At 36.1% G+C, this 72,089-nt stretch overlaps 1 protein-coding gene and 1 long non-coding RNA gene across 17 annotated transcripts; one reads left to right on the forward strand and one right to left on the reverse strand.

Moving 5' to 3' along the window:
• Nucleotides 1–11,398: 11,398 nt before the first annotated feature.
• Nucleotides 11,399–12,121, reverse strand: LOC140181382 (uncharacterized). Its single transcript, XM_072224933.1, has one exon. It carries the CDS (start codon nt 12,119–12,121, stop codon nt 11,399–11,401), a length of 723 nt encoding a protein of 240 aa, XP_072081034.1.
• A 929-nt stretch (nt 12,122–13,050) lies between these two features.
• Nucleotides 13,051–17,602, forward strand: LOC112770870 (uncharacterized). Of its 16 annotated transcripts, none has more exons than XR_011876031.1 (15): nt 13,051–13,341; nt 13,421–13,602; nt 13,704–13,739; nt 13,986–14,266; nt 14,602–14,780; nt 15,460–15,680; nt 15,788–15,844; nt 15,972–16,081; nt 16,225–16,297; nt 16,471–16,531; nt 16,619–16,683; nt 16,841–16,932; nt 17,048–17,125; nt 17,215–17,247; nt 17,328–17,602. It is a non-coding gene; the product is annotated as an uncharacterized lncRNA (long non-coding RNA). The 16 variants fall into 16 exon arrangements; XR_011876040.1 differs by having other exon boundaries at nt 16,478–16,531; nt 17,208–17,247; XR_011876034.1 differs by having other exon boundaries at nt 15,460–15,639; nt 15,812–15,844.
• The last annotated feature ends 54,487 nt before the right edge of the window (nt 17,603–72,089 follow it).

A 72,089-nucleotide genomic window follows, 5' to 3' on the forward strand; every position in this document is an offset into this window, starting at 1 on the left:
TAAAATATAGTTTAATTAATTTACATAATAAAACAAACGTACAACTTATATAATAGTAGTCAAATGTAAGAAACAATGACAGTCTTTTATTCTAAGGGCCTATATTAAATTGTAACTTAACTTTATAATTATTAGTTAAAAACTTATACTAATGTACTATTTTTATTATATTAGTTAAAAATTTTGAATGTTTTATGTCGTACATTTTTTTAATAGAATAATAAGACAACTTAAAACCCACATCAAGAAAAAGTTATTCTTTTTATACATTTAGATATTCAAAAGACACAAAAACCAATTCTTTTAACAATACTTCAACGACTCATAAAAGTTTACATAATAAATGATTATAGATCAAAGTTGTAAACCCCGCAAAAATTGGTAGATAATTAGTTAATAAATTGAATTTTAATTAAGAAAATTAAAAATGCAAAACTAATATCAAAATAGGATAGAGCTCGTCAAAATGAGAATTTTGATACCAATTTTAAAAATTTGGCCCAAAATTGGACCGAAAGGGCCAAACCGGTTGAACTGGGGTCCAAACCGGGTCCGTGGGTCCAACCGGACCCATAATTAAAAAGAAGCAGCAGCTCCTTCTTCCCCCATTTCATGCAACGATACCAAACAGATTGGGGGAGGGAAGAAGAGCTCTCAAACCCTCATCAACCTTTGATCCACCATAACTTCCCCGTTTGAGCCCCAATCGCCGCACCGTTCGCGGCCATGCGTCTAGTGCGTCGAGCTCTACATTTCTATTGGATCAATTTCACCGGTAAGCTCCATTTTTGTTTCAGAATCTCCATCCCCTTTCTATTCTTGAAATTGAAACCCTATGGTGAGATTTTACCAATTTTGATGTTCTAGGTTCGATTTAACTTGTGGAGCTTACTGGATTTGAGTTGCTATGCGTGTAGAAGCGGTAAGGTTACCCTAATCTTAAATTTAATTTTTAATCCATTAGGTAAATTCTCAATTGGTAATATATGTGTGTATTAGGTACGAATTAAGTCCATATATATGCATTGGAAGTGAAAAGTGAGTGTTTGAAGGCTTATGGGTGATTGAAGCTTGGTTTGTGGCTGGTTCTTTGAGTGTTGGGGCTGTGTTCTTGCTTGTGAGGCTACCTTGGATTGAATAAAGTGATCGGCCAAGGTATGGTTTAGGCTTCGCGTGTTTAACATTTAAGGTGTTGTGAAAACTTAGGCTAGAAAAACCATAGGTTAAGTTGAATTGGTTAATTGCATTAAGTGATTAGTCTTGTGAAGTTGTTGAATAAATTGTTGATTAACATGTGTTGGAATTTATGAGGTGTTGAAGTTATTGAATGTGTGATCTTGAAGTTGAGCTAGTGTTAGAAATTATATGCATGAATTGTTGGTATTGAATTTGTATTCTTGAAACCATTAATGAAGGATTGATATATGTTAATAGAATTTAATTGATATATGTTGATAAAAGGTTGATACATGTGATGAAGGGTTAGTATATGTGAAGAGTTAATATATAAATGAGGGGTTGTTTATATATGTGATGTATGTTGATATGTATTGGTAGTTAAGGCTTGTTGGAGTAGTGAAAGGTAAATTGGAAGTGGTTGTTAATGAAGTAGGCTTGGTGTGTTAGTAATGTGCAGGTCTTGATGGTAAGGAACTTGAAATCGGTGAAAATGAGGTTTGGAAGCAAATTGGTAAAAAGTGAATTTTGGTAAACTTTGGAAGTCCATAACTTACTCCTCAAATTTTGGATGGAATTGTGGTTTGTTTCAAATGAAAAATGGTTCTGTAAGCTTTTAAACGATATCAATTTTGTAAAAAACAAAATTTTGTGGAGAAAGTTATGGACAACGGAAATTTGGTATATAAAACTGTGATGCAGGTGCTAAAATCTGGTTTATAGCAGCTCCCTGGTATTCTGCCAATTTTGGAAAAATGTCCTTCAACGTGTACGTGTACGCGTACGCGTGGCATGGCATTTTAACGATGCAAGCACGAGAAGCCATGCGTGCGCGTGAGAAGCTAATGTGCAAGATCACGCGTACGCGTGGCCTCTGTTTGCTGCAAACTGGATTTTGGCTGTTTAAACCAGATTTTCACTCCTAAACCTTCATTTCCTTCTCTTTTAGACTTAGGATATAGTACTGAGTCTAGTAGATAATTGAAGCTAGGAAAATAAGATAACTTAGGGGTGAAGTAAGGGGTAAATGATGACTTGTGTGAAGAAGAGGAGAATATTAAAGAAGTTTGACGCCAAGGCTTGATAAATGATTATATATATTGATTATGAATATGAAATGGCTTATGAATGATGATATCTGAGATACGAGTTTCCCTGGGTAAGAACCGTGGCTTGCCACCACGTGTTCCAAGTCGAAACTCGATACTCTGTTGACCCTACATCGTAACGGTGATCGGGCACGTATAAATTCATGGGTATGGATAACCCCAATTGAGTGATTAAATGATAATTGATTGTGAAATCTATGCATAGACTCATGGGATGCGCGATGGGGGATAGTCTAAGGTTTTCGGACTTGTCAGGTTGGCTGGATAACCGACAGATGAGCTTCATCAGCCATAGGACAGGCATGCATCATATGCATTAGTGTGTTTTGATTGCTATGCATTTCTTGGGTTTGCCTAATTGAATATATACCTCCTGCTACCTGTTATACTTGCTACTTGCACTATCTGCTTATTACTTGTGCGTGAACTTGCTTGGTTGCTTGTTTCTGCTGAATTATGGACGACGAAGGAATGGAAGAAAGGGTGAAATGGTTTGATGTTATGTTAGGTTTAAAATTGGGTGAGTTTAGGAAGGTCTAGATTACCTACCCCTATTTATGCCTTCTGGTTAGTAATTAATGTAACAGCCCAGACCACCCGCTAGCACGCTATTGTCCGCTTTGGCACACAAGGCCTCACGGTTTTGCCTTTGACGATAGGGATGATAGCCGAAGCCTCCCACACTCACTCGTCAAAACACGTCATGCTAGGGAGAGGTATCCACACCCTTATAAGGCATGCTTCGTTCCCCTCCCCAACCGATGTGGGACCTTACAATCCATCCCCCCCTAAGGGAGCCCAGTGCCCTCGCTGGCACATCGATCCGGGCTCCGGCTCTAATACTATCTGTAACAGTCCAGACCACCCGCTAGCACGATATTGTCCGCTTTGGCACACAAGGCCTCACGGTTTTGCCTTTGACGATAGGGATGATAGCCGAAGCCCCCCACACTCACTCGTCAAAATGCGTCATGCTAGGGAGAAGTATCCACACCCTTATAAGGCATGCTTCGTTCCCCTCCCCAACCGATGTGGGACCTTACAGCATGCACGAGAAGCCTTGCATGTGCGTGAGAAGCTAATGCGTATGATCACGCGTACGTATGATTCACGCGTACGCGTGATTTGCTGTTCGTTCCACGCGTACGCGTGACCCATGCGTACGCGTGGCTTCTGTTTGCTGCAAACTGGATTTTGGCTGTTTAAACCAGATTTTCACTCCTAAACCTCTATTTTCCTTCCTTTTTAGACTTAGGATATAGTACTGAGTCCAGTAGATAATTGAAGCTATGAAAATAAGATAACTTGGGGGTGAAGTAAGGGGTAAATGATGACTTGTGTGAAGAAGATGAGAATATTAAAGAAGTTTGACGCCAAGGCTTGATAAATGATTATATATATTGATTATGAAAATGAAATGGCTTATAAATGATGATATCTGAGATACAAGTTTCCTTGGGTAAGAACCGTGGCTTGCCGCCACGTGTTCCAGGTCGAAACTCGATACTCTGTTGACCCTACGTCGTAAGGGTGACCGGGCACGTATAAATTCTCGGGTATGGATAGCCCCCATTGAGTGATTGAATGATAATTGATTGTGAAATCTATGCATAGACTCACAGGGATGCACGACAGGGGACAGTCTAAGGTTTTCGGACTTGTCGGGTTGGCTGGATATCCGATAGATGAGCCTCATCAGCCATAGGATAGGCATGCATCATATGCATTTGTGTGTTTTGATTGCTATGCATTTCTTGGGTTTGCTTGAATATATACCTCTTGTTACCTGTTATACTTGCTACTTGCACTATCTGCTTATTACTTCTGCGTGAACTTGCTTGGTTGCTTGTTTCTGCTGAATTATAGACGATGGAGGAATGGAAGAAAGGGTGAAATGGTTTGATGTCATGTTAGGTTTAAAATTGGATAAGTTTAGGAAGGTCTAGATTACCTACCCTTATTTATGGCTTCTGGTTAGTAGTTAAGTTTTACAATTGTACGACGGAGTTCTAGGATTGCCTCTGGCATTCCCAGGACCTTATTTATTATACGCGTGGCACCTTTAGCATGCTGAGAACCTCCGGTTCTCACCGCATACTGTGTTGTTGTTTTCAGATACAGGTCGAGAGGCTCCTCGCTAGGCATCTGGATTTTCCTGAAGCAGAGTAGTCCCTAGATTGTATTTTGGGTTTTTAGTTTGTTTATATGTATATATGTACTTAGCTTGCTCTCCAGGAAACTTGTTATTTTGTTCCTTATAGAGGTTGTGGGAGAGTTAGGGCCTTATTCTGCACTTTGGGTAGTTGGGATACCTATGTATATATATATATATATATATATATATATATATATATATATATATATATATATATATGTAAATATTCTCCGACCAGCCTTGGCTTTGTAGGCTGAGTCAGGAGCTAGTGTTCACTGTATTTTTGACTCTCTTTTCTTTCTTTCGTTCATTTATATCTTGAACCTTTAGGTTTCTTAGCACGCAAGTAATTCTTTTTCTCGAGCGTTGCGCTTTTTATTTTGCGATTTTTGTTTACTTGTTTTTCAAGGCTCCTAGTATATTATCTCTTTTCACTATTATATGTAAATATTTTCTGATTAGAGGTCTATAACACCACACTACCTCTGTTCTACGACTTAAGCGTAAAACTCTATATAGTAGGGTGTTACAAAAGTGATAGACAAGATTGAAAGTTGCGATATTAGTACTTGGTGATAATTAATTACAATCGGGTGAAGAGAAGGTGCGAGGAGAAGAAGAAAATGAGACAGGAGAACAAGGCAATAATAGTGTGCGAGAGAAATAATAGTAAGAGAAAATAATAGTGTGTGATACAATGAGAAGATATAATAAAAGTATACATTAATAATTTAAAAAAGTAATAAAATTAAAGATAATTTAATAAATTGAATATAAAATTTAAAAAATAAAATATTTTTTATCTATTAGAATTATGAATATAAAATTAAAAAAATATTTTTTTAACTATTAGAATTAGGAATAAAAATAAAAAAATACTTTGGATATAAACTTTTATATTTACTTCAAATGAAATACTGTTAAAAAAATAAATAAATAAACTTTATAATATTTATAAATAATTACTTTATAAATATTTATCTTGATTTTATTGCACATAATAACAACATAATAAAATTTTTAATATCTTATTTAATTTATATTTATAATTTTTGAATGTCCTAAAAGTTAAATAACTTATAAAATTTATATATTTATTTTTAAATATATTTTTTTATTTTTAAATTATTTTATCAAATCTATAATTAATTGAATTAATTGAATTTGTCCCTACTATATTAAGGACTCAATTTAATTGAATAATCTTGAAGCGTTTATATAGTTATTTTTATAGTCAATAAATCTGACAGTTTTTTAAGATTCAAAAAGTTATTAATAAGGATATATACGATGAATTACGAGGATTTTTTTCAGGTACACAATTTTTATATTCTCCTATTTTGTTTATTAATTATTCTTATAGTTTGATATTTAAAAATAAAAAAAATAAACATTCTCATTTCTTTTGTTTTTTTATCATTTATAAGAAAATGAAGACCTCTTCAAATTCAGATTCATATTTTGGCCTACCACTTAAAAAATATGAAGACAAATATAAATATCTATGAAATTTAAGTAAAAATTATCTTTTGTAAATAACAAAAATATATTTTAGTTTATATATAATTTTTTTAATCAGGATAATATTATTATCATTATTTTTTGAACTATATATATATATATATATATATATATATATACCTCTTTATTGTGTGTTTTTATAATTTAATATTTTAAAATTTTTTTATAATAGTTTTAATTTTAACAAAATATGATATAAATAAGGTCATGTCAATATTAAAATAATAAAAAATAAAAAAATATTTATCTAATAAATTTAAAAAGTAAATAATATATTAACAAAAAATAAAATTAATTTTTTTAAAAAATAATAGAAGAGCGGCTGAACAAGCACGATAGTGCCTGTTGAGCCACTAGTCCTTATTAATAACTTTTTGAATCTTGAAAAACTGTCAGATTTATTGACTATAAAAATAACTATATAAACGCTTCAAGATTATTCAATTAAATTGATTCCTTAGTATAGTAGGGACAAATTCAATTAATTCAATTAATTATAGATTTGATAAAATAATTTAAAAATAAAAAATATATTTAAAAATAAATATAGAAATTTTATAAGTTATTTAGCTTTTAGGACGTTCAAAAATTATAAATTTAAATTAAATAAAATATTAAAAAATTTATTATATTGTTATTATGTGTAATAAAATCAAGATAAATATTTATAAAGTAATTATTTATAAATATTATAAAATTTATTTATTTTTTTAACAGTATTTAATTTGAAACAAATATAAAAATTTATATTCAAAGTATTTTTTTATTTTTATTCATAATTCTAATAGATAATTTTTTTAATTTTATATTCATAATTCTAATATATAAAAAATATTTTGTTTTTTAAATTTTATATTTAATTTATTAAATTATCTTTAATTTTATTACTTTTTTAAATTATTAATGTATACTTTTATTATATCTTCTTATTGTATCACACATTATTATTTTCTCTTCCTATTATTTCTCTCGCACACTATTATTGCATTGTTCTCCTTTCTCATTTTCTTCTTCTCCTCGCACCTTCTCTTCACCCGGTCGTAATTAATTATCACCAAGTACTAATATCGCAAGTTTCAATCTTGTCTATCACTTTTATCTATAATCATTTATTATGTAAACTTTTATGAGTCGTTGAAGTGTTGTTAAAAGAATTGGTTTTTGTGTCTTTTGAATATCTAAATGTATAAAAACAATAACTTTTTCTTGATGTGGGTTTTAAGTTGTCTTATTATTCTATTAAAAAAATGTACGACATAAAACATTCAAAATTTTTAACTAATATAATAAAAATAATACATTAGTATAAGTTTTTAACTAATAATTATAAAGTTAAGTTGTCATTTAATATAGGCCACTTAGAATAAAAGACTGTCATTGCTTCTTACATTTGACTACTATTATATAAGTTGTACGTTTATTTTATTGTGTAAATTAATTAAACTATATTTTATTATTTTATTTTGTATATTTTGAAATAATGTGATCCTACTATAAGGATGATATTAATTTACATAATCTAATACGAACCTTCTTACTATTTTGTTTGTCACTTAAATACTATCCATAAAAAATAGTTAGTTAAAGTGAAATACGGTATAAAGAGAGTCAAAAAAAAAATTTTGAATTTAGAGTTCTAATATGTTTCTTAATCATCACTTGATATAACTCATATTTAATAGGTTAAAAAATTCCCTCTTTCTCTTATATTCTTAACTTCTTCTATAATAAATTTTTTAAATTATCTAATACATAAAATGTCAAATCCTTATATTTATCTTAAAAGTTAAAAGTTAAAAGTAAATGATATTAGTATTTTTTTAATAAAATTAAAATAAAAAGATAAAAAGCTACTGAAAAGGATAATATTAAGTTTGAGTTATGCTATGTGTATACTAAAATTAGCCACTAAAGTCAGCTACCAGTATAAAATACATGTTAGAATATAAACACACATTGAAAATAAATTAAACTACACATGTATTTATACATAAATACATTGGTGGCTGATTTTAGTATACAAAATAGCAGTTTTGATTAAATTTTATGTTCTTTTGTACCAGAATATTACAATTTATTAAATTATTATATTATCTTTGTACTACAGAATAAAAAGTAAAATTCTATATCTTCTTGTTGTTACTTATTTTACTTTATTTTTATTACAGTTTATTATATTATTATATTATTTTTGTACCATATAACAAAAAGTAGAATTCTATATCTTCATGTTGTTACTTATTTTACTTTATTTTGGCTATCTAAATTAGTCTGTATAATATTGTGAAGGTTGAAACTGTTAAAAAATACATAACAGAAAATTTAGATATTTATTATGTTATCAGGTTATTTAAAAAAACTAATTCATAGATGTTATTATCCTACCACATCTTTAATGTTATATGTCAATCTAATATTTAATAAAAAAATAATATTAACCAACATAGAACTATTAAAAATTCAAAAAATAATTAGCAAAATATCTATGAGAGTTTTTTCATTTTACTATTAATAGGTACAGATTTTTTTGCATCTTTTATATGCCAATCAAATAATCAATACTATATGCCAAACAAATAATATTAAATTAATTGATTTTTTTAAAATATAAATTATTTATTTTAATTTAATCATAAACAAATTTTCATGTATTTAAATGTCAGAACTCTATATTGTTAATAGGTTAGAAAATAAACATATTAATATTTTAACAAATCATTGGTAGTTGCAAAATTTTTTTTGCGTCTTTTTATGCCAATCAAATAAGAATTTAATTTTGATGTTCTATTAGAATAAAATAGTTTTACACGTGCATCTAATTATGCAACGCCATTAAACTTAAAACTCATCAAATAATCAGGCTAGGTGACAAACAAATAATATTGTGGAATACAAAATTACTAAATTTTTTGTTGTATAATTTATTTAATTTAATTTAAAAATAAATATTTATGTACTCAATTTTTAATTACAATACTTTACATAATCAATAATTTAGAAAATTAAAAAAATAATATCATTAAATACAAAGCAGTTTTAAAAAAATGAAATTTAACTAAAAGATAAATATTGATGCACTCAAAATTTTAAAAAATATTATACATAATCAATAATTTAAAAAATTTAAAAAATAATTTTATCTTGTAGAGAACCGTTTAAAAAATAAAAAAGATTTAACAAAATAATTTATGAGAGTTCTTCAGTTCATTATTGATAGGTATATACATGTAAAAAAAAATTAAAAACCAAATATTAGATAAAAAAATAATTTTTTTTAAATTAAATTGATGAGAGAAAACTTTGTATGTGAAAAAGCGATTAAAAATATATAAGAATTAATACAGTTTTGTAAGTAAACTGAAGAGAAAGGAAAATAATAGTGAAAGTTATGCGTGAAATTAATAAAAAACGGTATAAAATTTATAATTGTAGTGAATGGAAGCGAGGAAAAGATGGAGGCGATACAATCACGATGTTGAAGGAAGGAGAACGATGGCAACAGTAATAATACAGAAAAGTGCACCTAATGGTGAGAGGAGAAGCACTAAAAATTGAATAATGAGATAAAAAAATTTTAACAGAATAACGATATCAAACTGTTGGTATAAAATACTCACATAAAGAATATACCCAAAATAAAATAATAAGATCGGTAAAAAATTATTTATCACCCCTAATTATTTTTTTCCTCTTTTCATACATGGCGTCGAAAATCAACATTTGACATAGTCATTATCTAGTTCAGAAAATCACAAAAACTCATCCAAATAATTGTTACATACAGAGAAGCACATTCAAAATTGGAAAGAGAAATAAGAAAAATTGAAAACGATAAAATTAATTAAAAGGATAAATGATTGGAATAAAGAATTAAAGAAGAGGTTACGGTTCCTACAACTATTAGTGAAATACAGAATGAAAATGAGATAGATGAATATGTGTTGCTGTTAACGGTGAAAGTTCTTTTATTTAAAGTAACTGACGCATGTACGAGAGAATCTCTATCATTAAGGACAATATTGGAATGTAAATTTGGATACGAAAACTCCGTATCGGCATTATATATACTAGTCAACCACTTTTTTTATGGGATTTAAAGTTGATTATTTTAATGATTTTTGAAATTTTAAATTTGAATAACTTAAAAATAATAATATAGAATAGCTTATGCTAATATAGAAATTTTTAAATTAAAATAATCATATATTACCTATCTATAAATAATAACAATATGAAAATGATTAATTATAATGAATACGTACGTCACTTATCTACAAATAACTTAATCCATAAAATAGTAATTATTATAATATATTATCTTCTTCTATCTAACTCAAAGTCATAAAAATAAATATAAAAATATGATTATTTACAAAAGATGAGCTATATTCAAAAGTCATATTTTTTCTTTGTTTGGGGACCTTTTTTTAAGTGGTAAGCCAAAGTACGGATCTGTATTTGAAAAATCTTTCATGTGCCTGCAAAAAGTGTAAAGAAGAAAAATAATTATGTGTTTTTTTTGGAAATTATAAATCAAACTATACGTAAAAACGTTAAGATAAACCTAAAGTAATTTCTGAATTTGTATTGAGTAAAAATCTTTAGCAATTCCTTACACATCTCCTTATCAATAAATTCTTGAGCCTTGAAGAACTACAAAATTTAGAAATCAATAAAATATACCATATGCCAATACATATTTCATTATATTTGAACGACAATTTAACAATAAAAAATAAAACCTGTAAAATTAAAATTTCTTGTTTGAGATTGGATTTCCTACACATGCACAACAAAGGAAGCCATTAAACCCTCTTTAGAGCATTCAAATCTATAATTATCCGATATTACCTCTATTTTGTGCGGTTTTTAATCTAATGATAGGTATCTGCAATGTTGTTCTTTACTAACATCAATTCTTTACTAATGATAGGTACCATTGCATAAGCTAGTCTTAGGATCTATGTTTCTCAATAACATCAAAGGTGCCTCTTTTTTCACCTTCAACACATGAGGTGGCAACCCGCCTGTAGAAACTGAGTTAAGGTATTCTTGTTGATATAAATTATTAGCATCTCCTTCTACCTCATCAAATGAGACTAAATTTTGTTCTTCTTCTAGAAACTGGTTGATAATTATATCATTAAGCTGCTGCACATCATGATTTTTTGGCGTCAATATTGCCCTTTCTACCATGTAAGAAGCGTTCCACCCATGAGATTTTAGGTTTGGAAATATTTCTTCTATTAACTTGTGTAACGATGTTTCACCCTCCCACGGAATTTCCATATTTGCTTGTATCCGTACAAAGTCTTCATGTATGGTGGGCTCAATTCCATCACCAATGCGCATAAGATACTCAGCAAAAATATGATCATTAGAAGATCGCATATTTTATCGCAAATGGAGAATTTTAGTGGAAGCCCATAAATGAGACTTAACTATAGAAGCTGAAATCATTTGTATAGCCTTTCGGTACGACAAGCAGTACTGGGCGGAAATCTCCTCCCATCACCATCACTTTTTCTCTAAATGGCATATCGTTTGCTAATATGTCTCTCAGAGTGCGGTCTAATGATTGCACTGATTTTTTATTTGCCATTGGTGCTTCATCCCAGATGATTGCCGTTGTTTGTCTAATCAGCTTTGCAAGATCTGATTGTTTGCCTATGTTGCAAATGGATGATGGTTTTGTATTAATTGGGATCTTAAACCTAGAATGAGCTGTTTGACTCCCAGGCAATAATGTTGCAGCTATTCCTGATGATGCAGTTACCAAGACAATATGACCCTTATTTCTCAATTCTGTAATTATAGCTCTGTAAAGAAATATTTTGCCTGCTCCTCCTGGCCCATCAACAAAGAACACTCCACTTTCTCTTCGATCAATTATATCCATAATGCACTTGAAAGCTTTAGATTGGTCATTGTTCAATCTTTCTATGGAACACAGGTCTTCCCGGGGTACTTCGACCGACAGTTCTTCTTGGATAACCCTGGGTATCGAGTTTTCATTGTCATTTTCATGAGTTAGAGCTGGCAAAGCGTATTGTGTAATCTGTTTTCCATGCTGAATGAGTATATCATTTATATCCCTGAGTAGCTGATTTGTGAACACTAAGGCTGTTGTAGTGCTGGTTGACGGATAATCATCCACCATATATGAAAAAAATTCATCCCATAAGCTTCTTACATCTGTAAGCTCACAAAATATCAAGATGGTTCCAAACAACCCTCGTAAAGCACATGGCAATCATAAAACAGAAGCCTCAACCAAACACGCACGAACGCTACTATCACTCTCTAACAATCCTCGGTGTTGAGCAGATTACTTGAAGGACGAATATTGGACCCCATTAACTGTTAGCAAGTCATCCCAACTGATTGGTCCTCTGACATTAGATAACAGAATACACAAATAGAATTTTTCTCCTTCTGAAGGTGATACACTATAAATTTGACCAATGGATCTCCTCTGCGTCTTGTGTCGACGCCATTCCTTTTCCTTGTTGTGCCAAGTGTAATATTATGGAATTTCCCTGTACAGAAGATGCCTAGATTGTTGGTCCTCCTCATTATTTAGGGCAAAGAACTCAGTGAGCATTGTTCTAGAGAAATAATCATCATTAAGTATTTCAGGAATGGTTTGGTGATCATAGAAGCTCACTTGATGTTAATTTGGCAAATGAATTTGTAACCTTTCCACTGATGGATACATTCGGTAAAGGTTAAATTTAAATATTCTCCAACATGCCTCTGGAGCAGCGATCCATCTTGCATCAACAAACTGTTGGACCTCATCAACATTAGAACTGTTGTGAACTTCCATTGCAACCCTGTCTGGACCCTTGTAGCAATACTTCTAGAGATACTTTCACTACAAAAAAAAGAGTTTAAAATGACAATTATATTACGGCGGTTTTAAAGACCTGCCATAATGTTCAGATATTATGGCATTTTATGATGCTGCCATAATTAATTTGTATAAAATAGCGATTTTGGTGATTCTGGCGGTTTTAAACCGCCATTATCAAAACCCATCATTTGAAAAAACAAGCCCAAATAAAACACTTCTCCAACACCTAACCCGAAAAGGCGAAAACCCATTATTCCTGAACCTAACGCGCGCTGCCACCAAACCCAAAAACAAAGACCTGTGCTCTACTCCGGCGACGATCTGCTCCAGCATCTGCTCCGATGACGATCTGCTCCAGCGGCTGCTCCATTGACGATCTACTCCAGCGGCTAATCCGGCGACGATATTCTCAGTGGCGTTATCCTCTGACGAGATTGTGTGCTCTCTCCAGTGACGATCTGCTCTAGAAGGTTCTCCTCCGGCGGCGTGTTCGCCTCCAGCTACAATTTCTGTGTGAGAGCAAGGTTGATCTTCTTTCTCTCTCTCAACTTTCTACTGTTGTGAAAAATACCTAAAAATTTGAAATGGAAAATCAAGTTGCAGAAACTTCATAAAACTACGAGGATCTGTTGCGCAAGTATTTCCTCCGACGATCTTCTTCGGTGGCGATCTCCTCCATCAACGCTTCTCTTCCATTGATGAGATCTGTTGCGCAAGTGTTTTCTACGGCATCGAGTTGTGTTCTGCGATTTCTCCATCTCCATCGAGCTTCATTGAACATCTAGGTTAGTGTACAAATTTGTATTATCTTCTTCTATTTAATCATGATTAATAAATATGCCATGTTCTATGCTAACAATGACTACGTCTTTTTCTTTAATTCTAGGTTTTTTATTTTCTTCCTTGTTAGAAGAAATTGGAGGTGAGGCATTTCCTCCTCTGTTCTATTCTTCTTCCCTCTGTTATTACAAGAAACTGTGATTTATGCTATTCTAATCTTAAAGTGTGCTGATAAAATTCATCATCTGTAATGTTTTTATGCATATTTTTTCCATGTCTTGAGATCTGTAAAAGTTTTTCATATAATATGTTGGACCTGAACCTGAATACAAACAACACATAGGAATATGCATGCGTATATGTACAGTAACTGTATTTTATTAAACAGGTGATTGGTATCTTTGAGGAGTTCCTTTCTTCTCAAGATAGTGGTGCTCATCAATTGTCAGAAAAAGGAGTCTTGCAAGTTTTGTTAGATGTAAAATTTACCACTGATATACTGTCTGGTGGTGATTCAAATGTGGTTGGGGAATTACATAGAAACGCAAAGGCAAAAGTATCTGTCAGGAGGAAGCAGGACCAAAGTTCGAAGACCTCAGCCATTAGAGAACATTCAGATCAGTTATTAAACCGCCTTTCTCAGAGGCTTGATCCTATTGACTGGCTTATGTAAGTTTTCTTATTCTTTTGTTCAATTTTTTTCATTTTTTCGCCTTGTAAATAATATTTGATGGAAGCAATTTACAATCCATGAATAGATGGTTTATGATAACTAAATTTGTTAAATTACTAATCCTGATTTTGAAGATGTCATGATTTGGCAAGCAACATCCACCATTTAATGCTTATATGGTAGCAGATACTGCTAGATACTTAGGCTCCATGGTTTAAATATGGGAGGTTGAAATGTAGTTTTTGTTTGTTTTCTTGTCTCGAGAGAATTTGTAGTATCCTTCTTTCTGTTGGTCTGGTAATGATTCTTTTATCTGATTTCATATGTGAAGGTATCAACCATATCTATGGGAGAATGAGCGGCAGTCATATCTGCGACATGCTGTGCTGTTTGGTTTCTTTGTGCAACTTAACCGGAAGTACACTGACACTGTTCAGAAACTACCCACTAATTCCAAGTCTAATATTCTTAGGTGTTCTACGGTTCCCATTTCAAGTACCTCCCCATCAGGTCCGTGTGATTGTATATCTTAACCTAGATGCAATTGTTTATGCAATGACTATTTTCATTTTAGTCTTACTGAGAAGTTCATTAATTTTTACTAAAGTTAATATTTAAAAATAAATCTTATTACAAACATAATAATAATAATAATAATAATAATAATAATAATAATAATAATAATAATAATAATAATAATAATAATTACTGTAACCCCTTGAGGTTGGTGCTGCTGCTATGCTTCAAGTGCACTTGGGAGCATGAAACTTCAAACAAGTGGCCATGCTTCCCTCTCTACCAAGCACTCAACACTGACCTCAATTTGTTCTTTTCTCTTATTTTGTCTTCATTTGTCATATAACTCCTCAATTTGCAGAGGTGAAATTGTTGACCAGTCTCTCCTAATAATTACTAATATATACTACTCCCATCCTAACATGTATATCCACAATTTGCTGTGTAATTATATATTTTTGTTAATGAGGTTTGCCTATCTATTAGTGTAATTCTTATATAATGTTGATAGTTACAACATATCAACTGGTATTTTTGATGGTGTTTCTGTGAAATATGTTTCCTGGTCAAGAGAGGTAAACTAATTACTAGTATATTGCTTTCTTCTCAAGGGTGTCATTGTTCTTTTATAATGAATAATTTCTTTCAGTGTATTTGGTATTTTTTTTCTCAGAGGAATCATAAAGGGAACTGGATATCTGTGTTCATGTGATGACTGCAAACAGATATTGAATCAAAGATAAGAAGAATTGAGGATGACCCTGAAGGATCTGGGACCTCCCATTTGCATAGTATTATTCAAGGAGTTAATTTGCAAGCTAATCGTGCTTTGAAGCCTTTGTTTGAGAGACAAGTGAGTGAAGTCTAAATTTTACATTTTCTTCCAGAAATCAGGTTCCCCTCCCTTCCCCCTTCCTCTTTATTAACTTTCATTTATTGCTTTTAGAGGATGCTTTCAATAGAGTAATTGATTTATTCTAGAATTCTAATTAAAATATAAGGATCACTTATCTTACTTGGAGCAGATTCTATCTCATGGTTTCTTCCATGCTGACCCTGTAAGTTTTATATTCCTGAGTTGCTAAATATTTTAGACTCTCTCTCTCTCTCTCTCTCTCTCTCTCTCTCTCTCTCTCTGAGTTGTTGACCCTGTAACTCACTAACTTGCCATGTTCTTCTCTTTAGGATGTCTCAAGAATTGAAACAGCTCCAGAGTATGTTGCCGATCATATGCTTTAGAGATGGAAGTCCTGCACTGCCAGATGCCTTATCAATGACGAATTCAGCAATCTCAAGTAGGCAACAAATTTGTTACACTTTTTCTTAAAACCATAGTTCTAAAATGCAAATTCTATCTTAATTTCTCTCTACTCTGAACTTGTATACTTATTTTTAATAATTTTTAATAATTCACTTTTTTTCGTTCCTTTTTTTTCAGGGATAAATAGTCTTGATATAGGCTGTGTTTTCCAATGCAGAAAAATACCCCTATGACATTGACAAACAATCAGGTATTAAGGCAATATCTTTGGTTGTTAAGGCACATCATTGGTTTCGCTCCTAAAAGCTTAAGTTGTTAAGGCACATCATTGGTTTTAAATCATATAGACACTTTAACTGTTAGGTGAAGGCATAAGATTATTTTTATATCTATAACACCATTTTATTAGTGGATAAGGGTTAGTTTGTAGGATTATTTGGTGGCGAAGAGAATTGATGATGGTGAGCTCATCAAGAAATTCCATGTAATGACTGAGATATTGTATCTTATTCATTTGTTCTCCAACTTACTAAGGAATTTACCATTCTACTTGTTTATTTTCTTGACTCAGCTTCTGCTCTTGTGATCGAAACCATGGAGGCTTTGACTGTAGCATTGAAATTGTAACTCATCAAGGTACTTGCTTACCAATTTCCAAATGTATTGATAGAATAATAGAATATATAGCCATAGGAAGATTATAAATAGGAGCAGATGAAGAATCCAAATTTGTCAATTAATTCAACTATCAAAGTGAATAACTATTACTATTTGCACTTTTTATTTTAAGCAGATGGCAAAATTAGATATATGCGCAAGTCCAGATAGTTTGATAATATCATTAGACAAATTAATGACGGTAAAAACTACCTGGAAAAAAAAAAGGTAAATAAGCTTAGTTCATAAATAATTATATTACAATTTTATATACTTTTATCAATATCATTAGAAAAAGAGGCAAGCCTGATCAGGCGATGAATAATGATTAATGATCTGGTAGGTATTTCTTGGGGACATGGGAGCAGGGAAGACAAGTTTGGTTCTTAGATTTGTGAAAGGCCAATTTTCTGAGTACCAGGTTACTCTTAGTTATTGCATTTTCTTAATATATTATATGGCTATTAGTGTTGGGAATGGATTAACCTTATTCTATGTGGAAGGGTGCAGGAATCAATAATTGGGGCAGCGTTCTTCACTCAGGTTTTGTCTTTGAACGAAGCCACTGTCAAATTTGATATATGGCCAAATACATCAAATTGTTGTGCTTTGCTTTTAATCAGATCAGGAGACACAAGATGTTAATGCGGATGCTTGGCACGATCTTGCCTTAGGCCAAGAATAGAAAGTTGATTAGTTTCATGCTTTGGAGTAGGTTTGAGACAATGATGCTTCTTGTTCTTGAACTACGAGCCATCCTTCCTATTTCTTGGATAAATTTTATACTTCCAATTTTATGAACCAGTTCATGTGATGTCATTGCCCATGGATTGCTGTCACTAGAAGTACCTTGTATAGTTGTATTGCCGGTTAATAGAAATCAGCACTTGATAATGCATTTTGGCATGTTTATTAGATTTTTTGTTCAAGTAATACCTTTAATAAAGTAAGCAGAAAATATTGTATCTTTTTGTTTGGACGAGAATCAACTTTAATATATGTTACTAATGTTAGTAAATGATTTACGTACTGATAAAAAATTATTTGTTTAATACGGTAAAAACGACGGTTAAAACTACCTTTCTAAACTATAAAAAAATGCCACTTTTACCCGGTAAAAATGGCGGCTTATAATTGTCATTTTAAATATGAAATGCCATTTTAACATGGTAAAAACGGCGGTTTTAAATGCCGTTTTAACCAATAAAAATGCCACTATTAAGGTAAAAATGGCGGTTCAAAATGCCGTTTTTACCAACTAAAAATGCCGTTTTAATCCGGTAAAAACGGCGGTTTCAAACGCCATTTTAACCAACTAAAATTGCCACTCTGCCAAGGTAATAATGGCGGTTCATAAACGCCGTTTTAACCAACAAAAAACGCCATTTTATCCTGAAAATAACGGCGGTTTGAACCGCCGTTTTAACCAACAAAAAATGCCATTTTATCTGGAAATAACGGCGGTTTGAACCGCCGTTTTAACCCAACTAAAAAACCGCCGTTTTAACCTGGTAATTATGGCGGTTTTTTAAAAACCGCCGTAATAACCTAATGGCGCTTCAAATTATGGCGGTTTTTCTTGAGCGTCGTTCAAGGTAATAAGGGCGGTTCAAACCGCCGTAATAACCCTAAAAAACCGCCGTAATTACCAAATTTTTTTGTAGTGTTTATACTCTTGATACTACTACATATCTCAACATTAATATGGCAATCATACTTTAGTAGTAGCCATAGGTTGTACGGAACTACCCATTTATTGTCAACTATGACATTTTGGTTAATTGGTACTGGTGTGTCGAATCGTCGCTTATATTGCGGATATGAGTCGTCACCTCTTCATGTTTCTGTTGCGAACTCTTTTGGATAATTGCGTTTACATTGGCCATTTTTCATACAGGGTGAAGATTGATCAAGTATTCCGCAAGGACCATGAATCATATGTTTTAGCACTGCATCATGTAGGTGTGGTTCTACTTCTTTAGATGGTATCTCTGCACGTACCAAACTATCATAATGCTCTGAGTCAATTAACTTGTCATTGTTTTCTAAGATTAGCAACATATGTACATGTGGCAACCCTCTTTTTTGAAACTTAGTGACATAAATATAGCTCTTCACCTTTCCCAAGACACCCTTAGTAATTACATCCTCTTTCAGCTGTTCAAATTTGGCTCGAAAAATTCTTGTTGTTAGATCTGGACGATCTTGTGGAGTTTGAACTGGGTTGAGTTCTAAAGTTATTTCAGTCCAAGATGGTTTTCATGTCATTGTGAGAAAAATATCTGGCTTGCCCTCTTTAAGAACAATCGCCATTCCATCTTCATATCGTTGGGTCATGTCGCGACGGCTACCAATGAACGACGATGGTAATATTGTTCTTTTTCTTCCAACATTTTCTGGATACAAATATAGAGAGAAATAAAAATAGTTTTAATAATTATTTTGGGTAATTCTTAATGATTTACGAAGTAGCAAGTAGATACAACAATATTTACCTACATTGGTTTCTCCTGTGTGCAAGGCATCTTGTAAGCCTTGGTATAATTCAGCCCATAATTTTCTCTGTCTAGTTCGAACCCATCTTAACTTTCCGGTTTTAATTTTCACATAGTTATCAACAACATATTGTTGTAGTAGTCGCCCTGCTTGCAATACGGTGGAATGATCATCGGGACGGATCTACAAATTTTTAAGAATTTGCAAAAAAGATTAGATACATTGAACAATTTTTTGGCAGAATTTTATTGAAGTCTATACTGCGTAGGAAATGAGGATTTGTACCTGGAGCATATAGCTATTATATGTTCGGCATGATACTTTGCCACCACTTTGACTTCGAGTATTGATATCCCATCCATGAGTTCCAAATGGAAAAAGAAGATGATATTGTAGTGGATCGTAATAGCCAATGAATTCCTGAATCCTTCGTAGGCTACCAGTATGAGTTTGCACCTTAATATCTCACCAACAATTATAGCTGCTACCTGCGACGCAGTTGGAAGACTATATTGTGGCTGATTAGCAGGTCGCTCTCTAATGACCAAACTACACTCATGTACATCTAACCGTTATGCAAGCTGGCAAAACACATGGAGAAAAGGATTATACCGGTGTAGCAATTGTTGTAACTTGAAAACCAATGTTTCATGTAGTTGTGTGTTCTCCAGCATCCTATTCTGTAACTCGTGCTCAGTATCATATATGTACAGTTGCAAAAAATGTGGTTGCGTGCCCTGATCCGGATAAAATTCCCCTATACTGTGATATATTGAGCCTTGAGCACGAAATGTATATATACCACGACCTGTTATAGCTAGTTGTTCATCTATGTGCACACCACACGAAGTGAAGTAAAATACATGATTGTATCCACGAATATATTTTCTAAAATAGTTTCCTTCTGCAGAGGGGTCCAGGAAGATTTCAAGCAATTCTTGAGGAGCATTTACTCGGGGAAGATAGACTTTTCCCCCATTACAGCACATCTCAAACGTCTCATGGTGAAATAGACGTGCGCTACAGTAATGACATGTCCTTGGGATTGGTAGCGGAGTTCGAATTATTGTTACATCCTCTTGAAAATTTCGAGCACAATTGTGGGATGCTCGAACATTTTATCTAATTTCTGTACTTGTATTAAATTTACATATATTTGGTTAGAAAATCAGAAAATTATTAATTTTGTAACAACTAAAAAAAATAGTACTTTGGTGATTATAAATACAAAGAATTACTTCCATTATAGTGATCATAAAAAAGAGATAAGTAACTATCAAATATTTAAGTGATGTTTCAATAATTTTTTTTTAATTTTGTTACACCGTATAATATTGTGATGTTGTTTGACTTTATGTTTTTCAAATTTTGTTATTCAGATGTATTTAACAACCTTAATTTTAAAATATTTTATTTTATTCTTTATAAAGATGTTTTTTATTCGTTAAATAAATGTTTTTATTCTTTTAATTATAAAGAAATATTATTTATTATGTAGCAAAATAGTTTTATTTTTTTTAATAAAATAATTTTGTTTAAAACCTTTTATTCGAAACTGTTATAACCAAGTTAAAACCACATACGATCTATAACAATATTATATTATTTTAAATATTTATTATTTCCTTGTTCTATAATATGTTTTTGAATTTTGAGTTATATGTTAACATTATGTTTGTTATGGACTATTTTTTTAGATTAAATAGTCAATACAATATAGTTTGAGTCTAAAATAAATAAAAGTTTTTTTAAAAATGCTATCTTTATATATCATAATTTTTTTTGTATAAAGTTCTCAGTTGCATCAGTTGTCTTATAGCATTTTTTAGTTAATTATCTTATATAGGGTATGACGATTTTTGCCTTTGGCTAAATTTTTTAGTTTGTATGTTTTGTTTCATGTTTTAAATTTTTAGATATTACTGGTCGAAGTAATACAATTGAAGATAATATTGGTTCATATTTTATTTGTTCTATTACTTCTAATTATTTTTATTTTGTATGCTTTCCCCTAGAATTATCATTTTAATTTTTACTATTCATTTTATTTCCTAAAATATAATTTATTTAATTATTTTATTTTGTCATCTTTGTGTGAATTATAATAAAACGATTCAACAAAATATAAAGTTTTTTAAATTAACTATTTTTTTCGTTTTTGCTAAAGTTTACATATTTTTCATTTTAATTGGCAAATAAATATTTTAAGTATCATTTTGGTTTTTATAAATTTTTTTGTATATAGATTTTAATTTTTTTTGTTAGGCACTGTCACTCTTTTTTTATAATTGGTTCTTGTAATGATCTTAAATAAATAAATTTTTTAACATCAATTATGCTCATACGGCGGAAACATTTTATTTATTCTTATAATAATATTATTTAAGACAATAATGAAAGGTTTATTGAATCAAAATTTAAGAAAAAATAAATTACTGTTAATCAAATAAGTATACAGGAGTCGTACCTATATTTATTACCATTCGGTCTATTACTTGAATCAGTTTCGCTTTTACTATGAGTATCTAAATATTTAAAAAATTTATTATTAAATTAAAAATAATATATATTGAGAACTTAAGAGTACATTCGATAGATAAATTACAGATAAATTGTACTAAAAGTACATTAACATAGAGATATTATAGAAATAATTCAAATTAAATGGCAAACTAAATTGTAGAAAAAAAGTTTAAAAAAATATACTAGAATTATCACTAAGTTTTTTTGTAACAGAGTCAGAAAATTTAATAACAAATATATTATTAAACATTGAACATATATATTTTTCTTATAATAATACAGTTATAAAAATTTTATATGTATATAATATTATATTAAAAAATTATTAAATTATCCAATAATTGAGATTATAATTATGTAAAGTACATTAATACAATATAATAATATCTATAATAATATTATTTAGGTCAATAATAAAAGATTTATTGAATTAAAATTAAAAAAATAAATTATTGTCAATTAAAAAAATATAAATATACAGGATTCCTACCCATATTTGGACCATTCGATATATTACTTGAACTAGCTCCGCTGTTATTGTGAGTAGAAAAATTATTATTCGGATAAAATAATGTAATTTCATAATTTAAGGGTACACTCAAGAGATAAATTATACATAATTGGTACTAAGTACAGTAACATAAATATATCGTAAAAAATAATTCACCTTAAATGATAAACTAACAACATAAATTTATTAATGGGAAGTATAACTTAGAGTACCTGTATGTTGCTGCCTCTATTCTTCGCTCATATTTTGTCTTCGTTGCCTGGCATAGTCTTGCCAAGTTCGTCGACCACTTCCACGTAAATTTTCCATTGGTATGTTGTCAACTATAAAAAATGAAAGAAACATATAAACATAGTTTTACACTTTTATTTAATGACGAAAAGCAAATTACAGTAGGTTTTACGTTATATTTAGGTGAAGTGAGAAGGATGTAGGAGAAGATGGATGAGAAATGAAGGAAATTTTTTCTATTATATAGTAACTAGTAATGTGAAGTGAGAGAGATTAAGAGGATAAACCAGTATCCTATTAGTTATTATAGATGAAGATGAAGTAGTGGAGTATTATGCAGTAACATGAAGTGAGAGAAATTAACGGGAGAAACTGGTATCCTATTAGTGAAATAATTATAGAAGTTACATTAACGTGAACGTGAATAGATTCAAAATTTATATAAAATTTAGAAATAATAATTTTAGTGCCCAGAATAGATTCAAAATTTAGAAGTTTTAATTTGAAAATATAAATGTGAAATTTGATTTCATTGAATTTTTCTGAGTTGGAAAATAGATCTGTTTCGAAAAGTTTTGTAAAAATGCGTACTGGCGCCTAAGCTGGCAGTACCGGCTCTAGTCTGTCCAGTATCGCGTATTTTGGAAAATAATATTTTGAAGATTGATTTATTGTTTTGAAAGGGGTAAGAAATAATTTAGAATTGAAAACCGGGCACTAATCTTAAAGATTTTGGCCCAAAGTGGGCCAAACGAACCAAAAACGCTACGCGGTTGGACCGGGCCCAAGTTGGGCCCAAGCCCAACATATAAAAGCACCTTTTAATGAGCCTTAAGCTCATTTTCAGCAACCCATAAAGAGAGGGGCGCTGGTTATGAAAGAAGAGAGGAAGAAGGAAGTGCACTATTCACCTCCACCTTCCGGGAGCCATAACTTGAACTACGGAGCTCCGATTGACGAGCCGTTTGCGGCCACGTGAAACTCTCAACGAGCTCTTCCTTTTTATTTAAAGAAATATGGTAATATCTCTCATTTCACACCCCATTTTTCTTCCCTAAGTTTCTGCACGTTTTTGGGCTAGGGTTTTGAGCAAGTTTTGTGGTTTTGGTTGTTTAGGTGATCTCTAGTAGCGGGTAATTATTGAAAATTGTCCCACTCCTCTTTGGACAAGGTAAGGTTTCACTAAACCTTTGTGTTTAGTTATTTTGTGTATCTTAGGTTTTGATTTTGGTGATATATGTGTTGTTGGTTTGAACTTTGGTGTTTGTTGGAGTTGGTTGAGGCTTTGGATCAAGTTTGGTGGCTTCGTTTTGTTGTTTGGTGCATTTGGGAATTGGCCAAGGTATGGTTTCGGTTTCCTTTATGTAATATGTAATGTTTATAGAGACTTAGGCTAGTTGGCCCTAAGATAGGATTGAATGTTGTTGGTGTATGAATAATTATATGTGAATTGATGTTAATTGTTATTAGTATTGGATTATTGTGGTTGATGATGATTATTGGGAATTGTTGGTGTTAATGAGTATTGATGATTGGTGTTGTTGATGAGGGTTGATAAATGAAGTGGTGGTGTTGTGTGGAATGAATCCAAATTATAATAATAATGATTATATGATTTGATGAGGTTGTTGGTATTTAATGATTATGAAGGTTGATGAGGAATGTGTGATTTATTGTTGTTAATGAGGATTTGTTGAAATGGTTGATGATTGATGATAAATATTGATATTATTGGTAACTGAAGATGAGTGTTGAGATTATTGATAAATGATGTGAGTTATGAAGTTAGGATAAAGTATGATAATTGATGAATTAGAATGATTGATAAATGGCTATATTGATGTTGATAGTATGATGTTGGAGATTGATGTTGAAATTGATGATGATGATGGTTAGTAAGGGTATTATTAGGTATTTGATAGTGAGAATTGATGATTATATATGGTGGAGTGGTAAATTGGAGTATGGCAAATGGTAAAGTCTGATATGGGATAGAATTAATGTGGTTTTGGTTGGGTTGGGTTATGAAAGTTGGTAAATTGAGATTCTTGTGAGTTTTGGTAAAAGTTGGTTTTTAGTGAACTTTGTCTTATCATAACTTATGCCTCGGTTTTCAAAATTTTTTGAAATGTGAATTAAATTAAAGTTCATTGAAAACTCTTCAAATCGATATAAGGTTTGTAATTTGAATTTTTGTAGAGAAAGTTATGATCATTCAAAGATTGGTGTCGAAATTTGAAACTTCTGCAGAGTTGCAGAATTTTGTGATTTCTGGTATGTGCGCACGCACAGCCTTCTGCGCACGCACACACCAATGGAGTTTTACAACCTGTGCGTACGCATAGCCCTGTGCGCACGCACAAGTTGGGAAGGGTTGTTTGCTGGGGGCGCTAGCACATGTTGTGCGAGTGAACAGACATTGTGAATTTTGGCACCTGTGCGTATGCACGTTTTGAAACTTCTCATGGGCGTGTGCACGCACATCCCTGTGCGTACGCACATGCCCTGTTTCTCAAATTTAAACTTTGTTTTCAACTATTTCACCTTCCCAACAAGATTGTAAGCTTTTATATCACCATTTTAAGACTCTTAGACATAATTTTAGATATGAGAATATGAGAGAGAACTTATGGGATTTAGTGTGTTATTTTGAAAAGTTAGAGAACGGAGGCTTAGGTTTCTGGTGTACTGAGGCTGGGTTTGGTGGAGTGCGAAAGAAGAATGGTATACGAATTGAGAAAGTGACGAACTAGTGAGTTCGGAATTGAAAGTTGTGAATTGATGCTAGTTGTGACGAGTATGAGTGGAAGTGTGCTATGAGCAATGGTCTCTGAGATTAAATATGTGATTACGATATGCATTATTCTCCGCCGTAGGGGCTGTGGCAGTCTCCCGCCTACGTTCGGATGTGAGAGTTGAAGATGGGCTTCTCACTCATATTTCTCGCAACCAGAGGAAGGTAGTAGGGCACTCTCCCTCGGAATGTTTCCCTCTGAAAGGAAAAGGTGGTAGGGAACTTATCCCTCGGAATTATTCCTCCTAAAAATGCGACTTCTTTCTGATTGCAAGGTGGTAAGGTACTAACCCACGGAATTATGTGACAGCCAGAGGAAGGTGGTAGGGCACTCTCCCTCAGAATGTTTCCCTCTAAAAGGAGAAGGTGTTAGGGCACTTATCCCTCGAAATTATTCCTCCTTATGCGCAATAGAGAGACTAATCCGGGAGTTGTCGTCCGAGTTTTTTATCGGGTTTGGCACAATAACCGACATGTGATATCACAGCCAATAGGGCAGACATTCATCATGTGCATCTTCTATATGCTTGCTTTCTTTGTTTAATTGAGTTTGCCTAATTGTATAACATGCCTACCTGCTTCTTGAACTACTTATTGTATATGAATATTATCTGTGTTTTACTTGTTTGCATTAATTGTGATTGTCTGGTGATGAGGAGGTTAGGTAGGCGGTGGCGATGGGATCCCACGGAGGTTAGGTTGGCGAAGGATGTGGGATACAGCGGTGTAATTAGTATTAGTTAGAATTTCCCTAAGTTTAGATAACCCGTTTTATGGTTTAAGTTCTTTATATATTTATTTACTTTGTTCTAATCTTGAATATCTGTATGTGATGTGAAGTTCTAGGAATGCCTTCGGCGTCCCGGAGCCTTACATCTTACATCATTGGGCACTGTTACCATACTGAGAACCTTCGGTTCTCATTCCATACTTTGTTGTTGTTTTTCAGATGCAGGTCATAATCTACTTCGGTGAGATTGCGGATATGGTGACAGAGCAGAGTATGGTTCGTTCCTTGTTTATTTCTGTTTTACTTTCGTCATAGTATTCTCTCACCTTTTGTATATTTATCTTTATGGCCTTAGAGGCTTATTTGAGATATAGGTTGTATAATGTAACACCCTAATTACCCTAAGCCTTACCTCTAGCCGTAAGGCAAAGGTTAATCATAGGTTACGACAGTTCTAAGGTTTATACATATTTATATACAGAAGGAAATAATATATTCTAGAAGCTCGATGAAGGATATAGCTCAAAACAGGGTTTCAAAAGCGCAAAACGTACTAACGAAGCTACTCGTTTAAGGCACAAGAAAAAAATATAAGATAACATAGATAAGTATATAATAATCATAAGAAACTAGCCACGGCTCGCGGAGTTTAAGCCGGCTAGCCATGTGCAAACGACCAGAAACTGAAGTTTTAAAAGAGCTTATACAAGTTTAGTTCTCTCAAATACATGCCTCTAGGCAAAACAAAATACAAAAGATGAGAGAAGTATAATCAAAATAGACAAAAGACTCGAAAAAGGTATCCGGATCCTCTGCTTCTGTAACCATCCAAGCAACTCACCGAGGAGGGTTGTAACCTGTATCTGAAAAATACAACAGAAATATGGTATGAGAACCGGAGGTTCTCAGTATGGTAACAGTGCCCAGTGATGTAGGATATAAGACCTCGGGATGTTAAAGGCAATCCTAGACTCCATATCTATCACAAGAAATCAACTTAAAGCATTCTAAAACAATAAAGCATAATATATATATATATATATTAACACAGTTAAACAGGGTACTCTATCTTAACGGATTTCTATTCTAACCAAACACCGCTGTCCCACAGCCTTCACCAACCTATCCTTCATGCGATTCCATCGACACCGCCTACCTAACCTCCTCAACACCGGACAATCATAATTAATGCAAACAAATAAAACACAGATAATATTCATATACAACAAGTAGGTCAAAAAGCAGGTAGGCATGTTATACAATTAGGCAAACTCAAGTAAACAAAGCAAGCAAGCATATAAAAGATGCACATGATGAATGTCTGCCCTATTGGCTGTGATATCACATGTCGGTTAATGCCAAACCTGACAGAAAATCCGGCCGACAACTCCCGGATTAGTCTTTCTATTGCGCATAAGGAGGAATAGTTCCGAGGGAGAGTGCCCTACCACCTCCTTTCAGAGGGAAATATTCCGAGGGAGCGTGCCTTACCACCTTCCTCTGGTTGTCGCATGATTTCGTTGGTTAGTGCCCTACCACCTTGCAATCAGAGAGAAATCGCATTTTTAGGAGGAATAATTCCGAGAGATGAGTGCCCTACCACCTTCTCCTTTCAGAGAGAAACATTCCGAGGGAGCGTGCCCTACCACCTTCCTCTGGTTGCGAGAAATATGAATGAGAAGTCCAGCTTCAACTCTCACATCCAAACGTAGGCGAGAGACTGCCACAGCCCCTACGACGGAGAACACTGCATATCATAATTACATATTCGGTCTTAGAGGCCACTCCTCTAAACACACTTCCCTTCATACTCATCATAACCATCATCAAGTCATAAGTTCCATTCTGAACTCCTTAGTTCATCAGTTTCTTAATTTTGTTATCAGCAATCACCATATTCACCACTCTTCCTTCTCTTTCAACCAACTCATCTTTGCTACACCAGAAACCTAAACCTCCGTTTTCTAACTTTTCAAAGTAAAACCCAAATTAAACTTCCTAAGACCTTTCCCATATTCCAATATCCAAAATTGAGCCCAAGAGTCTTAAAATGGTGTTATAGCTGTAAGACCCAAAACTTTTGAAAAGTCTTATTATAATCAAAGTTCAAATCATATGGTTATCTACAAGTTTAATTTCAGAAATTATTTTTATAAAAGATAATTAAAGTAAGTTTTGACTAATTGAATTTGAAATAAATTAAGATCCTTATTCAATTTTATAATTATTGAGTTATTTTCTATATTTTAATTATAATGTCAGTAGTTGTGAAATAATAAGGATTTCATATGATTTGGATTAAATAATTAATATTTTAATATATCGATACTGCTATTTTGGAAAATAGGAAAATTAATGATATTATTTCTAATTTTGGATTTGAGCATTTTATTGAAAATAATTTGTAAAATTGATGAGCTAATAGTATTTTTATACATTGTTATTGTTAGATTAAAATTTAGTTTTCAATTACTCTATTACCCTAATTTTATTAAGATTACCTAAACTACCCCTAGCTTAACCCTAACCCTAATTTTCAAAAATGAAACCCTAGCCACCCCCTAAACGTACACAACCGCAGCTACCATCAGAAAGAAAGAAAGGAAGAAAGAAATGGAAGGGGGGAAAACAGAATAAGGGGAAGCAGGGAAGGGAGATCCGGAGGGAAGAAGGGTGTCACCACCACACCTCGCCACCGCGCCCTACCGTCCATCCCGTTGCTGCCACCAGCGCCGAAGAAGAGGGATGGCTTGCGAGTGAGAGGGCCGCGGGCTTGTAGCCATCGTCCTTGTCACCGAGAAAGAACGCCATTGCCGCCATTCAGGGTAGAAGAAGAGTCACACGAGATGCAAAGAGGAAGGAGGGTTCGCGCCATTGCCGCTGACCGTGCAATCGCCGCCAAGGGAAGCCATAGTGCCAGTGTCACCGTCGCCAAGCCTCCTCGCCGTCGCCACAGAAGCCGCCTCCCCAATGCCGTTGGGGGTGCAAACAGAGGAAGAACGCGCAAAGGGAGCTTGCGGAGAGGGTGAGACGCGATGGTGGTGGGTCGTCCCTGCCGCCACCGTGCCGCCGGGAAGGAGGTCGTCGGGTCGCACAGGAGCAGAGGAGAGAGAGGGGAGACCTGCGTCGTTTCTGCCGCTTCTGCCGCTCGGAACCCTCTACCGCTGGGAACCAACATTTGAGCTGCCCAGGAAACCACCATTTGAACCACTGCTATTTTGGGTAAGCTCTCCCCTGTTTCTGCTTCCTTGCTCTACCAACTTGTCTCTACCTTGGAGCTTGTCACTGAAATTGTTTGTTTGGGATAAGATGATTATTGTAATTTTCCTTGCCGCTGCCTCCGCTGGAATCACGGATCAAGGTAGAGGAGAAGGCCATCTTCCCTGTTGCTGCTATAATCGTCCTTACTGTTGCCGCTGCTTCGTTTTGTTAATTCAGTGAGTATTTCTGTTTTGAAAGCCCTGCGTTAGTGTTCTGTTCTGTGTAATAAAGTATTGGCGATTTTAATGGTTTTAGGAGTTAGAATCCGATTTGCTTGTGCCGCTTGTAGCTGTTTCTACTTTTGATAGGGCAAGCAGAGCCGAGGTTTTGATTGCCGGTAATTTCGGGTTGAGACGAAAAGAACGTTATGAGGTGTTTGGGCTATGGTTTTGCGTATTGAGGTAGGTCTGTTTTCTGAAAATTATGTTTTATATATTGGAATTATTACATATGGATACTGATGTGAGACAATGTCTATTTGGTGATTTTAGCAGTCCTATGTATTGTCTGGTTGTCTTGAATGATTACGAACATTTGTTTGACTGGATTGTTGCGCAGCTTTGTGAAACTGAATGTTTTTGGAGTTGATTCTTTTAAAGATTTGAGATCGAGTTTAATCCATCGGGAATCGATTTGAGTTGAGTTGATTTTCTGGATAATATGAAAAATAGAATACACTTTTAGGTTCAGCCTGGTTTGCTTTAATTGATTTGGTTTTGATAAATGAATTGATGTTGAACTGTTTCCTTAAGGTTTTGGAAATGTGTTTAATCAGTTGATAATGATTTGATTTTGAAACAGTTTTCTTGAGATATGAAAATGAGATGACTATTGGATTTAGCTTGCTTTTGAACTGATTTTGGATTTTGGACTGTTGAGAAGGATTGTGGAACGGTTTAGTTGGGACCCGATCGGATGGCAAAGTCCAAGTTTTATGCGAGGTACTACCGAAATTTCTATAAACTCCTAGACTTTGTTTAAAAAAATTATTTAGAAAGGTTTGGATTTGGGAAATCGTATTATTTGATTTATTAAGAAAATATTTATGTTTTCGAGCTTAATTTATTTAAGTAAACCATATGTCTCGAGTTTGATAAACTCCAATTTTGTGGTTTATCTTGTGCTTAATTTGGGGGATTTTATTACCTTTTCCCACATTTATTCAACGAAATAGCATGGTTTTGTAATTCTCCCTTGAATTGTGCTTAAGTATAAAAATATGCTTTTTAGGCCCTTAAATTGGTGATTTTAATTCACTTTAATTCCATTCGATGCCTTGATGTGTTTGTTGAGTGATTTCAGGTTCATAAGGCAAGTATTGGATGGAAGAAGTGAGGAGAAAAGCATGAAAAGTGGGAGAACTCATGAAGAAATGAAGGAACCGCAAAGCTGTCAAGCCTGACCTCTTCGTACTCAATCGATCATAACTTGAGCTACAGAGGTCCAAATAAAGCGGTTCTGGTTGTGGTGGAAAGCTAACATCCGGGACTTCAAAATAATATAAAATTTGCCATAGTTTCCTGACGTCTAGTGACACGTACACGCACTGTATGCGTGCGCACCGATTGATGCACGTGATTTACTAAAAGCAACTCGTGGCCAGCGATTTGTAGAGAATTTTGGGCCCAATCTAACTCATTTCTAATGCTATTTCATGCAGAATTCAAGCTTGGGCAAGGGGGAGCAATTAGTTAGTCAACATGAGCCTTTAGTTAGTTTTCTAGAGAGAGAAGCTCCCTCTTCTCTCTAGAATTAGGTTAGGATTAGGTTAAATTGTCATGGATCCTTGTTTAATTCATTGCTTTCATCTTGTTTCTTTTATAATTTCTCATGTCTATGTCTTGATCTCCTTAGTTGTAATGTTGATTTCTCATTTTGTTCTCTTTTGTGATGATGAACTCATGATGGATTTGGTTTACAATTAATGCAATTTGATGTCGATGTTTCTTTCATGTTGATCTTGCTTGCCATTATTGATTTCTCGCTTATGAAGTTATGGGTCTCTTTAATTTTAGCATTTTGTGATGTTTACTTTTATTACACATTAAGTGTTTGATATAATGCTTCCTATAGTTTTTGAATAGTTCTCTTGATCCTTGGCCTAGGCTAAGGGGATTGAGTGATCTTGAGTCCTTGGGTTTCATTGAATTGGTAATTCTAGAACCCTTGGGGATCAATTTGATAACCATTGACTCTAGCCTACTACTAAGTTAATTAGTAGCTAGGTTGGAACTTATGGATTGATGTTGATCAAGCCATTTGACGTACTCAAAGCCTAGGAGTAGACATTACGTACTTAAGGCTTTAGTGAGTAAACCTAATGAGCTTGGTTCCGTATGATTATCAATGTTTGAATTGTGACAAGGATAGTGATCTCAATTACCTAAGTCTTAGCCAAGAGTCCCATATCTTGCTTATTTTAATTACTTGTTTGATTTACTTTTCTTGCCATTTATTTTATTGCCCCTTTTATCAACCAAACCCCCTTTTTACCCCTTCATAGCCAATAATTGACCACTTCATTGCTATCCTCGTGAGACGACCCGGAGTCTAAATACTTCAGTTAATTCTTAATTGGGGTTTGTACTTGTGACAAAACCATATTTTAATTTGATGGGAGAATTGTTTGTTGGTTTGGAGCTATGCTAACAACGAAGTAATTCCTTTCTTTAGGAAGAAAATCTAGACCGACAAATTTTTTTTATACCAAATTAATGGCACCGTTGCCGGGGAGTTGCAATGGTGCTATGTTATTTGCTATTGTATATATTGTGAATAGCTTGATTTTTGGTTTGTTTGTTGGCTTTTGCTAGTTGTAGGACTTAGTTTTCTTTATTTCTTGTTAGCCTTTTGTTTTTATTTTCTCTTGTCACCATGAATTCTCACCCCTTTGGCTATGAGTGTGGTTCAAACTATATTGCAGGAGATGGAATTTACAATGATAACATGCATCAAGGAATTGGAGATCAAATTTTGGCAAGTGTGATTGGGGACATGACTACTATCCTCACGGAGATGCGCGACGATCAAAGGGCATTTATTGCCACCCAAGCTGTCCAAGCGCCACCCCAACGTGACTACTCTTCTGATTCTTATGGGTATACTCCTTATCCTAATGCATACCAATCTAATGTATGTGATGACCCTCATTGTGATTGTCAACCACAACCACCACATACATATGAACCCCCTCCTCAATATAGCCCTCCACCATACTCACAAGCCTCATACCACCATCCACCTCCATATGATCCCAACCCGTATCCACCATACCAACCACCATATGAACCATATCTAGAACCACCACCATTCCAACACCAATACTCCCAAGAACCACAAAGTCTACACACACCACCTCAATAATTTTACCAATATGAACCACCTTCCAATTACAACAACCTTCCCTCAAACAATGAACCCTCTCTTCCACTATCACCTCCCGATGAAGCCAACATGCTAGAATTGAGAGATCTTGAATCTCATATCTTAAGGCGAAACGAGGAGGATGAAAAGAAGTTTGAGGAGTTAAGAGCAAAAATGGCTATCATGGTAGAAGCCATTGGCAACATAGTCTCATCCCACCTAAGCCTATGCGATCAAGGCACTCCCATTGTTGAATGTGGAGAAGCAACCAAGGAGCTTAGTGAGGGAGTGAACTTGAAGCTCCAAGGTGAAGAAGAGGAGTTAAAGCAAGAAATGCAACAAGAGGAGGAGGTAGAGATTATTGAACAAGAGGAAGTAGTGGTTAGAGCCTTAGGATATGTTGAGTACATAGAGGAAGCACAAATTGAAGAGCCCTCTTCCATGGAGTTTGAAGTTGATGTTGAGGAGGAGAGTGCACAACCTCCAAGACACAATGTGATTGAAGAATTGGAAGAAGTGTTCCAATCAATAGTCCCTCCTATTTATGATGATTCCATACCAACATATGATCCTTTTGAGCTTGAAGAATCCTTCCCCACTATGCTCGGAATCGATGATGAGGTAGATTTCAATCAACCTCCTATGTATAATTTGAGTGATGGGGAAGAGCTAGAGGACATTGATGAAGAAGAATGTGAACTTGAGGAAGCTTGGCAAGAGGTAGAGCCTGAAGTATCTTGCCAAGTGGTGGAAGCCTTCCAAAAAGGATGGACGGGAGTGGACCGTGTTTTGTTAAGACTGTTGGGAACTCCTCCACCTATGTTGTCATCTAATCCTTCATTTGAGTGGGTAAAACTTCTAACTCTTAGCTTTATTATCCCACTTGAATTTGGTTTGCTTGAAACGGATGGCCAACTTAGAGCGCTTTGTGGAATTAAGCGAAAGAGGAGGATGTTTAGTGGTTGGCGTTGTAAGTCTAGGCTCATTATGGTTGAAGCTTCAAGGAGCAAAGGTTGGACTAGTGCTCAATTGGATGGGTCTAGGAGGATAGTTTGGTACTTCCATGAGAATTCATCTCTCTTGCCACCCAGAGAAAATCACCATGATCAACTCAAGGACGGGTGTGAAAACAAAGTGTGGGATCCCGGATCGCACAAGGAAGATCAACTTTGGGAGCCTATGGTTTGTGAAGAACTCCATCAAAGCTTGGAGTTATTAACCTTGAATGATAAAGCACAATGGAAGTCCAAGCATTGGTGGATGTTCAAGGATGGATTCAAGCACAAGCCACCATGATGAGGAGCTCCCCATAAGTCCAACTTAAGGACAATAAACAAAAGTGCTAGGTGGGAGACACCCCACCATGGTAATATCTTTTCATTTTTCTCTTTTGTATATATTGGTAAAATAGATTTAATTTCATGTTTTGATTGATTTGTTAAGTTTGTTTGGTAGTTTAGTGTGTTAAATAAGGTTTTGTGGTGTTTTGGTAGTTGTTTGGAGGTTTGGAATACTTGGTTTGGTGCAAAAACATAGAAAAAATTTTGAAAAACAAAGCATCATCCACGCGCACGCGGACTCCACGCTACGTGTGCCCAAGTATTTTCAGCCATCCACGCGCACGCGTCATGTACGCGTACGCGTGGATTGAATAATTTTTCCACTTCCCATACATTCACCCGAGAGTTGTGCCTGAAGTGTGCCAACTTTGTGCCCCAAGGCACGCGCACGCATACCTTGCGCGTTCGCGTCGACTCTCTGCTTTGCCATGCACGCATACGCGTCAGCCACGCGTACGCGTCGCTTCCATTTCATCAATCCACGCTTACGCAGACATGACACGCACGCGTGGATTGCCCTGTTTCAACCATCTTCTTTTCTTCTCTTCTTTCCATTTCCTTCCTTCTTCTCTTTTCTCTTCTTTTCTTTCCACCCTTCAAACATCATCCAACACTACCAAACACCATGTAACACCATTTCTTTTAGTTAGTCAGTTAGTTTAATTTTTGTTTTCCATTATAAGTGTTGGATTACTAATCTTGTTTACTGTTTACTGCTGGTTATTACTAATAGGATGTTAGTTTAACATCATTGATGTTAATTGTCATTGTTGGATTCTTTGTTGAGGTCATATTTGGTTACTTGGTTCGGAACTTTTCATGTTTAATGCTTTTGAATACCAAGTACATGTTACATTGCCTTCATGCATCTTAACTCTTTGAATTACATGTTTTGGCCACCATGCACTCATCATCTATTGTTAGGCAATTGTACATTGTCAATGCATTTTTTTAGGTGATGCTTGTTTATGATTGACCCTTTGTTCATATCACCTATTTCATGCATTGAGAGCGTGGGTGTGAAATTGGACCGAAAGCTTACCTAGTGACATATTTTTGAGCTTTTCAAGCTTTGTGGACTATGCTTGCTATGTGATTGATCTTAACTCTTATATTTCTTTTTCTAAGTTCCATAGCATCCATGTGTTTCACCTCTATGTCACTTAGGTGTTGCAACAACTTCAATAGGTGTCATTGATTGTGGTGTAAGTTTCATATACCATTATGTTCATTAAGTTCACTTACACATCAATCAATGCCCATTCATTATCCAATTTCACAATCGCTTGATTTTTGCTTGAATGCTTTTATGCTTCTTCACTACTTGTTCGGTTGCCTTAACCTACAAGTCTTTCAAAGTATCTCAAGCACACTAGAATGAGCGAAGTATATGCTTTCTTTAGTATAATTGTGACATAACTTTTTGTACTAGTGTGTGCGTTCTAAACTGCACGCAATTTTAGAACCCACACACTTATTTTTCATCAAGGTCACAATAATTCACTCACTCCATTCTAGTGGTTCTTACCTCATTCCAATAATTCACGCTTCCTTGCTTTTGTATTTTCTCATCTTACGGTGTTTATTTTGTTTTTCATGATTGATGCACGATAAGCAAAAATAGAAAGCGGGAGGAAGAACACGCAGCAACCGGTTGACCTACCAGATGAAAGTGGCAACTCGGAGAGTCGCCGTACCCCCTTGTTCATCTTTGGATACACCGAGGATGGTGCAAACTTTTAAGTGTGGGGAGGTTATCCGACCGTTCGACATTTTTGGGTAACAAGTTTCTAATCCCAACACTTTTGCATTTCATTTTTAGGTATTTTAGGATTTTTGGTTGCATTGTATATGTATATATTAAGCTTAGTCAAAATCATGATATTTTCCAAGGATTTTATCTATAGGGCACCCAATTGATTGAAAAAAATTTTTTTTTAGAACTTGCTTGAATTTTACAATTGTGGATCATGTTCTTGAGCTAAGAACACAAGCATGTGAGTTTTGAGCCTAATTGTGTGGTTACATCATATGACCACTTATTTTCATTCTTGTGTGCATCATTCTCTTCCTATGAGTGTGATCTTTGATTTGTTTGATTCATTATGTCCATTATTTTGTGTATACATGCATTTATATGATTGAGGCCATTATTCAAATAGCTCACTTACCCAAATAGCCTACCTTTTATCTTCCATTGTTAGCCAATTTTGAGCCTATGCTTAACCCATTTGTTCTTAATTGTAGCACATTACAAGCCTAAGTGAAAAATAATAAATGTCCTTAATTTGAATCTTTGATTAGCTTAGACTAGTGAGAGTGTTCATCATTTGATTTTGGGAAAGTTGGGAACATTGGGTAGAGATAAAAGTGTGTTGTTGTATTTGTGTTGAGAATCTTGGGAATTGGGAACATACTCATGTATTAATCATGTGTAAACCATATGCATTGATGTTCTTGTATACATTTTAGTTTGAAAAAAAAGAAAAAAAATGAGAAAAACAAAAAGAGAGAATATATATATATATATATATATATATATATATATATATATATATATATAGTACAAATCTTATAATTGTATGACACCCTAAGTCCAAGACCATTCAAAAAGCTTCTAGTCTGGTACCCAGGCTAGTAAAATTCTACTCTTTAAGAAAATACTAACAGAGAGTGGAAAAAAATAGTCTAGGCTCCATAGCTTTGTATCGCATAAGGTGTCTTTAAAATGAAAGGCATACTTCAAGTCTGAGATGTAGCAAAAAGGACAACCCTATCTCTTCAACGAGCGCTGTCATTGGCTCTACTTGTAGGAACAGTAAAAGGAAGGGGGTGAGAACCTACGGTTTCTAGCAGAGCACTTGTAACACCCTTACTATCAGAATGTCACACTTCTGGCTGTGCCACTCTGATAGCTTGGATATTATGACGACTCTAATCATATTTAATACTAAAAAGGAGCCTGTTTAAAACTTAAAACCACATAACCTTTCAAAAACACTTTTTCATTGAAAACACACACACACACAAAAATATATACAGACCAGATACAATACTTAAAAATTATATATATACATAACAATAACTTACAAACATACATATCACAAATTTCTATTCCCCTTACAAAATTGGTAAAGATAAAGGTGATGAAAAAATAATAACAACTAAGATAATACAAAAATATCAAATAAACAGAAAATAAAGTCTTCATAACTTCTTTGCCCATGTCCTGAAAAAGGAAAAACAGGTAGGGAAGTGAGAACATTGTCCTCGCTGGTTCTCACTATAGGGTTACAGAATTGCTATAATAAGATATGTAAAATAAATTGTTTCTAAAGTACAGTTATCATTGCTCGTCTTATGTGCCTTTTTAAAAATGAAAAAGGTTCACTTTCAAAAATAAAAAAATCCTTTTTAAAGAGAACTCGGTTAATTCCTCAAAATCCAAAACCTTTTTCCTTTCTTGTAAAATCTTAAAACTTTTCCTAAACAGTATGAATGACCAACCTGTTCAAAGCATAGGTTCATTAAGGCTATGCTAAACTAATTTGATTTTTCATATAGAACTAGACCTCAAACAAAAACCAATCATGGCCTCAGGCCCATCACATAATCAAACATGGCCTCAGGCCCAAACAACTCAATCAACATCTAATCCACCACAATCCAACCAATTTCAGTCACAAACATAAGTAAAGAGGTTCGAACACAATCAAAGCAGTTACATTAAGTATAGCAATTAGCAGTTAAACATAATTATTCACATAGGCAAACCAATTACAATATGCACACCCAAACAATGTCACATAGATGCATATGGTGAATGTCTGTCCTACGGACAGTGATATCACTTGTCGGTTATAGTGCCAATCTCGATACAAAATCCAGTCGGCAACTCCTGGATTAGTCTCTCTATTGTGCATACTTGGGAGGAATAATTCCGAAGGATGAGTGCCCTACCACCTTCTTCTATCAGAGGGTAATGTTCCGAGGGAGAGTGCCCTACCACTTTCCTCTAGATGCCGTGGGTTAGTGCCCTACCACCTTGCAACCAGAGAGAAATGTGAATGAAGAGCCCAACTTTGACCCTCACATCTCAATGTAGGCGGGATATTGCCTCGGCCCCTACGTTGGAACTGCTACCTCGACAAGCGGGAGACTGCCACAGCCCTTGCCCGAGGCGCATAGCGACTTACCAACAATCTCAATAATATCCACAATCAATCAAGCTCAAAATCTTATTTTAAAAATCATTCTTGGCCCATTTACTTTCAATTAACAAATGTATTCAATTCACATCTTGCCAAGAATCACTTTTCTCAAGTCAATTTTCTTTACAAAACAAAGCCACTTTTCGCAACATCTTTCCAAAATTTCCAAACAACTACAAAACCTGGCCAAATTCAAAATCTCTTCTGAAAGACTCAAAATTATTAATTTTCAAACCATCCGCTCAATCACTTTAAAATAAAAAATTATTAATTAAAATCTACATCAAGGTCTCAAGACTTCAGGGGAAAACAACGGACCTCATTTCCTTAAATTCGCAAAGATTCTCAAAGATCATTATTTTTTCTTAATTTGAAATATTCAAAGGAAGTTTCTGAACCAAACCAAAATCAAGTCATGGAAATCAGAAGTTCCAAACCAAATTCGAATCCAAAACTATTCTCAATTTCATTCTTGAAACCAATTCTTTCAACTTTTCCCAAAACATCTCAAAACGACATCATTCAATCAAAGTCCCATTTCTTATAAATTAGTAAAGCTCCTTTGAATGAAATCCTTAAATCCAACTCAAAACATAAGCGCTTTTTATATATAAAATCGACCTTAGAACATAATACTTTTCTTAAGTGATTTTAAATCGTAAAGTAATTCTTTTATGAATAAATCGAACTCAAGACGTATGTTTTCTTCAAATAAATTAAACTTGAAGCATAATTATTTTTCAGAATAAATCAATTAATACGATTTCTCAAACCCAAACTTTTCTAAATAATATTCCAAACAAAGTGTCAGATTTTATAGAAAATTTGACAGCACCTCCCCTAAAACTTGGACTTTGCCACCCTCTTCGGGTCCCAACCAAACCAATCCTCAACCCTTTCCAACGGATTCAAAACCAAATCAGTTTCCAATAAAACAAAATCCAGACTTTCAATTATTAAAATCATTTCAAAATCAAACCAATCAGAAATATCCAATTTAACAAATTTAAACAATATTTCAATCAAACAAACAACCATATTCATCTAAGACAAATCAGACAATTCATAAGACTTACATCATCACCAAAAATGCATTCTGAACATTATATCAATTTATAACAATTTTGATTTAAAATAAATTAGTTTTTAGAAAAAGCCCCTACTTTGAATCGTCAAAAGCATAACCCAAACACGTCAACGGAACCTTTTCTCTCAACCTGAAACCAACGGCAACCGCAATCTCAGTCCCTAACCACTCTCGCAGCAACTACAACAACTTAAAAGCATCATGTAATAATCAAAACTCGAACCTACATTACCAAACCTCAGAGTTTATAACCAAACATAACAGAATACTAACACAGGCATTTTCGAAACTCAAAATGACACTTTTCGCTTCACTCAAGTCAATTCCAAGCCATTTGAAAATCTTGGTCCATTGGCAAGCATATCCTAAACCAACACTTGATTTCCCTCTCTTCATTTCAAGCATATGATGAACCATAAAATAAGGCTAGTTTATCTCCTTTCCAATCACCATAGCCCAAAGCACTAGAATATCTTCATTAAACAAGATTCCATGATTATGTTTTCTTGGAATCAACACGTATGAAAATAAATACATCAATATACGCTGCTCATTATCCAAACCACTACAACTTATATTACCTCTAGCATCCATGTGTGGATTCTCATATTGCAAACTCTGCAAACCAACCAACCTATCATATTCATCCCATTCCTCATCTACCGCAATACCTCCAATAAATTTTTTCCTATGATAAACTAAATTCCATTGTTCAGCTAATTGTTCCAAAGTAACTCTATAATGTCGTGACTCTAAATCAAACTCAATCAGTGGCATTACTTCCTCATCATTTTCATCACTTTCAGGAACAACATAATTTAAAGTACTATAAACAGCCCTAACCAAGTGGGGATAATATTCATCCTTAGTTTGTATAAAATCAGTCAAGTACTGTGTTTGCAAAGCATTCCAGACCAAATTATAATTTCTACCATGAATGAAATTGGCTTTTATGTACCTGGGAGGAACAACCACCCTTAACTTGAACTTCTCCACATAGTTGTTCAATGCCTTTGGAGACGACAGCCACCTTACCATGTAATGCGATGAAGCAATTAATCTGGCGGATGCAGAACTTTCACCCTCAACCCTAGCTCTCTTTGGGTTTTTAGTTCTGGCCATTTTGGGGATATTAGTTCAGTGGGGTTTGTAGGGGATTTGGATGAGGATTAATAATATGTATGTAGTTTGGAGTGGGTGTTGATGAGATTGTAGAAGATGAAGAGTGAAGTTTTCTAGTTTTAGAGAGAGAAAAGAGAGGTTATGCAAAAATGGAGGTGTTATGTTTAAAAAAGGGAGGGAGGCTGAACACGGATAGTTATCTGGTTTAATATATAGCGCAGATCAAAATTCAATCGATTGTTTTATCATACCAACCGATTAAATATAGAAAAAACCTTAAACACGTACAAATTTCAATCAATTGTATTATCATATCAATCGATTGAATACGAACGTATCCTCAATTACGTACAAACTTCAATCGATTGTTTTATCATACCAATCGATTGAATTTTGATATCTCATTCTACAGCGTAAGCCAATCGATTGGGTAACACAACCAAACAATTGAATTGTGAAAACGCATATTGCTTTGAAGACTTTAATCGATTACGTAACATGAACAATCGATTGAATAAGAAAAAATCCACGTTCTAAGCATGGTTCAATGGATTGTGTAACAATTTCAATCGATTAATTTTTAGGAAAACCATACTGTTGTCCAATATTTAATCGATTGATTTTCTCACAAACACGATTTTACAAACCTATATGGATGTAACAAATCAAGGATAAAATTCTAATTGATTGGGGTTGTCAAAATATTTATTACGATTAATAGAAGAACTAATTCGTTATTGTTTTTTTTTATCGTTAATAAACATGTTAGATGAATTATAAAATAATATTTTATAAAATAAAAAATAAATTTTATAATTAAATAATATATAAAGGATTAATTTGTAATTAAAATTAAATAAGAACTATTTAGTAGTTATTAAAAACCTTAAAAATGTTTTGTTATGGACCATTAAATAGTCCAAACATTCTGAGACCATCAAATCCTTTGCCAGGAGACTATAAGACAAATAACTTCTTCGAAATAATAAAGTGATGGATCTATCAAACAAAATTAATTGTTGAAGACCTCTAAAACATAAAAATTCATTAAGAACTGATTAAAAGCCAAATTAACTTTTTATTCACACACGTATTAAGTTTCAGTCTAATTTGTATATATATATATATTCTTAAGATGTAAAATAAGCGTACGTATGCATTGGTTCAAACATCAACTCAATGTGCTCAACCAAATAAATTACCGATTTGGTTTAGATAAGTATATTCTAGAAGAATAAAGCTCTACAATCAAGCAAAATACTTAACTAGGTCCAACTAAGTCGTTATAACCGTTTTTTACATCACGTGCTTCTTCTTCTTCTTCTTCTTCTTCTCTTTTCCTTTGCGTTCCTCCTCATTCTTCTTCGAATTTCTTTTCCTCTTCCCTCCTGATGTTGTATGTAAGGTCCCACATCGGTTGGGGAGGAAAACGAAGCATGCCTTATAAGGGTGTGGATACCTCTCCCTAGCATCACGCGTTTTGACGAGTGAGTGTGGGGGGCTTCAACTATCATCCCTATCGTCAAAGGTAAAACCGTGAGGCCTTGTGTGCCAAAGTAGACAATATCGTGCTAGCGAGTGGTCTGGGCTGTTACAGATGGTATCAGAGCCGGAACCCGGATCGATGTTCTAGCGAGGGCGCTGGGCTCCCTTAGGGAGGTGGATTGTAAGGTCCCACATCGGTTGAGGAGGGGAATGAAGCATGCCTTATAAGGGTGTGAATACCTCTCCCTAGCATGACGCGTTTTGATGAGTGAGTGTGGGGGGCATCGGCTATCATCCCTATCGTCAAAGGCATAACCATGAGGCCTTATGTGCCAAAGCGGACAATATCGTGCTAGCGGGTGGTCTGGACTGTTACATTGCAACTTCTTCTTCTTCTCCTCCTACTCCTTTTTTTTCATCTTTATCTTTTGTTATATCATCGTCATCACCACCACCTCCATCTCTCCCTCCTCCTCATTCTCTTCTTTCTTTTTTCATTTGAATTTCTTCGATCTCCTCCTTCCTGTTTCTCCTCCTCCTCCATCATTCTCATCATCATTATTGTTGTCATTATTGTCATCATTGTCGTCTTCCTTTTATAGTATAATAGTTCCAATCTAGAATATAACAAAATTATTTAATGATGACAACACACAAACAAACTCAGCTCAAAACAAGCATAGACCAAGTACACCTTATTTAAATTCAGAATGCACCAAAAATACTTAATGATGATGACACACAAGCAAACTCAGTTCAAAATAAGCAAATAAACAAGATTGAATCATCCACAAAAACAAATGCATGTAAATTTTAAATTCAAAAAAGTCATCAATATGGCTTAGATGATACCAGAAATACTACAATTATCATGAATGAACTAATTAGACAAAATCCAAGTCAATCAGACGAAGTGCACCTTATTTAAATTCAAAAAGCACCGAAATTACTTAATGATGACGCCACATTGTAACGAAAAGCACCTTATTTCAATATGGCATGCTCACACCGAAACATTGAGTGTTACCAATTTGAAACTACATTGACACTGTTACTAATAATATCAAGCTTGTAATTGGGTTAATGGAACTCGATTTTCATGAAAAATCTTCCTTAAAAAAAATAAAAAATTGCAACAAAAAGAGAAACACGAGATTATGCAAACAAAAAAAGTAAACAGATGCATACACAAACAGGATTATATATATATATACAGCACCCAAAAGATGAAAAGTTAGTTACTCCCTCACAGTTATGTATATATATACAACTCAAAATATCTCCAGGGTCTGGCCCATATAGAAAGCCGAAAATCTGATGCCCAGACTAGTCTAGTCTTCTAACTCGATCTCTCGAAAAATAAAAGTGAGAGTCTAAGACAAAAGAAACACTAAACCGGAGACCTGGCAAAAGAAGATGCTGATGTCGCTACCTAACTGCTGTCAAAAGTCAAGTCTACAATCTCTATATCTATCTCAGGATCCTCATCATCCTCAGAAGTCAGATCCACAATCTCTATCTCCTCGATATCCTTGTCATAAATAATAACGATGACCTCTTATGTACTCTGGAGACTACCATCACTGTTGTCGCCTGTGGAAGCTATACCACTAGGAGAAATCTGCTCAACTGCTGAGGGCTGACCAAAACCTATGGTTGAAGTCGTGATAGGCTCTATGGTGAAAGGGTCAGAGGAGTGAGTAGAAAGATACTCTATCGACATATCTAAATCTACCAGAAGAGACTCAGGGAAGTAGTCATCGATGACAGGACCAAGCTCAGGCACTGCCTATAAGGTCCCACAACGGTTGGGGAGGGGAACGAAGCATGCCTTATAAGGGTGTGGATACCTCTCCCTAGCATGACGCATTTTGACGAGTGAGTCTGAGGGGCTTTGGCTATCATCCCTATCGTCAAAGGCAAAACTGTGAGGCCTTGTGTGCCAAAGCGGACAATATCGTGCTAGCGGGTGGTCTGGACTGTTACAGAATGGTATCAGAGCCAGAGCTCGGATCGATGTGCCAGCGAGGGCGCTGGGCTCCCTTAGGGGGTGGATTGTAAGGTCCTACATCGGTTGGGGAGGGGAACGAAGCATGCCTTATAAGGGTGTGGATACCTCTCCCTAGCATGACGCGTTTTGACGAGTGAGTGTGGGGGGCTTCGGCTATAATCCCTATCGTCAAAGGAAAAACTGTGAGGCCTAATGTGCCAAAGCGGACAATATCATGCTAGTGGGTGGTCTGGACTGTTACAGATGGTATCAGAGCCGGAACCCGGATTGATGTGCCAGCGAGGGCGCTGGCCTCTTGATGATCGAATTTTTGACGGTATAGAATTTCTCTAATGAGTTCTCCTTGCAAGTATAGTTTCTAAACCAACAATAATCCTTTCATACAAAATATTGTTTGTCACTAAAACAAACCCCTAAATTTATAAACCGAAGTATTGAACCTCGGGTCGTTCTCCCTAGGAATTGCAATAAAGTGTCCTTGTTATTGATTATGGAGTATATTTTTGGGTTTTTGAGATTTTAGACAAGAAATATAAACGGCACTGAAAATAAACTAATAGCTACAAAGGTCTTGGCAAGGTTTGGTGGTCAAGGATCTCTATCCTAATCACTAACCATGACATGAGAATTGGCAAGGATCAACCCTATTAAGTCATCCTCTAACTAATAAAGGAAAGTCAAATGAGCTATGTCAATCCAAGTCCATAAGTCATAGTTCTCCACCAATTCAATTAGTGAGATCTAGAGTTAATGGCTCCCAATCATCAATCACTTGGACATTAGTAACTCAAGAGTTCCTAAGTTACCTTCCTAAGCCAAGAGCATAAAATTCTACTCTAAAATTCTTCCAAGCATTTCATCAAACACTTGGAAGGCACAAAAGGAAAACATAGTAAAATTGCAAGGAAAGTAAATCTACACTACTCAATTGTAAGGAAATTAACAACAAGAAAGCAAATCAACAATAAAGGAATCATAAATTGCATTGAAAGAGAAATAGAAGAAACAAAAATGCATCAACATAAAAGTAGAGAATTACATGAATTAAAAGCAAAACTAGAGAGAGGAAAGGTAGAAGAAGAAGATTTGATAAAGGAAAAGTAAATCAAAGCATGAAATTAACCTAGATCTAAGAATTCCTAATCTAAATCTATCCTACTCCTAATTCTAGAGAGAAGAGAGAGTTTCTCTCTCTAGAAACTAAATTTCCATCCAAAAACTAACCTAAAACTATACTAGTGTCTAAAGTGTGTCATCCCTCTTCAATCCTTGGATTAAATAGCATCAGAAATGAGTTGGATTGGGCCCACAAGGCTTCTAAAATCACTGGGCACGAGTTGCATTAAGTGAAGCATGTGCAACCATTGGTGCATACGTGTACAGTGCGTGTGTGCACCTCTAAACGCGATGCAACTATGGCAAATTTTATATTATTTCGAAGCCCCGAATGTTAGCTTTTCAACGCAACTAAAACCGCATCATTTGGACCTTTGTAGCTCAAGTTATGGTCGATTAAGTGCAAAGAGGTCAGGCTTGACAGCTTTTGCGATTCTTTCATTTCTTCATGAGTTCTCCATTTCTACATGCTTTTTCTTCATTCCCTCAATCCAATCTTTACCTCCTAAATCTGAAATCACTTAACAAACATATCAAGGCATCTAATGGAATCAAGGTGAATTAAATTTAGCTATTCTAAGTCCTAAAAAGCATGTTTTTACTCTTAAGCACAATTAAAGGAGAATAACAAAAACCATGCTATTTCATTGGATAAATGTGAGAGAAGGTGATAAAATCCTCTAAATTTAACACAAGATAAACCCTCCAAATAGGGTTTATCAACCTCCAAACACTTAAACCAAGCATGTCCTCATGCTAAACCAAGAGGATAAGAGAAGGGGTATGGACATTTATTCAATGCAAATAACCTAAATGCATCTATCTATATGAATGCAACTAAATACAAGATGATTCTACCTACTTGGTTAAAAATAAATCAATCCTCCAAGACATACGTGTACAAGTAGGGCCAAGATCGTATAACGATTCATGAATCCTACCAATTCGAATATCAAAATGAAGTTCAAGTAGACTTGCAAGAAGAACGCTCATGAAAGCCAGGAATCACGGGATTGAGCATCGAACCCTCACTGGAAGTGTTTTCACTCTAGTCGCTCAAGTGTATAGGGTCGATTCTCTCAATTCTCCCCTAATCATGCTTTCCAAGATTTGTTTTTCATCTAACAATCAACATTTATTTCATGCATGCATACAACTATCATGAAGACTTTTCATAGGTTGTAATGGGGCTAGGGTCAAGATAAGGATACATATTTGGTCAAGTGGACTTGAAATTTGAATCTTTAATTACCTTAAACTTCCCACCTAACCTATATAGTAACCTATACAATTCTAAACAAACCTAACTACCCATTCTTCACTTTTTCACATACTCATGCATTTTTTTTCTTGATCACAACACATATGCATTGATTCTTATTTTTACTTCACTTTGGGACATTTTGTCCCCTTTTTATTGTTTTTCTTCTTTTTCTATCTTTTTTTTCTTTTCTTTTCTTTTTTTCACATTTATATTTTTTTTCTTTTTCCTTTTTCTTTCAAGCTACATACAAGAACATCAATGCATAAGGTCTATACATTTAATCAATACATGAGTATGCACCCAATTCCCAAATATAGAAATACAAAACAAAAACACCCTTTTATCCCAACCAATGTCCCAAGTTTTCCCACACTTGAATGATACTCACACTCACTCGCCTAAGCTAATCAAAGATCCAAATAAAGGACATTTATTGTTTTTCTCTTTAAGGCTTGTAATGTGCTAAATTAAGAACAAGTGGGTTAATCATAGGCTCAAATTGGCTAACAACGGTAGATAAAAGGTAGGCTATTTGGGTAAGTGAACTAATGAAATGATGGCCTCAATCATATAAGTGCATGAATACAAGGAATAAGTGGACATATAGAATTAAACAAATCAAAGATTACAATCATAGAAAGAGAATAATGCACACAAGACGGAAGAATAAGTGGTTATAAGATGTAACCACGCAATTAGGCTCAAGTCTCACAAGCTTGTGTTCTTAGCTCAAAAACCATGTTCCAAAATAAATTCTTTCAAGCAAGTTCAACAAAAAAATTTTCAAATTGGTAGGGTGCCCTAAAACAATTTCTTGGAAAAGAAATCATCACCATAACCAAGTAGTCCTAATAAGAAAGAAGTGGTAAAAATATGTACAAATTCTAACTAACATGCAACCTATCATGCAATGCAATAACTATTCTAACAAAGAAAACTAAGAATTGGTGTTGGACAAGAAAATTGTTACCCATGGAGATCGGTCAGACGACCTCCCCACACTTGAAGATTGCACCGTCCTTGGTGCATGAAAAGAAGAGCAATGTGGATGGGTTGCTACAATTAATGAGCTCCTTCAAAAGGTTGTGCGAATGACTTGTTTGTTGCCCCATTTTGCAAGCTTTTCATTTTTTCTTCTCTTTGGTGGCCAACCCAAATGAGAGAGAAAAGAAAGAAAAGTAAGCCTACAACAAAGATATGAAACCAAATAGAACATAGACGGGGGCTAATGCCCAATAAAAGTATGGTTCTCTACTACATGGTAGCTACAACATGTGAGTGAGAAAACAATGTAAGCTAAAGCATATTACTAACACTTGAAGCAAGAGTAAAGTCAAGGCATGAAGAGCATATTGAGCATCAAGATCAAATAAGAATTGACACAAACAAGATTAGTGATAAGCATGAGAGCAATTGGTCCCATCCTAACTCAATGATAATGAAGCATAAGAACAAAAGATAATGAATTAGGACGGACTAAGGCACTAATCTTGCGTGTGGAACAGATACTAAAATTAATGCAACAAGTCATGAAGCACCAAAACAATGCAAGAAATTCTCAACAAAAGAGTAAGAGAATTCAACACCACTATTAAAGTGAGAAACTTAGAAAAAAAATGAAAATAGGCTATAAAAACAAAATTGACATGCAAAGAATAGAAGTATACGAATGCGATAAACAAAATAAAATGGAGGAGGAGAAAAAAAACTCTCGTTTTCTTTACCGACGCGGACGTGGACGGTGCGCTCACACGTCGATGTGCATACCGTCCAAGGGACGCGTATCCGCCAGGTGCGCGTACGCGTGAGTTGTGTCAGGCGTAGGGCACAACATCAACCCAAGGTTGGCCCAACTCTCAGGAAAAAGTACTAGGTATGTAGGTGGGGCAACCGACGCAAACGTGGCAGGTGCGCTCGCGCATCGATTTGCGAAACAGCATAAGGGCACGTACGCGCCAGGTGCGCGCGCGCGCAAGTCAGGTTAGGCCTGGGGCTCAGTGTTGGCTCAAGGCACGCATAACTCTCTGGAAAATGTACCAGGAGCTGTGAGTGGCCTATGGACGCGTACGCGTCTAGTGCGCGCACGCGCACCCCCTTTTTTTTGAAACACTAAAGCAGCTAAGAAAAATCTCCCTAATAGTACCTACAGCTCAGAACTGATCAAAAATGCAAAATTACAAAAAATCTTTTTGAGTTTTGAAACTTTTCCAACTACTAAACAAGCAAAACTTGCATGGCAAGAAACTAATAACCAAATCATTAAAACAAGCCTATATGAAGAGAAAAACTACCTACAATGGTAACTCAATCACTTATTAATCAAAGCTACAAGAGAGTGGAAAGAGTGTACCATGGTGGGGTGTCTCCCACCTAGCACTTTTATTTATTGTCCTTAAGTTAGACTTATGGGGAGCTCCTCTCAAGGTGGCTTCTGCTTGAAGCTATCCTTGAACAGACACCAATGTTTCAATCTCCAATAAGCTCTATTCTTCAAAAATAATAACTCTAAGCCTTGATGGAGTTCTACACAACCATGGATCCAATATCTTGTTTTCACACCCATCTTCAAGTTGATTATCATTATCCCATGTGAGTGGCAAGTAAGGTGAATTCTCAATAATGTGACCAACAATCCTTCTAGACCCATCTATTTTAGCACTACTCCAACCTTTATATTTCATCCTTGAAGCATCTACCATAATGAGCCTTGATTTACAACGCCAACCACGAAACATCTTTCTCTTACGCTTCATCCCACAAAGCATCCTAAGTTGACCATCCGTTTCAAGCAAGCCATACTCAAGTGGGACAATAAAGCTAACAGAAATGAATTTTACCCACTCAAGTGAAGGAGTAGATGACAACCTAGGTAAAGAAGCTCCCAAGGGTCTTGACAAAGCATATTCAATTCCCATCCTCCTTTTTTTAAGGATCTCTACCTCCTCACAAGATCTCTTAATTTCAATCCTTTGTTCAACAATTTTATCTAAGCCTTTTCCCTTACTCAAATCATAAATGCGAGGGTGAGAGAATTTTACCTCCACATTACTTTCTATCTCATCGGGAGAAGGTTCTTCAAGTTCAAAAGATTCTTCACCACTAGGATTTGATGCTTGATCTTTATCACCAAGGAAACTTGATTCTTGCTCTATCCCGTCCAATTCTTCATATGGAATATGCTTCGGAAGATGTGCACTTTCCTCCTTAGTATCAAATTCAATCTTTTTGGAGGGGTTTTCTTCAACTCTATGTTCCCATGGAGGCTCCGCATCTCCTAAGTCTTCAACCACTTCTTCCTTGTCTTCAACAATTAAAGCTTCCTCCAATTGTTCCAATACAAAGCAATACCCCTTATTCTCTACCAATCTCTCCTTCATGTTATGCTCTTCATTTGATTCTTCACATGTTGCCATGGGAGTTCCTTGAGTGTTCAAGCATTGGGATGCTAACCGGCTTACCACCTCATCTAAGGCGGCCATAAATTGTTGCACATCCCTTTTCATCTCCTCTTGTTCTTGAACAAGAACATCAAGGATGTCATCCATTGGGGGTTGGGGTGGATGGAAGGGTTCATCAATTTGGGAGAAGGATTCATAGTAGGAAGGTGGTTCCTCTTGGTAGAGTTGTGGTGGTTCAATATTTTCCATTCTTTCCACTTGTCGCACAACACACTCCATGGTTGCTTGAAATTGATCCAATGCTTCCTTGAGATGATCCCTTGACTCTTGTTCCTCTTGGATATCATGAGTAGGATCATACGGCTCTTGAATCGATGGACATGAGTATTCTTCCATGGGAGGTTGTGGTGGGAAGTAGAGTTCATCTTGTGGTTGAAAATTTTCATACATTGGAGGTGGTTCATCTTGGTAATAATATGGAAGGGGTGGTTCTTGAAAGTATTGATGTTGGGATGGTGGTGGCTCATATAGCTCATATGGTTGTTGGAATGGTGGATATGGATTAGGGTCATATGAAGGTGGTTGGTAAGAAGGGGTTTGTGAGTATGGTTGAGGGTTATGTTGAGGATGTGGCTCATAGGCATATGGTGGTGGTTCTTGAAAGTCACAAAGAGACTCACCATAACCATTAGATTGATATGCATCATAGAATGGCTCTTGTTCATAGTGCATTGGTAGAGGTTGTTGCCATAAAGATTGATCATATACATATGGCTCCTCTCACCTTTGATTGTCCCATCCTTGATATACATCTTCATTGTAGCCCTCATTTCCTACAACATAGTGAGAACCAAACTCATAGCCAAAGTGAGAATTCATAATGGAAAGAGAAAATAAGAAACAAAAGCTAATAAGAAATAATGAAACAAAGTCCTAAACTAGCAAAAACTAACAAGCAATCTAAAAATCAAGCTATTCACAATATTCACATATATACAATAACCAATAACATAACAACATTGCAATTCTCCGGCAACGGCGCCATTTTGATGATCGGATTTTTGACAGTATAGAATTTCTCTAATGAGTTCTCGTTGCAAGTATAGTTTCTAAACCAACAATAATCCTTTCATACAAAAGATTGTTTGTCACTAAAACAAATCCCTAAATTTATAAACCAAAGTATTGAACCTCGGGTCGTTCTCCCTAGGAATTGCAATAAAGTATCCTTGTTATTGGTTATGGAGTATATTTTGGGGTTCTTGAGATTTTAGACAAGAAATATAAACGGTAATGAAAATAAACTAATAGCTACAAAGGTCTTGGCAAGGTTTGGTGGTCAAGGATCTCTATCCTAATCACTAACCACAACTTGAGAATTGGCAAGGATCAACCCCATTAAGTCATCCTCTAACTAATAAAGGAAAGTCAAATGAGCTATGTAAATCCAAGTTCATAAGTCCTAGTTCTCCACCAATTCAATTAGTGAGATCTAGAGTTAATGGCTCCCAATCATCAATCACTTGGACATTAGTAACTCAAGAGTTCCTAAGTTACCTTTCCAAGCCAAGAGCATAAAATTCTACTCTAAAATCCTTCCAAGCATTTCATCAAACACTTGGAAGGTACAAAAGGAAAACATAGTAAAATTGCAAGGAAAGTAAATCTACACTACTCAATTGCAAGGAAATTAACAACAACAAAGCAAACCAACAATAAAGGAATCATAAATTTCATTGAAAGAGAAATAGAAGAAACAAAAATGCATCAATATAAAAGTAGAGAATTACATGAATTAAAAATAAAACTAGAGAGAGGAAAGGTAGAAGAAGAAGAATTGATTAAGAAAAAGTAAATCAAAGCATGAAATTAACCTAGATCTAAGAATTCCTAATCTAAATCTAACCTACTCCTAATTCTAGAGAGAAAAGAGAGCTTCTCTCTCTAGAAACTAACTTGCCATCCCAAAACTAACCTAAAACTATACTAGTGTCTAAAGTGTGTCATCCCTCTTCAATCCTTGGGTTAAATAGCATCATAAATGAGTTGGATTGGGGCCACAATGCTTCTAAAATCGCTTGCCACGAGTTGCATTAAGTGAAGCATGTGCAACCATCAGAGTGGACACGTACAGTGCGCGTGCGCGCTCCTAAACGCGATGCAACTATGACAAATTTTATATCGTTTTAAAGCCCCAGATGTTAGCTTTCCAATGCAACTAGAACTGTATCATTTGGACCTCTGTAGCTCAAGTTATAATCGATTAAGTGCAAAGAGGCCAGGCTTGACAGCTTTTGCAATTCCTGCATTTCTTCATGAGTTCTCCATTTCTACATGCTTTTTTTCATTCCCTCAATCCAATCTTTGCCTCCTAAATCTGAAATCACTTAACAAATATATCAAGGCATCTAATGGAATCAAGGTGAATTAAATTTAGCTATTCTATGTCCTAAAAAGCATGTTTTCACTCTTAAGCACAATTAAAGGAGAATAAAAAAAACCATGCTATTTCATTGGATAAATGTGAGAAAAGGCGATAAAATCCTCTAAATTTATCACAAGATAAACTCTTCAAATGGGGTTTATCAGCTCCCTTAGGGGGTGGATTGTAAGGTCCCACATCGGTTGGGCAAGGGAACGAAGCATGCCTTATAAGGGTGTGGATACCTCTCCCTAGCATTGAGTGAGTGTGGGGGTATCGGCTATCATCCTTATCGTCAAAGGCAAACCGTGAGGCCTTGTGTACCAAAGTGGACAATATCGTGCTAGTGGGTGGTCTAGGCTGTTACAGAATGGTATCAGAGGTTTGGGGTTTAGGTTTTGCTAGCACAATATTATCCGCTTTGGCACACAAAGCCTCATGGTTTTGCCTTTATCGATAGGGATGATAGCCGAAACCCCCACACTCACTCGTCAAAACGCGTGATGCTAGGGAGAGGTATCCACACTTTTATAAGGTATGCTTCGTTCCCCTCCCCAACCGATGTGGGACCTTACAATCCACCCCCTAAGGGAGCCCAACGCCCTCGCTGGCACATCGATCCGGGCTCTGGCTCTGATACCATCTGTAACAGTCCAGACCACCTGCTAGTACGATATTGTCCGCTTTAGCACACAAGGTCTCACGGTTTTGCCTTTGATGATAGGAATGATAGCCGAAGCCCCCCACACTCACTCATCAAAATGCGACATGCTAGCGAGAGGTATCCACACCCTTATAAGGCATGCTTTGTTCCCCTCCCCAACCGATGTGGGATCTTACACTGCCTGACCATCCTGTTGTGATGCGACAAGACCTCCATGCATGAAATCAAAAGGATGGTAGACAAAATCGGGATGTAACCATGACAGTGGAAAAGCATACGGTGCATCAGAATCGAAAAAGGATGAAGCTAGCGAGTGCTAAAAGAGATGACCGCTAGCTACGTACTTACGGACTTGAGGCTCTGTGGCCACCACATAGAAGCTGTGAAGGACAGGATCCTCGTACAATAAGATTGTTCGAGCTCATAGAAAATGACACCCATCTCCATTTGAAGGGGGGTAGGAAGATAGGGGGTAAGAATGGGGAAGTTCTTAATAGGATCGGGGTAAAATAAGTTAATTTGTTTTTTATATATTGGCCACATGTCACAGATCAAACAGACCACAACAAAAGAACATAGAGCAAACAACAAACAAAAGTAAATAGCAGCAAAACATACAACTACAAGAATGAAATACAACACACACGAGATATGCACAACCAAGTATGATGCATGTCTATCCCTAGTGCAAGTAATGAGCTCATCCGTCGATTTTTGACCCGCGCCTGACATTACATCCTTACATAAATTGTCTCTCGTTGCCATCGCTTTGGGGTATAGTACCCGGTACACTCTTAGGTTATAGCGCCCCCACGCTCTTGGGCTATAGTTCCCATACCGCTCCCATGATTAAATTGACAGGTCACACTCTTGGGCTATGGCCCCCATACTGCCCTTCGACAATCCATCAGATAAATCGATGACAAGAAGAGTCATTGGTGTTACATCTCAAACTTCAATCATCTCACCACATAATCAAATACCTTTCAAGATATAATAATTCTTTATCATTAATACCACAATTTCTCCAAAATAATAAACTGAAATAGAGCGGGTCATGAGATTTAGCTTTAGAATCACTTTTCCAAATATCTCAGAGTTATGCTTAAATTCTATAAATACTTTTAAAAATATACATAAATATGTCCACGGGAATAAAATACATAAATATGCTCAAATTTTGAAAAATGGCATATTCTGTAAGTTACTTTAATTAAATTGACGTACTTTAAAATTACTTTAAATAACTCTGAACTTCTATAAAAAAAAAGAATAAATGACCATTTGTATCCATCTCAGGATCCTCATCATCCTCAGAAGTCAAATCCAGAATCTCTATCTCCTCGATGTCCTTGTCGTAAAAAATAACAATGACCTCTGATATACTTTGGAGACTATTGTCGCTACTGTTGCCTGCAAAAGCTATACCACTAGGAGAAATCTGCTCAACTATTGAGGACTGACTAGAAGTTGCGGCTGAAGTCCCGATAGGATCTATGGTGAAAAGGTCAGAGGAGCGAGTAGAAAGAGACTCTATCGACAAATCCAAATCTACTGGAGGAGACTCAGGGATGTAGTCATCAATGATAGGGCCAAGCTCAGGCACCGCCTGACCATCTTGTTGTGCTGGAATAGGACCTCCATGCATGAAATCAAAAGGATGGTGGACAGAATCGAGATGTAACCACGACAGAGGAAAAACATATGGTGCATCAGAATCGAAGAGGGGTGAAACTAGCGAGTGCCGAAAGGGGTGATCTCTAACTACGTACTTACGAACTTGAGGCTCCACGACCACCAATAAAATCTGTGAAGGACAAGATCCTCGTACACATAAGGTTGCTCGAGCTCATAGAAAATGACACTCGTCCCCATCTGAAGGGGGGTACGAAGATAGGGGGTAAGAACTAGGAAGTTCTTAGTAGGGTTGGGGTGAAACAAGTTAATTTGCTTTTTTATATAACGACCACATGTCCTAGATCTAACAGACCACAACAAAAGAATATAAAGAAAACAAAAAACAAAAGTAAACAGCAACAAAACATATAACTACAAGAACAAAATACAGCACACACAAGAGATATGTGCAACCAAGTAAGATGCATGTCTAGCCCTAGTGTAGGTAATGAGCTCGTCCGTCGGTTTTGGACCTACGCCCGACGTTACATCCTTACAGATGTTGTCTCTCGTTTCTATCATTTCGGGGTATAGAGCCTGGTAAACTCTTGGGTTATAGCGCCCACACGCTCTTGGGCTATAGCGTTCGTACCACTCAAACGATTAAAGTGACGGGTCACACTCTTGGACTATAGCCCCGTACTGCTCTTCGGCAATCCTCCGAATAAATCGATGACAAGAAGAATCATTGGTGTTGCATCTCAAACATCAATCATCTCCCCACACAATCAAATACCTTTCAAGACATAATAATTTTTTATCCTTAATACCAAAATTACTCCAAAATAATAAACTGAAACAGTTCGGATCATGAGATTTACCTTTAGAATCACTTTTCCAATTATCTCAGAGTTATGTTTAAATTCTATAAATACTTTTAAAAATATGCATAAATATGCCCACAGAAATAAAATACATAAATATGATTAAATTTTGAAAAATGGCATATTCTGCAAGTTACTTTAATTAAATTGACGTACTTTAAAATTACTCTAAATAACTCTGAACTTCTATTAAAAAAAAAGACCCAGTCTTCACTGGTTACTTTATAAATTATTTAAAATATTGTACAAATTTTCAAATACCAAAAACTTCATTAAAATAAATAAATTGGGTACAGTTCTTCCATTTTCAAAATAAAACCTTTTTTGTTCAATTAAAGTCATATTTTTCCCAAAGTCGTCTTCTACTTTAACCTTTTATTTCAAACCAATTATTTTTCTTCTAAACCCAAACTCAATTAATTTTAATAAAGTTCATATATTTATAAATAAATAATTTTTATTCATTAAATCTTTCTCATAAGCCAAGCTTCTGTTCCTTTTAACTCAAAACCTCTGTTCAAAATATTCATTTAGTTATAATTAATCCCAAATCAAAATCCCACCGATAAAACTCAGTTAGATACTATAATATAACTCAGATTTTAGCCAATTATTCAACAACAATATCTCAGTACCTTATTATGGCCGAACCACAACAATAAATCCAATAGCATTTCAGCTAAAATTTTAACAGCCAATAATAATAGAATTGAGCCACAGAGCTCAACAGACAAAAATCTAATCACATATATCAATTAATTTATAATTTTAATCGATTAAAGAGTCAAACCTTATCTCTATGAAAAGCAGAAAATACAAGATACCTAAGGAGGTTTCTGATTGGTCAAACGGAGTGAAAATGTCAAAAACTCGGTGGTTCATCCCCTCTCTTGGTTCAGCCGAATTGGTTCCTGGCAGGGACAGCTCCACTTTGCGATTCCACCGAACAAAACATACGTCACCGTGTAGAGGATGAATGTACGGTCACTTCTATTGGATTAGAATTTTTATGGAGGTCACGGATCTTAAGAATCAAGCTCGGAAGTCTGAATATTAACAAATATTCTCCATTCCTCCCATGCATGGCTTCGATTGTTCTTGAAGGAGAGAGAGAGATAGAGATAGAATATGTGCCTTATATAACAGGTAATTAGTGACTAATTGTCACTTTATTAAAGGAGAAAGGCATGCATCGCGACACATGGTGCATTAAGTGCTGCGTGTTACGATTTTGAGCCGCTGAGTCAGCGAGGTTAATTTTTTAAATATCTTAGAAGGTAATTAAGGTAATTGGGTATGGTAAAAACTCAAATAATTATCTCAAGTGGTGGTATTTAATTAGAAAAAAGATTGGGTAAATTACTAATGTAAATGACATTAGTAAAGCGGAGCTTCTTTTTAAATCTTCCGGACCCAATATCAAGTGATCATCCTTCATCAAATAATTAAATAATAACATAATATTAATACTATTTATTATTCATTTATTTAAAGATTGCTGAAAAACTTATCATAGATGTTACGCAAACAAAACGTAAAAATCGCATATGCGACTCTAACGTGAAAACTAGTATGTTACACACATAAACAAACTCAATTCAAAACAAGCACAGACCAAGTGCACCTTATTTATATCCAGAATGCGCTGAAATTACTTAATGATGATGACACACAAACTCAGTTAAAACAAGTACAGACTAAGTGCACCTTATTTAAATCCATAATATACCAATAATTCGGTGTTATTTCCTGATAAATTCTGTGTAACTCAAAATTTTTCCTCCTTCTTCTTCTTCATTATCATCATCATCATCGTCTTCTTCTTCTTCTTCTCTTATTCATCTTCTCCTTCTTGTTTTACCTTCTCATGATTCTTCTTATTTTCCTCTCTTAACAAAAATGAAAAAGAAAAGTAAACAAAAAAAGAAACACATAATGCTTCAAAATTACTAGGAAGAGGAGGAGAAAAAGAAAAAAAGAAGCTATAAAAGAACGACGATAAAAAAACATGCGAAGAAGAAAAAGAAAGAACGCGAAGAAAAAAGAGAAGAAGAAGAAAGGGGACGAATGCGGAAACGTTTACATTAGTAGGGATAGTTGTAGCATGTATTCATGCTCTCACTAATAAAACTGATTTTTGTTAGATTTGGACAAATTTAATTGGACTTGATTGTCAAAAAAACTTGGATGTATAACAAGACTCATTCTATAATAGGTAAGAAATTGAATTAGTATAATAATATGAATATGACAAAGTTAAAATAAATAAATGTATGGTAAATTGTAAACCCTGAGTAATTAGTAAATAATTAACCAATAAATTAATTATAATTTAAATAAATTAGAAAATTATATTTTATAATTTAGAAAGTAAGAAATAATTAAAATATGAATTTTGATATAAATTTTAAAGCTTTTGGCCCAAAATTAGACCGAATAGGCCGAACCGGTTAGACCGGAACCAAACTGGACCGAAGACCCATTATATAAAAACAAAGACTTGCACTCTTCTTCCCCAAATGGCCTGAAACACGTTGATGGAGGGAGAAATCAGCGTCGAACCCTAACCCTTCCACTTTCAATTTCAATCGTCCATAACTTTCAATCCGAATCTCCGATTGACGAGCCGTCAGCGGCCACATGTTCGTCTCAGAATTCTCTATAAAACTTTGATAAACCCTGATTTTGTGATTTATATTGAGTGAAATTTTAGGGATTTTGTCAATGTTTTTCACACTTATTCACAAGAATTGCATGGTTTTGTGTTCTCTTCCTAATATTGCTTCATGATGAAAAACATGCTTCTTTTGCCTTAGAATTGCTATATTTTGATCCTCTTTTATTGTCATTCGATGCCGTGACATGTTTGTTGAGTGATTTCAGAATTTATAGCACAAGAATGACTTAGAAGACAGAAAGAAAGCATGCACAAGTGGAAGAAACATGAAGATTTGGATTTTGGGAATTTCAGCATGGGCGCGCACGCGCACCTCGCGCGCATGCGTGGGTGCGGACAGCTGGAAGTGGCGCGTGAAGATCGACGCATCCGCGTGGATTAGAGAAATCCCCATCGACGCGCGCGCGTACATGGCGCGCAAGTGTGGATCGCAAAATCAATCGGCGTGCATGGCGTGTACGCACGACAAGCTGCACGTGACCTCATTAAAGGAAATCATGACTGGCGATTTCTGAGGCTGAAGAGGCCCAAATTCAATCTGGTTCTGCATGGAAAAGACCTAAGAATGCTAGGGGAAAGGGGGGATCATTCATTCACACTTAGACACAATTTTTAGCTATTTTTTGGTTTTTGGTTCTTCTAGAGAGAGAAACCCTTGTTCCTCTCTAGATCTAGTTTGATTTGATCTTCCTTTGTTGAATTCTTAATTGGATCTTGTTAATTACTAGTTTTGATAACTTAATTTTCAATTCCTTAGTATAATTTTGCTTAGATCTTGTGTTAGATTTATGGTTTCTTGTCACTTGTCATTTTCTACCCATTTTGTGAATCTTATGGATCTTGAATTGTTAATGTTACATTGATGATTTCCATGGTTAATTGTGTTGTTTGAGTGATTTTACATTGATAATTGTTAGTGGATACTTGTTAATTTCAATATAATTGCATTTTGAATATATCCTTTAGTAATGCTTACCATGTGTTTGATGAAATATTTCCTTTGATTATGGAGTAGTTTTCTTTACTCTTGGCCTAAGCTAAGGGAATTGAGTGAACTTGAGTCATTGGGTCTCATTGAATTGGTGATTTGAGAACCCTTGGTGATCAATTTGACACCCATTGAGACTAACCCACTACTAATTTAATTAGTAGATAGGTTGGGACTTATGGGTTGATGTGATCAAACCTATTTGACATACTTCAAGCTTAGGAGTAGACATTACGTACTTAAGGCTTTTGGAAAGTAGACTTAATGGGTTGGTACCTCATAATTATCAATATTTGGTATGTAGACAAGGATGGCGATCTCAATTCCCATGCCTAGCTAAGAGTTGCTTTTATTATTCATATTTGAAAACCAAAATTTCAATTGCTTAACTCTAGTTATAGTTACTTGTTAGTTTGAGAGTAGAATTATATTACTTGTCCTCTTATTAGTTTGAATTGCTCATACCTTGCTTTAGCCACTTGAGTTAGTTTCTTGCATCTTAAGATTTCTTGTTTGATTGAGTTTTTTAGTTTAATTTCTTGCACATGACTTCCAACCCCGGAATTCTAACCAATGTTAAAGCACATGTTTGCTCATTCCTTGTGAGACGACCCGAGGTTTGAATACTTCGGTTACTTTTATTGGGGTTGAACTTGTGACAACCAATTCCTTTGAAGTTTGATCGGGAGTTATTAATTGGTTTGGAGCTATGCTCACAACGAAGTTCTATTTCTATTAAGAGAAATTCTAAACCAACAATAACCAACGCATCAAATTTTTGGCGCCGTTGCCGGGGAGTGGTTGCAATATATGCCTTGATATTGGTTATGTGAATATGTGAATAGTATAGATAGTTTACTTGCTTTCAATACTTAGTTATAGTTTAGATTTCTTTTATGCATGTGCTATGATTCCCAAGTTTGATGACTCGGTCTCAACCGAATTCTAGCTTAGCCGATCTTGACCTTGAGATTGAAAGAATTTTGTTACACACTCGGCAAGCTAGACAGAGGTTGGACTATACGGCTAGTACTTCGGCCTCTCTTGAAAAACATACCAAATCACTAGACGATACCAAGGGTAACTTGGAGTCCGCTACTTCCTATTCTTCTGTTGGCACTACTAATACATCTTTGCATCCCACAGGTGAACCATACATGGCGGAGCCATGACGGATTACTTTGCATGAACAAGGGGCTCCGGATATCATACTTCAACCTTTGCAAACGAGGTATCCCAACCTTGATCCAAACTTTGAGTTGAAGAATAGCTTGATAAATCTACTTCCTAAGTATCATGGATTGCCGGGTCAAGACCCCATCCGACATCTAAAGAGATTTTCAAGTTGCTTGTTCTATGGCTCGAAGGCATGGAGCTGATGAGGTGGCTATTATGCTTTTTGCCTTCCCCTTCTCTCTTGAAGGGCAAGCAAAGACATGGTTTTATTTACAACTGGATGAGATTGCGACAAATTGGGATTTCTTGAGAAGAGAGTTTCTAGATAAATTTTTTCCGCCGGAGAAGACCGACTATATCCGGAAGGAGATCTCGGGTATAATGCAAAAGGACCAAGAAAGTTTGTATGAGTATTGGACTCGGTTCAAGAGGCTATTGGAATCTTGTCCACACCATGGATTGGATACCCACTTGCTCATTAGTTACTTCACCGGAGGTCTTTGTGCGAAAGATAGAAGATTGCTCACCGCTTCTAGTAGTGGTTCCCTTTCAAAAAATAAGATGGCGGGAGAAGCTTGGAGCTTGATAAATGATGTTGCCGAGGCTACACAACACATAAGGGTGAGAAGTAATCCTCTCAAGGGTGTGGTAGAACCATCCCCTTCCGAAGCAAGCTTAACCAAGGCGCTTGGGGATATGACCACTATCCTCACGCAAATACAAAAAGATCAAAAGGAATACTACTCCATCCAAGCCATCCAAGCCCCACCCCAAGTTGCTCAACTTGAAGGCCCCCTTAGAATTTGTGGTTTTTGCTCTAGCACCACATATTATACCGATCAATGCCATCAAATTCAAGAGGAGTATTCCCTTGCCGTGGCCAATGTGAACTACAACAATCGTCCACCCTATCCTTCTCAAGGCCAAAGCAACTACTCTCATAGTAGTAATCAAAATCAAGGGTGGAGGGATAATGCACAAGGGAGCAATCAAAACCAAAGATGGAACAACTCTTCTTCTCACTACAACAACAACCAATCTTCATCTCAATACCACCATAACAACAACAACTACCAAGCCAACGATAATCATCACAACCAAAATAACTACACCAAATACCAAGCACCACATCATAGGCAACAATCTAACCAAACCTCTTCATCCTCCAACAATCAAGTTGTTGAACTTAGAGCTACAATAGAGAAACAAGAGGAGAATAACAAGGCTCAGTTCAATACCTTGACTGCACAATATGGTAACATGAGTGCTCAACTAGCCAATCTCACTGACATAATTTCAAATTTATCCATGTCCTCCTCCAACAACAACACCAACCAACCTTCAAACTCTTCTAACCTTCCATCCCAACCCCTTCCAAACCCCAAGGGCGGTCTCAACGCCATCAGTCTACAGTCAGGAACTACATTGGAGGAGATACCTCCTAGGGTCATGGAAGACATTCATAAGGAAGAAGTGGTTGTTGAAGCTCCACATGAAGAAGAGGAGGTAGACAAAAGGCATAAGGAAGAAGGAGTAAGATTTAAGGAACCCAAGAGGAAAGCTATAGTGGATGAGTCCATTCCTATCCTATTCCTTTCCATGGTGAAAAAGGCAAAGAAGACTCCAGAGTTTGATTTAAATATGCTTCAAGTGTTCAAGAAGGTGGAGGTCACCATCCCACTTCTTGACGCCATCCAACAGATTTCGAAGTATGCAAAATTCTTGAAGGACTTGTGTACACACAAGGATAGGATAGGTGACGTCGGGATTTCTACCAGTAAAGAAATTCATAGAAACGGTTGCGTTGTAGATATAGTTTCTAAACCGGCAAAAATCCCTTCGTACAAACGTGTTGGGTGTCACGAGTAACAAACCCCTTTTAAAAATTGTTGACCGAGTATTCAAACTTCGGGTCGTCTTCTCAAGGAACTGCGAGGAAATGTGTTCTTATTATTGGCTATAAAGGTTGTAATCGGGGTTTAGAAGGTGAAAAGCAAATAATTTAAATGACGAGTGAATTAAGTGGCAATTAAGAATAAATAATAACTGTAAAGCGACTTTTAGCAAGGTAGAGAAATTAGAGGTCCAACATAGTTATCTCTCTCAACAATAATGAAAGTTGAATCTAAACTCCACTTGGTCAACCTTTACCAGGGTAAGGGAAAGTCAAGGGACTAATTAATTTGACCTTTGAATCCTAATTATTTCCTAAAAAAAGGTTGGGATTATTTAAGTTCAGCTCAATCAGCAAGATCACGATTATCAATTGTATTGAGTTTAATAACTGTTGAGTTACTAAATTCTTAACCAGAACCAAAAGGGGAAAAAGTAAAGTTTCTGGAATAATAGTAAAAATATCCTTAGATGGGAAGCAATGGTAACTTAAGTCAAAGAGAACAATCATAAACTGAAAATACCTCAATTATCATTAATTCAAATAGAAATTCGTAACATGGAATAATTCATAAATAATAATAATCAATTCAAATGTTGGAATAAATAAAGAGAAGCAATATAATAAAATAAAATTAAACCTGGATCTAGAGTTACTCTAAAAACAAGAAGAAATCCTAAATCCTAAAAGAGAGAGAGAGAAGATCTCCCTCTCAACTAATTCTAAATCATTGAAAAGTGAAAAATATGCGAGCTCCCTCTGAATGGATGCATTCCCTTACTTCATAACCTCTGGTCTATGCCTTCTGGACTTGGATTTGGGCCAAAAAGGGCCTCAGAACTCGTTATGAGCGTTTTCTGCAATTTCTGGTGCGTGGCCTCTGTCACGCGTCCGCGTGGGTCACGCGATCGCGTCAATTGGAGCTTTTCCTTGCCACGCGGTCGCGTCAGTCATGCGACCGCGTCAGTCATGCGGCCGCGTCGCTGCTGATTCGTGCTTGGCACGCGATCGCGTCATCCATGCGATCGCGTGGATACCAGTTTCTTTAAAGCTCCGTTTTGCTTTCTCCTTCCATTTTAGTATGTTTCCTTTTTCATCCTTTAAGCCATTCTGCATTAGAAAATCTGAAACTACTCAACACACTAATCACGGCATCGAATGGAAATAAAGGTAATTAAAATAATTAATTCTAAAGCTTAGGAAACATGTTTTTCATTTACATCCCATAATAAGGAAGGGAAAGTAAAACCATGCAATTAATGTGAATAAGTAGGTGAAGGATTGTATAAATCACTCAAATTAAGCATATAAGAACTCATGAAATATGGGTTTAATAACCTCCCCACACTTAAACACTAGCATGTCCTCATGCTAAATCCAAGGTAAATAATTAAGGTTAAAGTGATGGAATGTTATGAAATGCAACCTATGCTAAATGCATCTACCTAATGAGTCATGCAATTCTAATTCATCCACTCATATATAAAGCTTACATGTAGCTAAGTTAATTCACATTCTCAAGGAGTTGTGTGTATATATATAGCCAACCCTTAAATAATAAGGTACTTTAGCAAATGAGATGGGAAAGAAAACATTGTACAAACTTGCAAAACAATTAGTAAATTTTAAGCACGGATATATCTTGATGAGTTATTGAACTCTCACTGGATTTTGTGTTTACTCTCTGGTCACTCAGTGTTTATTGGGTTTATTCACTCTATTTTTCTTTTTATTCTTAATTTCTACAGCTTTGTTTTTCATATAACCAATCAACAATTATAGAATATAGTCATACCAAAAAGTCATGAGGTCTTAATTAAGGTTGTAATGGGGCCAAGGTAAAGGTAAGGATTTATGTATATGGTTAAGTGAGCTAATAAGTGAATCCTTAATTAGACTAAGATCTCACCTAACATACATATTTAGCAAGATAAAACTTCTTCACCTATTTTCCTATAATTTCCCACTTATTGTTACATGCTCATGTTTTACTTTTTATTTTTATTCCATGTGCATTGTTTTCATTGGGGAATTTTCTTTTTTGTATCCCCTTTTATTTGGATGCTGAAAATTAAAAAAAAAATTTTTTTAATGCATATGATAATTGAATCATTTAGATTTTCTCATGAGCATGCTTCCCAAATTTTATTTTTATTCCCTTTTACTTTTCTACCTTTTGTTTCTATTACCCATGTTCCAAAAGGTTTCCCGCATTTAACTTCTATTTATAATTTTCTATCTTAAGCTAACCAAGGATTCACTTGGGATTTTATTTTGTTTTTCTGCTTAAGGCTAGTAATTTGGCTAAATAGAATAAAGGGGTTTTGAAAGGCTCAAGGGGGCTAACAAGGGTAATGTAAAAGGTAGGCTAATTTGGGGTGAGTGAGCTAAAATCAAATGATGGCCTCAATCATTCTCTTGGTATGTATCTATTCTATATTCTATAATTGGACATATAGATTAAAGCAAAGTAAAGAACATCAGAATAAAAAGAAATGTGACACACAGAAATGAAATTATGGTTTGAATGCAACCATACAATTTAAGCTCAAGACTCACAGGCTGTGTGTTCTCTAACTCAAGCACCATATATCATTCATATATTGTATGCAGGTTTAGTTAAAAATTCACATTATTCTCTTGAAAAAAAATTATTTAGGGTAGCTTTTAAAGTTTTAATGTTCCTCCTTGATGAAATATTGTCAACTAACATGTAATGCTATATATACAAGGTGTGGGTTGTTTTGATTCTGTTAAAGTTTCCAGTTTACTTCCTTTTTATATTTTTCTATTTAAACTATACTATCTTATGCTAAAAAGGGTAAACTATACTGATTAATCCACTAATAAATCAGAATTGCCAACTAAACTAAATAACTAATATAAACTAAATGGCTGAAGTATGAACTAAAGATGCAAAATGCAGAAAATAGAGTAAAATACACAAGTAGCAATGTATAAGTACTCAGAAAATAACAATAAAAGAAAAAGAGAAAAATACAGAAAAATATCCAAAATAGAAGAAAAAGTATGTAGTAGTTCACCAAAATAAACGCCAGAGATGGTGACCTCCTCACACTTAAAATGAAACATCGTCCTCGATGCGCAATCAAGCCTGGTGTGAAGGAGTGTCATCACTGGTAGGGATGGCAGCTGGGGTCTCTGTGGTGGTGGTGGGCTGGGGGTCTGGCTGCTGTGGAGGTGGGACGGACTGGAGCGGGATCTCCAGATCTGCAGCCTCTATCTGGTGTATAACCTCCTGATGCGGGGCAGCCTGCTCTGTGGCTGCCTGCTGATGAGTCTCCGCCTAGGAATGAGGCTCCTCCTCATGCTCATCCTCTTCCTCGTGCTCATCCTCTGATGGCTCTGAAGGGGTGTCGGGCTCGGAAGGGATGTCGGCACCCTGTCTGATCATCAGCTTCAGATGGGAATAGCGTCGTCTGCTGCGGCGCTCTAATCTCTTATACCGGCGCCTGTTACGGCGTTCCATCTGATCAAGCTGGCGAAATAGACAGTGCATGAGGCGATAGACCGGCTCAGAGGCGGGTGGAGGTGCAGTGGTGGCAACAGGGGCAGTTGGGGTAGCTGTGGATGAAGAGGGTCCAGCAGACGGAGGGGCTGTCTCATCAGTAGCAGTGACAGGTGGTGGTCTGTAGCCCAAAGCAAGGAAGTTCCTGCTGTGCGGGATGATCTTCCTGCAGTCTGCTGCTGGTGGTCTCTCATCGGCATCCTCCCAAGGCACATCAGCCTGACGGCCTAGCCATGTAACCAGGTAAGAAAAGGGGAGGGTGCCTCGGACGTGGGCCCTGGCCATATAATGCCGGATAAAGCGAGGCAGATAAATGTCCTTACCCTCCAGCACACACCAAAGGAGGGTGATCATGGTAGCTGGGATCTCCGTCTCGTGAGTACTCGGCATCACAAAGTTACTCAAGATCTGATGCCAAAGCCGAGCCTCATCATTTAAGTACACTCTCTTGATCCCTCTAGGCATAGTGGTGTTCTGACCCATCTCCCAAGGAACAGCAAGGTCGAGAGCTATCATTGCCTTCACAGCATCCCAGTCAAACTACATCTGGCCCATGTCCTCCTCAGCCTGTGCAAAACCATCTGGCTGATCAGACTTGGCGGGGAGCTGGAGAATGGTCTCTATGGCTTCCTCTGTGACCAGAATTAGCTTTCCTCTTAGGTTTACTGCATCAAGGGTAGTAAGGTAGTAGTTGCAATAGAATTCCCTTACCCAAGATGCATTGACCTCTGTCAGTGGTCTCTCCATCAAGAACCAGCCCCTTTGCTTGATTTGCTTAGTAGTGTACTGCTGGAGGGCCTCTGGAATCTTCAAGGTACGTTCCAGGTATAGATTTATGGAGTTTGCAAAAGCTGGGTACTTCAGTTCACAGTACCGGTTTGCAAATTTTATAGGATCATTTGCAGGAAGCAGTTGGTTAGCTTTCTCCTGCTGTGTGAAATTCTTCTCCCGCCATGATGTATCGTGCATTAGAGAAATGATGGACTGGGAGGAATCTCCTCTCTTGCGCTTGCCTTTACCTTTCCTCTGTGAAGCAGACATCCTGAAAAACAGAAAACCAGGAAATGGATAAAACAGGAAAGCAAATAGGCAATTTTAAACAAAGGAAACTCAAAGCGCTAAGAGAGAAATAAAATAAGGAAAATGAGTAAGTGAAATATGATTGAATGAATGTTAAATGGAAAGAAAATAAGCAATATGCCATGGTTAGAAAGTTAGAAGAAAGTGGAAATAATCAGAAAAGAGATTAAAAGGGTTAGTATGGTTAGGATTGGAAAAAGAAATTAGTAAATTAAAATCAGTGAGTTAGGAAGGTAAGTGGCATAGAAAAATTCCATATAACAAGGATTCACAGGTAAGAATAGAAGTACTCATAATTGAACAAGCAGTTTATGAACCAGGAAATCAAAAAGGATGAGAAGGTCTGCCATAGCATTCATGTAGTGGTTTGGGTAAAGCAGAGGGAAACAGATTTCAGAAATGCGAAACCAAAACATGAATGAAAACAAATTTTTAAAAAAAATTGGGCAGCATTCCGGCTAAAATTGGATTGTCCCGGAAAATAAACAGCAATTTAATCAGTTCATATAAATTAAAAAATCAAGCTGCATGTACATAGATATAAAATAAACATAAAAACTCAATGTAAACAGCAGCAACATACAAGAAAGCAGCATATGAAACATGATTATAGCAGCAACATATTTGCACATAGGGTAAAACAAAAGTAAGAACAGTGCAAGTAAACAGACCTAGATCTACTAACCACAGCCTAAGCTACCTAACAACCTAGAAATCCACTACAACATGCAAGTCTAGCTATCCTAATTATGAATATAAACGGAATAAAATACAGAAAATTTACGAACAGATAAAAAAATGGGTGCGTGTTGCGGAACCTGGTAAGCGGAAGGGGTGGAACAGGGAAGAAGGTGGTTGCGGCGGCGTCTGGCGCGGTGGTGGTGCACGGCGACGCGGTGGCGGCAGCGGAGGGGGCAGTGGCGGCGAGGCTTTGGGTTGGTGATAGAGGAAGGGAGGGGGGCTTGCGGGTGGGTGGCGGAGGGGTGTGCGGCTGGGGTGCCGGCGGTGGGGGGCGGTGGTCGCGGAGGCAGTGGCAGAGAGGGGGGGCTGGCCGGCGGTGGCTGGGAAGGAGAAGAAGAGAAGAGGAGAAGAGGGTTAGGGGTGAAAGGGGAGGGCTGCACGACTGATAGGGTTCGCGGGCTGGGGGGGTTATATTTTCGAATCCACGCGGCCGCGTGGGGCACGCGGTTGCGTGGCTGGGACGAGAATGGGAGTGACGTGATCGCGTGAAGTGTGCGATCGCATGAGAGGGGGGAAAGAAGGTTGATGCGATCGCATGGGTCGCGCGATCGCGTTGCTGGAATTTGTGCTAAACGCACGACTCCAGCGCCGTTTCAGCGCAACTCTCTGTCTCCTTTTTGAGGTGATGTGCAATCCATGCAACGCAATCGCGTTGCTCACGCGGTCACGTGTGGTTGGTATTGGGCAGTGACGCGATCGCATGGGGCATGCAATCGCGTGAGCCAATTTGTGCGAAACGCACAAGGGCCGCACGATTCCAGCCCAACTTTCTGTTCGTTGGATCCTTACGCCGATATATTTATCACGCGGCCGCGTGGGTCACGCGGTCGCATGGGTGGTGTTTTTCGCGATATGACACGATCGCATGGGGCATGCGGTCGCGTCGTGCAACCACTTTTTTTTTTATGCATGAAAAGTGCAAAATGCAATGACTATCATGGATGCTTATGCATGATTCTAGGTTTAATAAATAAAAATAAAAAAGAAAAATGAAAGCAATTAACAAAAAAAAAAGAAGCGACCATACCATGGTGGGTTGTCTCCCACCTATCACTTTTAGTTAAAGTCCTTAAGTTGGACATTGGAAGAGTATCCTGTTATGGTGGCTTGTGTTTAAATTCGTCCAAAAATCTCCACCAGTGCTTGGAATGCCAATAGCCTCCGGGGTCCCAAACTAGGCAGGTAAAGCTTCTGCGCAGCTTTAAACAGATATTCAGCCTCCCGGGATGACGAATGTCAGAACATAATCCATGATCCCAAGCTGTGTTTCTAGATTCGCCTCCGTTTTGATTTGTAAGTTTCCATTCGGGCGGGTTAAAGAGTAGAGTCTAACTGTGGCGACCAAACGTTCTCTGTGATCATGCAATTGAGCACGATACCAATCCGTGTACCTCGAGGTGAAGCGTGGAACCTTATTGATCCTGGTGCACCAGCTCTGAATACGAGCCATTTCCCTCTTACTTTTAAAGCCGCAGAGAGCTCTAAGTTGGCCATCTATTTCAAGCAAACCATATTCAAGTGAATAAGTAAAATTATAAGTTAAGGATTTTACCCATTTGAAGCTTGTATTGGGTGGTAACGGCCTTGGGATAGGTGTTCTTGGTGGTTCTGCAAGTTCTGTTTCCTTGTGCTCTTCTGTGAATTCTTCCACTTCCTTACAAAGATCTTCAATTGTATCTGTATCCTGGTCAAAGTCTTCTATGTCTTCCTCATCACTCGAGTCATAGATTGGAGGTTGAGAGAAATCTCCCTCCGCATAATCTTCATATTCACTTGGGAAAGATTCTTCGATCTCAGAGAATTCACTTGCGAACGCAAGCTCATCAGTAGGAGAACTAGACTTGTGACTATCATCATCAAGAAAATTTTCTTCTTGGATTATTCCGTCTGACTCTTCATAAATGACTTGCCTTGGAGATTATACGGTATCCTCCTTAGCGTCAACTGTGGCATCTTGGACGGAGTTTTCCTCAATTCTGGATTCCCAAGGAAGTTCAGCATCACCTAGATCTTCAACCAATTCAACCAACTCTTCTTCTTGAACAATGACAGCTTCTTCCACTTGTTCTAGTATGAATTCATTCTCTGTCTTGCCTACTGGAGTCTCTAGTATTTCTTTCATGCTACGCTCTTCATCGGGCTGTCCACATGGAGCTGTGGTTGATCCTTGTATATTTAAGCACCTAGTAGCCCATTGAATTAGTGCTTGCTCCAGCTGTTGAACGGTTGTTTGAAATTTAATCATTGTTTCTTTTAGGCGATCCTTTGCTTCGCGGTTTTCCAGACTTGGACATAATACAAAGGAAAGTGGTGACGATCGGGAATGATTGGATTGGTATTGGGGTAAGGAAGGATCATATGATGGCGAATGGTGAAGAGAAGCTTGTGAGTGTGGTGGTTCGAGGTTATGTTGAAAGGATGGTTCATATGCACGGGGTGGGGCTTGTTGGTAGTTACAAGGTTGTCCACCATGTCTTTCAGCTGGGTATGCACGGTAGAATGGTCTTTGTCCAGGATATCTCGGAGGGTGTTGCTGCCTAAAGGGTTGATTAGATCCTCTTGGTTCCATCCATCCTTGATTGGTCTGACCTTGATGCACATTCCTGCTGTAACTTCTATTTCCTTTAACAATATTAGAACCAAACTCAAAGCGAGAGGGGTGACAGTTCATAATAGCAAATAAAGATAAAGAGGAAAAATGAAAATAAATAAATAGGCAAAAGGAAAATATTTACAATAACCAATAATAAGGCACACGTTAGCAGTTCGCCGGCAACGGCGCCATTTTGACGTCGGGATTTCTACCAGTAAAGAAATTCATAGAAACGGTTGCGTTGTAGATATAGTTTCTAAACCGGCAAAAATCCCTTCGTACAAACGTGTTGGGTGTCACGAGTAACAAACCCCTTTTAAAAATTGTTGACCGAGTATTCAAACCTCGGGTCGTCTTCTCAAGGAACTGTGAGGAAATGTGTTCTTATTATTGGTTATAAAGGTTGTAACCGGGGTTTAGAAGGTGAAAAGCAAGTAATTTAAATGACGAGTGAATTAAGTGGCAATTAAGAATAAATAATAACTGTAAAGCGACTTTTAGCAAGGTAGAGAAATTAGAGGTCCAACATAGTTATCTCTCTCAACAATAATGAAAGTTGAATCTAAACTCCACTTGGTCAACCTTTACCAGGGTAAGGGAAAGTCAAGGGACTAATTAAGTTGACCTTTGAATCCTAATTATTTCCTAAGAAAAGGTTGGAATTATTTAAGTTCAGCTCAATCAGCAAGATCACGATTATCAATTGTATTGAGTTTAATAACTGTTGAGTTACTAAATTCTTAACCAGAACCAAAAGGGAAAAAAGTAAAGTTGCTGGAATAATAGTAAAAATATCCTTAGATGGGAAGCAATGGTAACTTAAGTCAAAGAGAACAATCATAAACTGAAAATACCTCAATTATCATTAATTCAAATAGAAATTCGTAACATGGAATAATTCATAAATAATAATAATCAATTCAAATGTTGGAATAAATAAAGAGAAGCAATATAATAAAATAAAATTAAACCTGGATCCAGAGTTACTCTAAAAATAAGAAGAAATCCTAAATCCTAAAAGAGAGAGAGAAGATCTCCCTCTCAACTAATTCTAAATCATTGAAAAGTGAAAAATATGCGAGCTCCCTCTGAATGGATGCATTCCCTCACTTCATAACCTCTGGTCTATGCCTTCTGGACTTGGATTTGGGCCAAAAAGGGCCTCAGAACTCGTTATGAGCGTTTTCTGCAATTTCTGGTGCGTGGCCTCTGTCACGCGTCCGCGTAGGTCACGCGATCGCGTCAATTGGAGCTTTTCCTTGCCACGCGGTCGCGTCAGTCATGCGACCGCGTCATGTGCGTTCTGCTTAAGGCGCGCGGTCGCGTCAGTCATGTGGCCGCGTCGCTGCTGATTCGTGCTTGGCACGCGATCGCGTCATCCATGCGATCGCGTGGATACCAGTTTCTTTAAAGCTCCGTTTTGCTTTGTCCTTCCATTTTAGTATGTTTCCTTTTTCATCCTTTAAGCCATTCTGCCTTAGAAAATCTGAAAGTACTTAACACACTAATCACGGCATCGAATGGAAATAAAGGTAATTAAAATAATTAATTCTAAAGCTTAGGAAACATGTTTTTCATTTACATCCCATAATAAGGAAGGGAAAGTAAAACCATGCAATTAATGTGAATAAGTAGGTGAAGGATTGTATAAATCACTCAAATTAAGCATAAAAGAACTCATGAAATATGGGTTTATCAATAGGTGAGTTGGAGACATTATCCTTGGGTAATTCTATTTCTTCCTTAATGAAGCCTATTCTTGAGAAGTATAGCGATCCTGGACCTTGTTTGGTGACTTGTCGTATTGGTGGAATTGCTTTTCATGACTGTATGTGTGATTTAGGGGCTTGCGTAAGCATCATGGCCTTATCTATCTTTGTGCGGTTGAATTTGGCTCCATTAAAGAGGTCGGCGGCAAAATTTGCCTTAGCCGACAAGAGCGTGATTACCGTTGTGAGAATAGCGGAGGATGTACTTGTGGCGATCAAGGATTTGGTATTTCCAGTTGACTTTTACATCCTTGAAATGCCTCCAACAGAGAATAGAAGCTCCTCCTCGGTTCTACTTGGTAGACCCTTCCTTAAGACCTCTAAATTCAAGCTAGATGCCTTCACCGGCACATATTCCTTTGAGGTCGGAGACAAAACTATCAAGTTCAATTTGGAAGAAGCCATGAA

This window comes from Arachis hypogaea, chromosome 18 (genome assembly GCF_003086295.3).
Source record: "Arachis hypogaea cultivar Tifrunner chromosome 18, arahy.Tifrunner.gnm2.J5K5, whole genome shotgun sequence".
Taxonomy (NCBI): Eukaryota; Viridiplantae; Streptophyta; class Magnoliopsida; order Fabales; family Fabaceae; genus Arachis; species Arachis hypogaea.

Excerpts from the sequence above, each read along its gene's own strand:
- LOC140181382 (XM_072224933.1), bottom strand. The coding sequence starts at position 12,121 with ATGGTGGATGATTATCCGTCAACCAGCACTACAACAGCCTTAGTGTTC.